Below are 72,089 nucleotides of genomic sequence, written 5' to 3'. Positions count from 1 at the left end.
CACTTCAACCCATCCGCTCCGACAGAAGTCCACACTGATGTAAGTGGGAAGTGGGATTGGTGTTGGCGCTGTGCTTCTACAACGTTCGGCAACAGGCGAGCGTGTAATTGCGTATGCAAGCCGTTACGGAGCACTGTTACGGAGCAAGAGTGTCTCGTTGTAGTTTTTGCTGTTCAGTGGTTTCGGCGCTACCTATATGGACGCCATTTCACCGTTGTCACGGACCATCATGCCCTGTGTTGGCTCGTCAACCTTCGTGATCCATCTGGTCGTCTGGCACGCTGGGCCATTCGTCTGCAGGAGTACGACTTCACTGTTTCATACAAGAGGGGCCGCAAACACGCCGATGCAGACTGTCTTTCACGTCTTCCTCTCCCTACGACTGACTGTGACTCTGCTGATTTCGATCATTACATCGCCTCCGTCGTGCCCGAGTTTCCCGACACCTCGGCTGTGCGGACTGCGCAAGAGACCGACATACGCCTCGAGCCACTGCTTGCGGAGGCGCGGTATTCCACTGCTTTCAGCCCATTTTGTCTCCGTGATGGCCTTTTGTACAAAAATGCTTACTCAAGCACCGGCACAAATTTTCTGCTTGTGGTTCCCGAGAGCTACAGCTCGTGCATCTTGCGTGCCATGCACGACAACCCCACTTCCGGTCACCTGGGCTCTGCACGAACGCTCCATCGTGCCCGCGACCGGTTTTATTGGCCAAAGATGCGCCAGACAACTGAGCGATATGTGGCGAGCTGCACTGAGTGCCAACGACACAAACGTCCTACGTCCACTCCACAGGGCCTGCGGCATCCTGTGGCTCCACCACATGGCGCATTTGAGAAAATTGGAATCGACCTCATGGGTCCCTTCACGAAGTCATCCGACGGAAATCGTTGGATCGTGGTCTGTGCCGACTATCTCACCCGCTACTGCGAAACGGCAGCTCTTCCTTCAGCCACCACTCACCACGTGTCCCTGTTCTTGCTCCGTTCTGTGGTCCTCCGTGAGTGATCATCAGTGATCGAGGTCGCCAGTTTATGGCAGATGTTGTGGAAGAGCTTCTCCGTTTGTGTGCCTCGCATTTTCGGCATTCGACACCAACTCACCTTCAAACCAACGGCTTGACGGAGCGCACAAACCACACACTCACAAACATGCTATCTATGTAGATCGCATCTGACCACAAGAATTGGGATACTATACTGCCGTTTATAACATTTGCATTCAACACTGCAACACATGCGACGACTGGCTACAGCCCGTTCTTCCTGCTATATGCCCGTCCTCCTCGGTATTGTCTAGACACCGTTCTTCCTTACTCCGTCCATGACGAACCGTGCATCACGGAAACCCTTTGTCGAGCCGAAGAAGGTCGCCGTCTCGGCCGTTTGCGAATTCTCGCTTCGCAAGAGCGTTCAAAAGCTCGGTACGACAGCCGGCATAACCATGTGTCTTACGCCCCTAGAGATTTAATGTGGCTTTGGCGACCTCTCCGAAAGCGTGGTTAGCCCAGAAAATGTTGGTGCATTACGCTGGCTCTTACGTTGTGCTAGAGCGCGTCAGTGAAGTGAACTACCAAATAGCACGTATGACAGCCAGTGGTCGTCGCTCAGTCAGAACGGAAGTTGCCCATGTCGCCCGGATGAAGCCGTGTCACTCTCGTGGAAACGAATAACTATCTCGCCCGGGGGGGCTTCGTCGGCAAAGGGGGGAAATGTAACAGTACAGAAGATGAAGCTTACAACACAAGTGAAGGAGAAAGACGTTGGAAAAAGACTCCCGTGCTGGACGCGCTGCCGCTGACCAGCTGAGCTCCCTGCCCTATCGTCTTGTTGTTCAGCGCTCCGATGTCTTACCCCATCGTAACAATATGCTTTGACCAGGACATGTTAGCAGTAAATATAACACCGAGATACTTGTATTCGGAAGTTCTGAGCAATGGTGAATTGTTTAAAGCATAATTAAAATGTGAAAGGGGCATGCTGCTAGTGAAATACATCACTACAGTTTTAGTGATATTTATTTTGATTTTGCAGGTACTACACAGGCGCAGAAACTAGTAAATGAGGCAATTAGTTGCAAATCATCATCTTGTGTATTTATTACCTGATATAAAACACAGTCGTCCACATATAGGCGTATTCGTGACATGGTATGGCGAAGTAAGTCATTAATGCATATAAGGAATAATAAAAGGCCGAGCACCGAGCCTTGAGGAACGCCGGATAATACATCTACAGAACAGGAATTAGTCGAATTATAAGAAACGAACTGTGAGCGATGCGAAAGAAAATTAGCAATCCAACTAACCAAGCCAGGAGTTTTTAAAATGGCGTTCAACTTGCAAAGGAGGTTAGAATGTAGAACAGTCTCAAAAGCTTTAGAAAAGTCTGCAAGAATAGCGTCTACCTGGGCTCCAATATCCATGGTAGAAAAAAGGTTGTGTGAAAATTCAATTAGTTGTGTTATGGTGCTGAAACCTCCTCTAAAACCGTATTGAAAGTGAGACATGTTATTGCATTCCAAAAGTTCTGTTATGTGTTTGCGGATTATGGGCTCCAACATTTTACATGAGTACGAAGTATATATAAAAAAGGCAGTATAAAGGAATATAAAGGCAATAAAAAAATTGAGTCAATTCAGACTGCTGTAGTCCTGCAAAAAGTAACCCAGTCTTAAGCACATGCAGAATTAAACGGAGGAAGAAGGGAGGGAAGGTACTCGTGTAATATTGTTTGGGGGGAGGGGCGGAACCATACTACCCCTTTATTTTTCAACAGAAATTTCAAGGCATCCCTGATGCCAGCGGGGTCGCCATCCACACCCAACGCACTCCTCCAGGAGATTCATAAATCACCTTTTGTTATTAAAGACACGGTGCACTCTGTTTAAACATGCAAGCGCATGCCATGAACTTTTCGAAATGCCATTTCGTCTGTCGCAGCCTCACACCGTAGCAGTAGCTCCTTGTCCCTCTAAGAAAATGTTATTTTGCCGAAATGAAGCTGACGACGAACGCAATGGCATTTTGAAGAGCGCATGCCATGCGCTCTGGAGTTGAAACTGAGAGGGGGCTCCTGTGTACATGCACATCAAATTCCATTTGCTTACTCTATTCGCAGAAAGTTACCATCCCGCTACCGCTTGTGAACTGGTGTGTGTTAGAAACGGCGGACAACATTAGTGATGCTGAAGACTTGAGTACTTGAACGCCGTTTTCGTTTCAGTCTCCGCTCAAAACGGTCGCACTTCTTTACATCTGCATTGGGGTTCCTTTTCTAAATAAGAAAACGCTGGGCACCCGGTCTGGGTGGTCTGGTAATGAGAAAAGGGCGCCTGCGTTGGCGGTTAGACGAGAAGAGACTTCTCAGTGATGATCATCTTCTTACTAGCTCTTCAAGAAACAATAATTTGAAAGAGACGAATTCTTACCAGAGATGAAGTGGGCTCCGCAGATCTCAACTGTCAGTGTTGGCTTGCATTTATCTCGGCGCAGTTCGTGCACCCACACTTCCAAGAGATTTTCGCCCCATGGAAAACGAAAAAAAGCGTATACCAGTGCTTTTCTCGGCATGGCTGGTGCATCCCACTGCACAGAAGCTCGTAGGCATTACGATACATGTCGAAGCTAAGGTTTCAATGCCGACAATGAGGAGTGTTATTGCTCGCGCAGCGAATCTCAATGCGATTGCATGCATTCATGCGACTGTTTTGCACATAGGCGTCTCCGGTGCGAACCGGAAGCGTCACTACCATGACGTCACTGACCTCGTCAGAGTATCCGAGGAGAGGTGTATTAAAAGAGCCCCGAAACGTTTTTTAAGCATATTGTTTTGCCTCTTTGTTACGTAGATTGAGTTACAGTGACACTATTACCGATGGTCATTTTGTGTATTATCCAGTATTTAATATTTACATTTGCTCGAGAAAACGAGTTCGGGTCACTGATGGTGCCAGCACACAGCGGCCGTTTTTGGCAGCGGATATGACATCATTGGATGCGGGTTTGATGAATGGACAAACAATTAATTCACGGCTAAAAGGGTTCATAAGTAAATATATGTTCAATGATATTCTTGCGCCTTCTATTATATCTACAAAACCAACATGTTTGCTTTCGTCAAAGCACTCAAAAGTATTACATAAAATAAACGCCGATCTGCCTCGGGGAATTTAGCGTCTCTCTACACAAATGGCTTTGGCACGTATTTTGTCAGAACAGCTATTTCCCGCTGGTGAATTCTCATTGAATTTTACGCTGCCATGAGCAGGAAAACTACGCAATACCACGCTACTCGAGCAGTGAAAGCGCTAGAAAAACGTCCTTTCATATATTTCCCTCTCGGAATGAGCGAAACAAATATGGATGGAAGCTCTGGGCATTCACGAGCAACCGAAGCCGCGGGTGTGCTCGGAGTCTTTCACTCGAGCATGACCTCGAGACTCCTTCGAAGGTGTACCAAATATTCGGCATTCGCTGGCTACAAGCAACGGCAGCTACGATGCGACGCGCTGTTGACGGTGGCAGGCGATTACGCAAAACATCGATCGGAAAAAGTAAGTATCATGACGTATTGGGTGAGCAGTGAAAGCTCGTGCCGATCAGAGCCTACCGAAGTTCATGCTGCAATGTTTTTCTGTTCTTTTCTCAGAGACTCACCATCACGATCAATGACCCTGGCAGCAGCTCAATCTGCTCTCGCCTGTCGCCTAACAGTCAGTCAGATTGACGCGCGTGAGCACACTTGTTGAGAGCTTACATCCTTTTAGACTACATATAACATCGCGCCACCGTCGACTGCGTGGATTGTCAGTGCCACATGACAGTGTAGCGCAGGAAAGTCTGCGAAATTTCCCGCAAGCGCACCATTCCTTAATTTTGTTTACCTAGCGGCCTGCTCCAAAGTCCATTGTCACTAGGGTAAAAAAAAAGCTGTGATGCATTTACATCCCTGGGACACGCATTTACTTTTTCCTTGCCACAAAGTAGATAAAACGTATTTTCAGCCAATGCTACTCTTTTTTTTATCAATTGATCCCACACATGCCAAATAGAATTGATGAAAAAAAATTGAATTTATCAGCGTGTGCTGGGCGTTTGTATATATTTTTTTAGTGTGAACATTTTGCCGAACAATATTAGAATTAAACGTTCAGCTAGTTGATCACACATCTTGTAAGAAGGCAGCAGAGCCGTTTGAAGCGATGAAGCAACACGTCATTTGAATACATCTTTGCAATTGTCTCATGCCTTGCTTGAATGTTCTCAGCGTTACTGGAAATATTTCACTTTACTCTCAGGTGTGCAGGCGAGTTAAGGCCATGAAAGATGAGTGTACACAGACGAAGCCTGTGTTATTCACTGAATTGGGCTGCATCAAATGCAAAGCTGGTGGCACACCTGATGATGCCGTAGGCTCTTCACTGTAAATTATTGGAGACTCTGGCATTCCAAGGTGCTTAGCACCAGTGGACCCTTAATTAAATGTGCTATCTCACTCAGCAATTCACTCATCCCCTTTTAATTTCTTTGTTGATGACACCTATGAGCCATTACTTAAGTCATTTTTGTTGTCATTTATTACATTTTAGCTTATGCCCTTCACTTCTCCAATGATGATCATTTTGATGTAGTAAGCAGCATTATCTATCTCTTTCTGGTAGCAACTGTGACTATTCTTATCAATTTATTACTCTAGATGTTATATTTTTGCAGAGATTGTGCATCTCCCAGTGCCTCATTACACTCACAGATGAAGTTCATCGCCTTTGAAGAGAACCTGCTGGAAGTTTTTACAGCGTGCTGCCCCTTGTTATGCTGAACAAGAATGTCTGGTTCTACACATTATGTGACCACAATGTGCTCAGAGGCGCACTCGTTAACATGGATTAGTACGCCAATGCTGAAAAAAAAGGCAGTGGGAAGTGCTGCTACCATATGTTCTTCTGGAGACAGCCGAGAAAACGTGCGGCTTTCTCAACAAGCATACATCTGTGTGCCATCAAGCCGCTCATACTATGCATGTACATGATATCCATTTTGAAGCCAGCTACCAAACATGTGTAAGAAGTGCTACTGCATCTGAAAGTCGTTGTATAATAACTGACCTTTGTGTCCATAACAGAGAAAGGGGTCATTTAAAAGCGCAATACTCCACCATGCTCTTCATGGCCCGTTATTACTGCTGGCATAAGCATTGCATGTCTGTAGAGAAGAGCAGGTCGCATCCTTTGTATCTCAAATTGCCGACATCAGGTGAAAGTCTTGTTGCTGCTCTGCTATGTGAAGTGGAGGTTTGTTACCAAGGGTGTCTTGATACAGGTAGTACTTGGATCTTGCTCAACTACAGCCACAGTGCTCATCATTCCTTCTTTCTATGTCCATGCTACTTTCTTCCGCTCCTGTATCTTCCTGAATGTTCTTGTGCAGTTCTACTAACTCTCTTGTCCCGATATTCACCGCTAACACTAACTTCCCTTGAAAAATTGACCATGTGTTCAAAAGCATTTAGTCGTCGTATTCACTGAAGTGCCTTACCATTGCCTTAGGTGCCAAAAGTCGAAGCATATGTGGCAAAATTTTTAGCATGAATAAACGTTGTCAATGGTGTGGTAGTGTACACGATTTTAAGACTTGCAAAATAGGCTTTATGCCAGCTGTAGTGATTATCTTCTGAGTTTTGGTAGCTACCTTTGCTGGCTGTCCCTACACTATAGAAAGTTCCTTGTTGCCAATTCCGAAACAGAGCCTGCTAAGGAGTCTGTATCCGAAGATCTGTGCCCTGAGTTGAGGTGTTGTCCTGCATCTGCAAAATACAATGTTTCTTAGCGAATGCATTTGAGCCAGACACCATGGTACCCTGTGTGCAAGCCGATTGCTCGAGCTGCTTCAGAAAAAGTGGTCATATCTTCGAGCTAATAGATCTGCCAGACTCGATGGTAGAGATGACTTCACAAGTGGCATGCAAACTAACTACAGTGGTCCAGTGTGTGCCCTAATCTGCATTTTTTGTTGACTTTGTGAGGTAATCAGATGGCAAAATAAAGAGCTCAGAAATAAAAATCTGTATGACCTTTACGTTTTGTTCGGAGTCCTGTTTTCATGTGTCCAGTGGTAGCTCCTGGCATCCTGAATAACTTCCTAAATAACTTCCTACAGCTATACTATCTTTGAGTTGGTGGTTGTCACCTTCAAAGAAAGGGTGGCCTACCTCAAATATGACCCTGTCAAACTTTGCGGAACTCAAAACCACTGAAATGTGCCTTTTATAATGGACTGTATCTGTGGTGAGGTGGCTTTAAACTGAAGTTATTTTAAATATACCTGTGGTGCAATATTAGCCCTCTTCGATATCTGTGGTGAGGTGGCTTTAAACTGAAATTATTTTAAATATACCTGTGGTGCAATATTAGCCCTCTTCGAAGCTTACCTGCAAAGTGGCATATCTTTTGCTCGTAAGAACTGCGGCATAAACTATTTTACTCACGTAAGTGCCGGTGCGATACATATATCAGAAAATTTCACATGTGCCTTAGAACATCGCCAATAGTTGCTAAGATGTCATGAAGGTGCAGCTGTTAGAATACTGCTCTGCTCACACTTTTTTCGGTTGCTTCTGTGTATTTGCCTCAGCAGAAGATGGTAGCTTTGTGCTGGTTTTAACTGTGGCTTTGTGACTGGTGCCCAGCTCCATGAATATATGTTGATTTGAACTCCTGCCACTCTGTCTGAGGTGACAAGAACGCAGAATCCCATGGCTGAAAACTTGTAGACATCATTGACAGTTTCAACTTGCGTGTATTGCCACTGGTGAAAGTCGCACTTACTTATGGCCTCCAGTCTCTGCTGTAGATCTGCCCTTGAATTCATTTGGCATCGAAGTGAACTGAACAATGACACTGGCTGCATGGGGAGTGACAATTGCCATATGTTTGCATTTGGTGCAGGTTGCCTGCATGGTTCCAAAGTCAGTCATGTTTTCATATAGGACATGCCCAAAGGAGCACGTGGCATATGCGGTGATGTTTTTTAAATGTTATTTTTTATTACATGTGGCAGCAACTACAGCGTGCGAATTACCTGACCATTTTGGACCAATATTTAGAGGTCTAGGACATTTGTGCCCTGTGCAGGAGGGTGGGGTGAACACTAATGGAGGTGGATGACCGAATATTGAACAGAACTTTTAATTTACTGATGTCTACCATTTGATTGCACACGGCATACACTCGGAAAATCACAATGGGTTTGCTTTTGTGCTAGCTAGAACATGTTCTAGGAGCTAAAGCCTCTAGAAGACGAAAAATAGGATTAAGAAATGCCAAATCATGTGAGCCGGCAACCTAATAGGCAGTATGGAACTGAAAGAGCTATTAAAGATAAGGATTTGAAGGTAACTGACATGTGAACAAAATTGAGATTGCTCTGAAGAACAGTAGTAGCCTGAAAGGGGTCAACAGGAAATTGGGTACAGGCAAGAACACCCCTCCTCCCCTCCCCCCGCTTTCAAGCCCGCTCCTCCACTCAAGCTTCCTTACTTTCCCAATGACATCGGTGACAAAAACTTCCTAAATGTTTCAATTCCAACAGCGAAAAAAGGATGTGAAGAATGGGTTTGCCTGCCCCCCTCCCAAGACAAAATACTGCTGATGCCCATGGGTAAAGATCAGATACATGCTAAGGAACATACGCAATGTCACTCTCAGTATGCATACGAGTCAATGTAGCCGATGAGTTCTACATTGATCTATACATTTGTCGAAGTAATCTGAATGATATAGGGAAATAGTGCTGAGGAATCAAATATTGAAGTGGCATGAAAGAGTAAAGTATAATGAAAGCTTTATATTGAATGAAAAGGGAGAAAGCAGCTGGGGAGGAGCAAGTAAATGCAGATCTTTTGAAGGACAGTGGATGCATTGTGCTAGAAAACCTGGCCACTCTGCATATGCAATGCCTCTTGGTGTCGAGTCTACCGCAATGTCGGAAGAACTCTACCATTACCTTAATACATAAAGAAGGTGATGTCAAGGAATTTAAAAATCGCAGACCGATTAGCTTACTGTCCGGTACCTAGAAAATATTCACATACTGAGGTAATAACAAAATCTGGTAATCTTAGACTTCAATAACCAAAGTACGAGACAGACCACCATAAAGACTACTCAATAAAAGATCATGTCCACACTATCAACCACAATAGAGAAATAACACCCACATGTAGTTTTAATACATTATGAAAACCATCTGCAGCACCTTGTGAAACCAATCAAGAAATGGTAATCACACAGTCATCAAAAACAGCTCCTCAAAGTAATCATTTTTTGTCTTCGCATCAGATATACACAGGAAACACAATTACATTCTCAAGAAAATAAACTAATATTTGAAAGGCATCAAGATGAGCTGATGATTTATCAATATTTATTCTCATGTAGGAAAGAAAAAATAATTTACATAGTTTTACGTTGAAAAAATACTATTCCATCCTACATTGCTCCTAGGAGAGGATGCACTTGTCGGTATGTCTTGTACTTGTTTTTTAAACAGTAGTTCTGAACAAGAAGTGCTGTCCTAATATTTTAATTCTCTACAAAGAAAACACAATATGCCTAGTGTTTGGCGCATGGTAATGTGTACTTCTTATTTGTCATGAAATCCAGCACCACACATAAAAACATTTCAACGAATCGAAATCTGCATGCTGGCAGGTTGCCATGCAGTGGGGTTCTTCACTGCAGTAATTATTTGCTTATTTTATCTGTGCTTGTACAGCAGTATTACCTGGCTGCGCTTCATCCATGTGTCATATTTGCATCTCCATTGCAACTATAAGTTTTGACTCCTGCCTCAAGATTTAGTGGCCTTTCCAGCAAGGAGTAGGTGTTTAACCTTCAGCAATGGGAATATGAACTTCTTTTTTCTGCAGCTATGCTGTTCGCTTGAGGAGCTGACCTGCTAACGGTACTTTGTACAGTTTGTTCTGTTTTTTCCTTCTCTGTGAAATGCCTCCAATAGTCTCTGGGTCAGCATAGTTGCATGAGAATGTTATGCAGTACCAAAAGTTTCACCTCGCTGTCGGAGTATAGGTAGTGTTATGGTTGCTCCTTGAAGCAGACACCTAAATGGGTCTCCTAAGTGCCATGGGCACAAGACGGGGCTTCCCAAAGAGGAAGGAGGGAATTTGCTTTTCCCTTTCTCGATTCTTGCCAATGTTGCAAGATGCTGTTGCATTTTGGCCATATAATTCTGAGAAAGTGTAAAGCAAAAATAAAGGGCTCTTAACAAAAGTGCTGCAAGAGACGTATGTATCTATGTTGACCATTTTTTGGTATACTGTATTTTTTGGCTTAACGTACCCCGTGTTGTAATACTGAATACTGAACTCTATAACTAAATAAAGCTTCAACAGACTGGTGTTGTTTTTTTGCTGCTCACAGCTCATGATATTAAAATCCCATGCGAGATTTTGGGGAAAATATCTTCCTAATCATGGTCACCGCACATGAAGGGATCATTCTTCATTCTCTAATTCCAAGTCTTCCCCAAATCCCTTTCCTGTATTGGCGGTACGCCGCAGAACAATATTTTCTTCAATAAATTTGTGAAATAGCAATATCTCGATTTACCGAGATTCAGTTCATATTGGTTTGACTCAAATGTCTAGCATGCTGCAAAACGAGTACCCCCAAAAATCGCCTACATAGCACGGGACAAAGCCCCTAAAGTATATTGCTCTTTATTTAATAACGTTGTTTATTGCCTCAGGCATAAAATAATATGTAAAAAGAAAAAAAAGTATTAAATGAAAGAAAAAGGTTGGCCGTTCTATTACGTTCTACAATAGTTTAGTCATTATATACTTTTGATAGCGCTTTGAACATATAAGAGGGGATATTAAATGAATAGGCTGCTAAGTGACACCAGTGAAATATTGTGCTTTTACAGCATGCACACATGTTGGAAAGATTCGAATGTCCTTATGAATAGCATATAACGTGAAAACCTAGTCTGCCTGCCGCTTTTGGTGCACTGAATCCTCCTCATTTTTTTAAGGACAAATGCGATACGTGAACGCGCGAGTCATCATTAATGCCTTTTTCAAAGGATTCAGCTTCGAAAATGCCTCCTTGTGGATATATCCATTTCAGGCTCCTGGCCCCTCCCGATAAGGTCGTCGTATGCGAGGCAGAGTACAAAACAAAAAATTGCCATGATTACGTTACTTCCTAATGCGAAATTTAACGCAGCTCATCAGCTGTTTCACCTTTTCGATAGATTGAGGCAAAGATTTCGAGCAAGACACGTATGTAAAATTACAGACTTTTTAAATTTTTTCACACGTATTTCATCAAGAAACACTCCACTAACAGTTCTTGGCTGTCATGAATGAAGCTTTATGGTGGGAGAAATGAAGAGAGCAATTGAGTTAACGGAAGGTTGCGGGAAGCAGCGCGTGGGCCCATAGGAACGTTGCGCGACAACAGATAGCAGCGACTGACTGATGCCGCTGACACCGCTAGCGAGGGAAGCGAGTCAGAATGGGATGCACCGTGATCCGCTGATAGCGAGCCGGCGTTTCGGGAATGGGCTAGCACCCTCGCCGCCACGCAGAAAGGGGGGGGGGGGCATCCCCTCCTCCTCTTTCTCAATGGCGGCGATGGTGTTCTACGCAGTCACATTGTCTTGACTCGCTAGCGGCGGCAGCGGCATCAGTCAGTCGCTGCTAGCGCTGCCTCCTGCGACGCCCCCCCCCCCCCTTCCCTTCCTCGTGATTACGAGGTCGACGCATATGCAGTCCCGATGCCGGGCCGCACATGACTCAACATCTCGGCAGCACAGATGCTCCGTTGCCGTTGGCATGTCGTGGCAATATAAAAGCCGCACCTGCACCTGGACGCAGCAGCAGTTTCATAATATGCTATCAGTGTGGTGTTCTCTTCACTGGTGTTCACTTCCGGGTTAAAAATGAACAGAATATTACCACAGTGGCTCTATCACAACGTTTTGGATTGCGATAATCGATAAGGCACATTCCGTCAACCGCAAGTACGTTTTTCGAAGTTCGCGAGGCATGCAATACGTACCGAGAACGGCTTGGAGGAAATCATCATTCGCTCAGCCCCAAGACAGGATGCATTAAAGTGTTGCAATTCATATTTACCAGAGCGCAACGTCAGCTTGACGGTGGTCTGGCGGCGTGGCTGGCGAGTCGTCGTCAACACCGAGCGGTGGACTTGATGGCTGCTGGTCGTCCTTTCTCGGTGTATCCCCGTACGGAATATCGCGCAGATCGTCGAGCCGTCGTAAATATCTCGCGTTCGAGTTCCGACGGGTCGGGAAAGTCCATTTACGTGGATCTATTAAGCCCTCCTAAGGTGCTAGCAGTGCTGCATCGCTGACCATCCACTTTTTATCACCATGGAAATGGAAGCAACGTCGACGCCACGACACTGTCAACTTAAGCCTATGTGTTCCTTATAATCATGGAAACGACGCTGCCAGTATTGGCAGGAACGAGTTAAAGTGAACAGGCGACCATGCAGGGATAACTTCCGCGACGTCGCCGGTTTGCCTTTTTTGATTGGTGGCGCCCAATGACGTAAATGGGAGAGCGAAATGGGAACGGGAAGCTGCGCAAAATTTGAGTTGAGGGCAGTTTTTCGTTTGCTTGTATTTTTAAATTTCTTCTTTGGATAACTCCCGTTCCCGTTCACCAATATTTGTAATTCTTTTTTGAGCTAGTATCCCTGTGACATAAAGAATTGACCTGAAGCATAACCGACATCACCTCACGAAGCGTTTCGCAGCCCTATTAAGCGACGAAGTAGAACTCAGGAGCAGCCGCGAAACCTTGGCGTCCAAGAAATATCAACTGGTAGGACGTGTTGAACAAAGAACTGTTGCTGTAAAGATGCTGCTCTCTCAGCCCGGTTTGTCAGCGCTGTGAGCCAAGCTGGCGTTTGAGGAGGAGGAGGTAAACTTTATTTAAAGAAGAGGTCGTAGGCGCGGGGTGGGTTGACGTTCCCGTCCCCGCGGTGGGCTCCTCTTCTAGGCCGGACGCCAGGTGGCCGACCGACGATGTCGTTCGGCGACCTCTTCAGCCCGCTCCGTGACTCGGAGTTGAACCTCCGGGTCGGAGCTGAGCAGCGCGGCCTCCCACTGAGATTGGGTAGAGAGCTGCAGACTCTGTGATGGCTTGTCTTGATTACATGAGTATAGGATGTGTGGTGTGTCTGCCTTTTGATGTCCACAAAGAGAACAGACAGGGCTGAACTGCTCTGGGAACCATGTGGAGTACATGTACGGATTAAAGAAAGTGTCTGTTTGAAGCTGCCGCCAGGTGACTTGTTGTGTTTTACTTAGAGATCGATGTGGTTTTGGGAAGATTTGTCTTTCTTTCTTGAAGTGGGTAGTAATTTCTTTGTAGGTTGTCATCCGCTCCCTGGCCGACCTGAGCTCAGGGCAGCGCACCTCCCGGTTAACTACGAGTCCTCGGGCAAATTGGTGCGCTGCCTCGTTCCCAGGATGGTCCGAATGGGCAGGGACCCAGATCAATGTGATAAGGCGGGTATGGGAGATTTTTTATAAGGTTTTGATGGCTGCGGAGTGGGCCCTTCCTTTTGCAAAATTTCGAGTTGCGGTTTTAGAGTCGCTAAGGATGTATTTGGCAGTGGTGGAGGTAATGGCTAAAGCTATGGCAGCCTCTTCGGCCTCCTCCGGAAATTTTGTTTTATTGATTGTCGCCGATGCGAGGAGAGAACCTCGATGATCGACAACTGCCAGGGAGAAGGCATCTCTGTCCGCATGTTCTGCCACGTCCACGTGCGCCGTGTCTTTCTGTACTGAAAATCTTTCATGTAATTTTTATGCCCTAGCCCTTCTTCTGTCCGTATCGTATTCTGGATGCATGTTTTTAGGCAAAGGACGGACTATTAATTGCTCGCGCACATGTCTTGGAATCGGGAAAGTGTGGGCCCGGGTCCCTTCATATTGTATTCCAACTTTTTTTAGAATGAAACGTCCCGTTTCAGTGCTTGATAATCGTTCGTATTGTGCGGTGAGGTGTGCTTCCATCATTTCCGCTAAGGTGTTATGAATTCCTAACTTTAGTAGTGTTTCATTTGGGGTATTGCGAGGGAGGTTAAGCGCAATTTTATAGGACTGCCTAATTAGTGAATCCAGGTCGTCTCTTTCTCTAACTGTGAGGGTGACGTATGGTGTAGAGTAGATAACTCTGCTAAGAACGAAGGCTTCTACTAGTTTCCTGGTCTCAGCTTCTTTAACTCCTCCACGCCTATTCGCGATTCGTCTGAGGAGGAGGGAAATTTGGTTGACGGTGTTTTTCAGTTTCTTAATTAGTGTGTCGTTTTTTTTTTTGTTTTGACTGTATGAGCATTCCCAAGATTCTTAGTGTTTCCACTTCTTGGATGGCTGCACCTTCCGCATAGGTTTTGATCGCAGGCGCTTTATTCTTTCTTTGACGCTTTGGATGTAGAATGAGTAATTCAGATTTCTGGGGGGAACACGCGAGTCCCGCGGCTTGCGCCTCCTCTACGACTACGTCTACCGCTTGTTGTAGCGTATCTTGTATCGTGCCAATACTCCCCTTGGTGGTCCAAAGGGTGATATCGTCCGCGTACAAAGAGTGTTCAAGGTCTGGGATTCTTGCGAGTTCGTGTACCATTTTGATTAAGGTTATATTGAATAAAAAGGGGGAGAGGACCGATCCTTGCGGAGTTACTCTATCTCCTAAAGTGAAGGTGTCGGATTTGATAGTGCCAATTTGAATTTTAGCCGTCCTATCGGAGAGGAAGTCCTTGATGTAGTTAAACGTTCTTGCGCCTACATTCAGCAGTGAAAGAGATTCTAGGATTGCTTCGTGTTTAACATTATCAAAGGCTTTGGTTAAATCTAGGGCTAGGATTGCCCTGGTAATCCTTTCTTGCTCATGAGATAGGACTTCATTTGCTAGTCTTAGCATCGTAGCTTGTGTTGATAAATGTGGTCTAAAGCCGACCATAGTGTTTGGATATAAATTCTCTTTTTGCATGTGGGACTGGAGTCTGTCTAGTATGACGTGCTCTATCAGTTTTCCTAGGCAAGAAGTAAGCGAAATAGGTCTGAGGTTGGCGTTTGAAAAAAAAATGTTTTAGAGATTTATAGCATGGCGCCATCCGTGGCCTCCTACCGCACAACTCTCGTGCTCATACCTGCTCACGCACTGTTTGGCCCCGACGCAGCAGGCCTGCGTTGTTAAAGCGTGTCGCCGTCCAAGCATGTGGCGCCATCTGGCTCTCTCAAGGCAATCTTGGGACGTAAAGCTGAGCGCGCCGCGATCGGCTCCCAAACCGTAGCGGCTATAGCCTCCGCTATCAGTAATCTTTCACGCATCGCTGTTTATTCGCATACATAACTTCTTGTACAAAGGACTATCAATTAGGATTAAATTGAGAAGATTGTTTGGCCAATACTGAGGTGCTGGTAGTAGTTATTACAGCGATACACGCGAACGTTTTTCCCACAGTCATTTTGCAGCTGCCCGGTGCGACACGCCTGGCATCTGCTAGCTACGCTGCTGAAGGCGTCTTGCAAATCAAGAACATACTTTTACGAAGAAGAAGATCGCAGCTAGCGCGAGAGGAGCCCTCGTGCTATAGGCCAGCCATTAAAAATCAGCGTTGATCCTGTCGCCATGTTGCCCCGCGTGGTGGCGCAGTGGTTACGGAGCTCGACTACTGTTCCCGAGGATGCGGGATAGCATACCGGCCTCTGCGGCCGCTTGTCGATGTAGGCGAAAAGTAAGGCGCCCGTGTGTTGTGCGGTGTTAGTGCACGTTAAAGAAGCACAGGGGGTCGAAATTTCCGGAGTCCTCCACCACGGCGTCTTTCATAGCCTGAGTCGCTTTGGGACGTTAAACCCCACAAACCAAACCAAACCTGTCGCCATGTTGTGCCGTCTTATTGTTTGTGCACCACGTAACATTTTGGTTGGAGGTGTGGCATACCTCATCCATCCTAGCCTTAGAGAATCAACGCCAATCATACGCCAGGACCATCGGCCGAGAGCCTGAGGATATCGCCGCGCAGCTTCGCCTCAGCCCTTCCTGCCCAGACCCAACAAGCCGCAACTTCCGCCACCCTGCCCCCAGCCCGGACCTGAAGACAAGGCGCACATACGAAACAAACAGAGCCGAGACCAGAGCAAGACCCGAAAGACCCGAAGGAACCGGAGCACATTAACACGGAACCCCACCCAGCCACCCGACGTGACCTCGAGCCATTGGTTCAATGGATGCTTTGGTGGCCAATGGTTGAAGAGCTCCAGGGGAGGCGGATCACCCAGACATCACCGTGGTCATCGTCATCGTGGCGGCAAGCAAATCATTCTCTTCTGTCTTTTCTTCAACATGCTCACCGTCACGTCACCCCCGTCTCCAACGAACCGATCGGGACGATCGCTCGGTGGCCCCGGAAAGTGTTACGAAGAAGATCGGCAGTGGCGCGAGATTAGCCCTCGCGCTAGGCGAGCCATTAAATCATCCTTCACCCTATCCCCATGTTGTGCCGTCTTTTTGCTTGTCGCCACGTAACGATACTTTATTATGAGATGGGCTTCCCAGTTAAAGCAGCGCGAAAGTTTTATGTTTATTACAGTGTTAGCCCATTCCTAAGCACCATCCGCTGCGGCTTCTATGTGAAACCAGCGAGGCCTAGCGACGTCTAAGGTAGGCGGGGACATGCGCAGTTTGTCTCCCGGCGCGCCAGTGGATGGTGCCGTTGCCAAAAGCAATGCACTTGTGCAGACATGTTGTTGGGGCCCGAGTATAGCAGGCAGTCTCCATATGTATACCAGGTTCAAGTTTACGAGTCCGGCGTAAAATGAAGAGTAACTTTCTGCTTCCCTTTTTCGGAGTCTTATCGGTGTATCCGCGCGTGAGCGCAAAGTATACCCAACCTTTGCGTTTGAAAAACACGCCGACCACGGAAATGCTACGGGTCGACTTATCGAAGATAGAAGAAGTATGTGTGCGCTGGCACGTGCTTGGGGCCCGAGTCCCTAACAGTGGTCTCATCATCATCATCAACAGCGGTCTGTGTTTCGACGTCCGGTACGCCTTGTGTTGTGTCCAGTTCTGTGTGAGTTTATCAATGTTTAGGAGGTGTCAACGCCTCCTGCCACGTAACATATTGCTGGAAGTGAGGACTTTCCGATCCTCCGCGTCTTGGCTTATTGCACCACGGACATCGCAGCGGACGCTACACCGGCAATGCCACCATGACTCAACCCAGCGGCTCGCGAAGCCCCACTGCCCCTACATTCATGGTCATGGCTTATCCCCATGACCCCGACATCTTTTCCGGTGCCTCAGATGATCATCTTGACAAATGGCTATCGATGTACGAACGTGTCAGCACCCATAATAGGTGGGACCCCACCGTAAGGCTGGAAAAGGTAATTTTATATTTGAATGGCACAGCGAGGCAATGGTACGACACCCACGAGGACGAGTTAATAAGTTGGGAGATCAAAGAAAAGCTTCGTGCTCTCTTCGGACCACCAGACGCTTTGAAGCGCGTAGTCAGAAAACATCATGAGTCACGTACGCATTCACCAATTGAAAACTACGTCACCTACATCCAAGACGTGCTCGCATTATGTCACCAGGTCGACACCGCCATGACGGAATCTGCAAAGGTGGGCGACATCTTAAAAGGCATCGCAGACGACGCTTTCCATTTGCTCGCCTGCAAGGGCTCTGATACAGTGGATCCCCTCATCAAGGAGTGCCGTCTCTTCGAGCAGGTAAAGAGCCGGCGCATATTTTCACAATTTCAACCCCTCCCCCATACGGCCGCCCCATCTTCATGTGTTGCGCAGCAGCCAGCAACTAGTCCATATTCCGCGTCGCCCCTTGACAATGCCGACGCCGTTACCTGAATCATTCGCCGCGAAATGGAGCCCAGTGCACCTGCGCCACCTCAATCCACCATCCCCAGTTGCTCCTTTCCCGATGTCTCTCTTATTCAGGCCGTTTTGCGCGAAGAACTTGCGAACTTGGACCTCTCGCCTGCTGTCCGTTCTATTGCATACCCGAGCATCCGGCCACCACGCACGACTATTTTCCCTCCCCGAACCCCGTATTTTTGTCGCTATTGAAACTCAGCAGAGTGGTGGACACCTTATAATCGCCCAATATGCTTCAACTGTTCCTGTGTTGGCCACATTTCCCCGCATTGCCACAACACCTGGTCTCTAAGTCTGCGCACCGAGTTTTCTTATAACTATCGCCCAGAAATGCCGCCCCGTTTTTCGCCCTTACCCCAGCCTGCCCAGAAACATTCGTCAAACGATTTTGCCAGCTCCCACCCACGTCGCTCTTCCCGGTTTCCTTCCCCACGAGCTCCTCGTTTTCGATCCCCGCAGCCCCCTCGATCCTCGGATGCTGCCTTATACGGCTGATCTGACTTGGAAAACTAGATGATGCAGCTCCCGGAGTTGATGCTGCATCCACGACCCAGCCCCCAAATCCTCTACAGGCCTCCCGTTTGAAACAACTGGACATTTGTGTTGATGGTGTTCCCGTGCGTGAGCGTGTAGGCACAGGAGCGCATATCTCTGTTATGAGTTCGAACCTTCGTCGTCGTTTACGCAAAGTTCACACGCCTGCTCGGTCTCTGGTGCATGTCGCGGACGGTGGAGTGGTTGGTGTTGACGGACTCTGCACCGCTCGCGTTAGTGTTGCTGGCCATGACCTCCCGGTGGAGATCACATGCCCATAACTTCCTCCTCGGCGTCCACTTCCTATCAGAGCATACTGCCCTGATCGACTGCTCGCAAGGTATCCTGCGCCTAGATCTTCCAGTCATCGATTCTGAGCCATTGCATTCTTCTCTCCGCCTGTATTCGCCCGACCAAGTTTCTCTGCCGTCACTAGCCGCCTCGTTCATTACCTTGTGTCCTACCTCATTTGTCCCCAATGGTGACTACTTAGTTGCGCCTGATGCCGATCTCTTGGTCCGCCGCAACATTGCTCTTCCCCATACCGTCGCTACTGTCAAGGTGAACTCTATCACTGCCGCTGAACAACTTCAGCTATTCGACCCAAGGGCTTCTGCCTAGCATATGCGTGGCGACATTCTCACCTGCCCCATTGAACACTGAGCATGCCCCAGCTTCTGCAGACCCAGCCGATCACCCTTATTCGACTGACTCCACCATGGCAAAAATCTGCCCTCAGATTTGCTCTCTGCCCAATCTAGTCAGCTGCGTGCGCTTCTCGAGTGATATTCCGACATTTTCGACCTTTATAACAGCGCCCTCAGTCAAGATGTTACTGTAATATACCGCATCTCCACGAGTGATGCTCCTTCTATCCGCCACCGACCATACCTGGTCTCTCATTGGGAACGACAGATAATCCAAGTGAAAGTGGCCAAAATAATAGAGAAGAACAATATAAAGCCCTCTCACAGTCCATGGGCTTCGCCCGTCGTCCTGGACAAGAAGAAAGATGGCTCTTGGCATTTCTGTGTAGATTACCGTCACCTGAATAAGATCACTAAAAAAGATGTCTATCCCCTTCTTCGAATTGACGATGCCCTGGATTGCCTCTACAGAGCCAAATTCCTCTCCTCAATAGACCTACGATCTGGCTATTGGCAAATTGCAGTGGATTATCAGGACCGTGCGAAGACTGCGTTTGTTACCCCGGATGTGCTATATCAATTTAAGGTTATGCCTTTCGGCATGTGTAACGCCCCAGCCACATTTGAAAGCATGATGGACTCCTTTCTGTAAGGATTTAAATAGTCCACTTGCCTTTGCCACTTAGACGATGTAATTGTGTTTTCACACACCTTTTCTTCGCACAGGGCCGACCTCTCTAAAGTGCTGCCACTCTTCCGCACTGCAGGGCTACAGCTTAACTTTTCAAAATGCCGTTTCGCCTGTCATCAGCTCATTATGCTAGGCCATATCGTCGATGCTATAGGGTTCGTTCCGATCCAGACAAGATCCGAGCTGTGAGGGACTTCCCGGTACCCTGTTCAAGCAATGACGTCCGAAGGGTTTTAGGTATTTGTTCACACGTTCAGGCTCATTCAAAATTTTGCCAGCATTGCTCAACCACTCACAGATATTTAAAAGGATGTACATTTTTACTGGGGGTCCTCCCAAAGGGAAGCTTCTGCCCAGCTTATAAGAAGGCACACCACCGCGCCGGTCTTGGCACACTTTGATGTGTTAAGTCCTACAGACGTCCGTACTGATGCCCGTGGCCATGGCATCGGAGCCATCCTTTTGCAGCGCCAATCCGCAACTCATTGTGTAATTGCCTATTTCAGTCGCCTCTTGTCGCATTCAGAGAACTACTCCATTACAGATCGAGAGTGCTTGGCCCTGGTCTGGGTTGTAGAAAAATTTCGACCCTACCTATACGGCAGGCCATTCACAGTTGACAGATCACGCAATGTGCTGGCTTTCTTCTCTGGAGTATGCTATTGGTCGCCTCGGGCATTGGGCGTTACGACTCCAAAAATATGACTACGCTGCGCTGTACAAGTCCAGTCGGTTGCACAAAGATGCCCACTGCCTTTTTCAATACCCTGTTGCCCAGCCTGATACTCTCACGAACGCATGCGCCATTGATATGTTCTCTCTGTCACCGTTTACAACAATTGGCGAAGAACAGCTTCTGTCCATCAGCGATCGCCTAACGTCCGCCCTAGCCGACCCTTCACTGACCCGCTTTGCTCTGGTTGACGGCATTTTATACCACCGGGATATTTTTTTTATTTATTTAGTACATACTGCAGACCCTTTTCAGGGTTCAAGCCGGACAGGCATATATTGTTAAAAAAACTCAGAAGATACAGAACACAATCAAAGGAAATGCGCATAAAAATGAGGAAACAAGTTTTGCGAAACTATGACAGCCCACTGGTCCTGAGCTTCTCCTAGAATTCCCAACCACTAACGAAGAGTCGTTCTCCACGAACGCCATGATTTCCCGACTGCTGGCCATCTGGGCATTACTCGCACGTACGATCGCATCCGCCATCGGTTCTTCTGGCGCGGTCTCTATCACTCAGTCCGCCGTTACGTTGTGCTTGCAGTGAGTGCCAACGTCGTCTGCTCCCGCTGGCTTTCTTCAGCCCATCGACATCCCTCCGGAGCAATTCTATCGTGTCGGCTTGGACTATCTCGGACCTTTTCCGGAGTCCACTGATGGTATAGATGGGTTGCAGTAGTCACAAATTATGCCACCCGGTACGCAATACGCGCGCGTTCCCCACGAGTACTGCCGCTGATGTCGCCCACTTTCTTGTTCCCGACCGCATACTACATCATGGATCTCCCCGCCAACTGCTCACTGACAGTGGCCACATCTTCCGTTCAGCAGTTGTGGACGACATTCTTCGCGCGTGCTCAACTAAACATAAGCTGACGACCGCTTACCACTCACAAACTAATGGCCTCACTGAACGGCTCAATGGCACTCTCACTGACATGCTCGCCAAGTACGTCTCCTCTGACCACCGTGACTGCGACGTCGCCCTCCCATACGAGTTTTTTGCATACAACTGATCCCGTCACGATATTGCCGGCTACTCTCCGTTTTCCCTCTTGTACGTCCGTGAGCCTCAACTGCTCGAAACTAAGTGTCGAATATCTCCTCCCCCACAGTCAGAATACGCCTGTGAAGCCGTTGCCCATGCCGACCATGCTCGCCAAGTCGTCCCTTCCCCCTTGCAAGCTTCCCAAACTTCCCAGCAAAGCAATACAGCAGCCGCCACCTAGACAGCTGCTTCTTACATATGTCCCTTGTGTTGCTCTAGGTGCCTTCTCGCCGCACTGTGCTCCTGGAAGACGCTGTTCCAAGCGGTTGCGTTCCTCGATGTTCTCCGCACCAAGGCTTCAATCGGCCTCTGTCTGAGGTACTGTTTAGGGTACGACAACCAGTAATGAATACCGTATTGTTTTGCCCCGTGGTAAGCAGGTCACTGACTCCATTTTCTTTATGCGGACCTGCCGGGCGCCCATATCGGGCTCAAGTCATCAGACTCCCTTCGAAATGTTGTGGACCTCAAGGAAATTAGTTGAATTGGTCAATTTCAAATGTGCTATGTACGGATGGTAACCTGTAAACAGGCCCATTCGAGAGAGAAGCTGGTGACATGCTGCGATCTCGTGGTTAAGGGCCGCCATTGTGTCGTCGTGGACCCGGAACCAAAAGTAGTAAAATTGAAGCTTCTATAGCTTCCAGTACGCTTGGACGACGCCTTCATACGTGAGACACTCTAGGCGTACTGGAGGGTGACCTCGATTTCAACAGAAAACTGCAGAGTGGTAGAAATGAAAGATTAGAAAACACTAAACAGGAATGTTCTTGTGTCTCTCGCTGAAGAAGTCAGCGTTGGCGACGTCCCACATAGGCTGACTATTTGTGGGATTCAGAGCCTTGTTTTAATACTGGACAGACCATCGCTGTGCCTCCGATGCAATCGTGTTGGCCGCATTCGTAGGCACTGCCATACAATATGCCGCGAGGACTATTGGAGCTTCAGTCACACTGCAGAAGAGTTCATCGTTACTTATGCGGATAAGCTACGGCATCGTGTGCGCTCCCCCCCCCCCCCCCCGTCGACGCTCTACAAGATCACATAATAAACGCCACGAAAGACGAAAGTGCTTGACGCGGCTGGCGACCTTGCAGTCGCTATTGTGGACACCCCTTCCGAAGCTAGCAAATCGCTTGCTCCTCAGAGTGGCTCAAAGGAGAGTGAGGAGTAAGCAGAAGTGCAACGCTGCTTTCATATGAGACGCCGAATCCAGTGCACGCTGTGGAGCCTGCCGCTTGACCTAATCCACCCAATGAGGCTGCTCCCTTTATTCCAGCTTCTGCAGTCAACCCTGAGGAACAGATTGCTGGTCAGGCCACTCTACCTGCCGCTGAGGTCGTCCCTCCTGTTGAAGAGCCTCTTCAAAAACGCCGGGCGCATTGCGCATCTGACTCAAGTGACGACGATGATCCGGTAAGCTTGAAGCATCGCCGACGCCAGTGCACGTCGAAACACAAGGGGAAGAGTCAACGTTCGCGTTCCCATAGTCGTGGAGGCGGTCGTCACCTGACAGGAAAATGCAAGTCTCGTTAATTTTTGTGTGGTCCATGGCGACCTTAAAAGCTCGTATTTGTAACGCAGAATTTGCGAGCCTTTAGGTCTCGCCAGAAGCAGGTGCAGCTTCGCCGACTTTTAAGCAGCAGGCAGCTTGATTTTGTTGCCGTCCAAGAAACGGAGATTGAAAGTGAGCCGGAGACAAAGAAGGCACTGAAGCCCTTTTTGTCTGATTACAATGTTATTGCAACGCATGCTGTTGGTGTGTCGGCGGGTTGCTTCTTGTTTTTGCGAAAGGCTCTCCCTTATTTTGCATTATCTTACTATACCGACTCTGAAGGGCGGCTAATAAGCTGTGAGTTTTTGCTCCCTAGGAAGCCATGGCGACTGATCAATATATATATATATATACATATATATATGCGTTCAATTGTGCAGCTGAGCGTATTGATTTGTTTGAAGGCATAGCTACCCTTCTAGATTGTGATAAGAATGTTGTGCTAATGAGACACTTAATTTGTGCATGTCACCTGAATGATCGTGTCGTGTCTAGTACCCACAGGGACAGAAGTGGTGAAGTGTTGTTGCAGGTTGCAGATCACGCAGACTTATTGATACAGGGGCCTCATGTCTTGCAACTACACTGTTCACGCGTATCCGGGGGAGATCTCACGCGCGCCTAGACAGGATTCACATTTCTTCCTCGCTGGTTTCCCGTGATTTGTTCACTGAAACTGTACCGGTTTCATTTTCCGATCATTGTTTAGTGTTGCTCGGCTCGGAAGAACTTGCAGTTCAAAATTTATTCCGCAGTGTGAGCTTTGGAAGTTAAATTTTTCTCTTGTAAATGACAGGAGATTGATCTTTTTACAGGAAGTTTCAAGAGAAGACACTGCATAAGAGTTTGTATAAGCTCTATGAATTGGAATGTCAGACACCAGGATTATATGTAGATAAAATTGCTAGTGTAAAGTGTGATCTACAGAAAAAGGATGCTGACAGATATAGGGGTGCCCGAGTTCGATCTTGCATGAATCGTGCTTTAACTAAGAAACTTCTACAGGACATGCTCTACTTGACAAACATCGTCACGCTACTGCCAAGCTGATACCGCTAATGATGTCCAATGGCATCATCGTAACCAAAACCTGTGATGTGATCCCTGTGTTTTGACCGGAACAGCGCGCACTAAGACACAGACAAGAAGAGAGACACGACACACACGAGCGCTGTGTCTCTCTTCTTGTCTGTGTCTTAGTGCGCGCTGTTCCGGTCAAAATGAGTTACCAACTTGCCCAAGCATCTGTTTTAACGATCCCTGTGTTTGTGCGCTTTTACACAGCTCTCTCCAGTGACGTTCCTGCTACTCATAATTCGGACCTATTAGCTAACTTCTCAACTCTTATAATTCCTTTATCAGATTATGAGTGTGCTCTTATCAGGGGTCCTGTCACGTTGAAAGAAATAGCCCTACTGAAAAATCCTGTATAAAATTCGTACAGGAAATCGTATACAGGTTTACTGTACAGGATCAAGATTGGGGGCTATTTCAGAAATTCCTGTACTGCCCTGGAAGGTCCGGAATGAAACCGCGCGGAGCTCTGATACCGCAATGGCCTGTATGGTTGATGGCCCTCGTTTCCGGAAAGAAACGCGTCGCCAGGGTGGAAAAAGCATGCAACAATATAAAATTAAACTACATTGAAAATAATAACTAAAATAAATCTTACTGCCGAATCTGGAATCGAACCTCGGACCTTATGGTCTTCAGACGGCCACCTTAACCACTACTCTACGGCGGGTTGTGGTTACGGTGATTATTATTCAGTATATGTAGCTACTTTTGCTCTTTCGTATTTTTATATTTTCCTTGGCAGTAGAATTTGTGGCCGTAATTCACCGATCGCCCTTTAAACACGCTGAATATCTGCAGGCTATCACGAGGGTTCGCAAATGGGCCGTATCTTTATAATGTGTCGCTTTATTGAAGGCAAACCCCAAGATATCATAATTTACTAGTGCTGATGTGTTTTTCATCGTCTACGAACGCTTGTAAGTTTTCCTACATACAGAGATATCCGGTGCACTAATACTTGTAATGCTGGGCGTTTTAGCTTCACGTGCTACCAGCGGAGCATCGATGTCAATGAATACACTCCGACTGAGCGGTTTCAATATGTAAACATTCGAGAAAGCGTCGCCCGTTGTGCGGCTATCTGCGCATCTTTCGATGGTCAGCGATGTTTGTTTATTTTTTCTCGAACAGTTTTTTGTCATCGCTAGCGAAACGATACGTTCGTGCTTCTACTTTCGTGTTGTAGGCGGCAGATCTTCAGTCGCAGATATGAAGACGCACCGCAAGATCGTACGAGCTGCAGCGACTGTTGTACGCGCAAAAGCGACGCGACGCGTGTATATGCTTGCTAGCGCACATTTCGACGGCTTCGCATTTTCGAGGTATTTGGGAAACGAAGCGTGCCCTTTATATACAGAACAGTTGTATAATATGTTTGGTATCATGCTTATTTAGTGCGCTGGCGTGTCCGGCATGGTCATTCTGGTTGAGCTTCGTCGATCGACCCGGCTTCTGTTCAGAAGCGGAATACTCTGCCCGGTATCAGTTCCAGAAATGACACGTTCGTCCGGTTTCTGGTTAATTGATACAGGCTGAACACTTCATAACACCACTACATTTGAAAAATAAAAAAAAGAAACAAACAGAAAATAGAAAAAGAAAAAAAAAATTTACATGCCATTCGAACTTGGGTCTTTTTAACCAGCAAGCAAACACCTTAACCACTACACGAAAGCAGGACACGGTGATCGTGGTTATATATCGGTTTATGTAGTCGAGATTGCTCTTTTGTAGTTTGTGTATTTTTGTAGGGTGTAGAATTTGTGGTCGTAATTGAGCGATCGCCCTTTAAACACGCTGCATCTTTTCCTGGCTATCACGAAGGGTTATCCGTGTCCCGCATCTTTACAATGTATCGCTTTCTTGCAGACAAACCTCCGAATGTCACAATTTACTAGTGCGGATGTGTTTTGTCATCGTCTTCGAACGCATGCAATTTTTGCTACATATAGATATATGCGGTGCACCAACACTTGTAATACTGCTTCTTTTAGCTACACCTGCTGCCAGCGGAGCCGCGACGTCAATGAATTTACTTTTGACCAAGTGTTTTGCATGCGTAAACAATCGAGGAAGCGACTCCCGATGTCCGGCTGACCTGTGCATATTTCGATGGTCAGCGATGTTTCATTTATTCTCGAGCGTATTTTATCCGCGCTAACGAAACGCGACGTTCTTGCTTGCACTTTCGCGTTGAAGGTGGCAGATCTTCAGTCGCAGATTATGAAGATGCACCGCAAGATCGTACAAGCTGCAGCGACTGTTGCACACGCAAAAACAAAACGCGATGCATGTATGTACTTGCTAGCGCACACATCCACGGCTTCATATCTTCTAGGTATGTACGAAACAACGCGTACTCCACATATACAGAAAAGTTTTCACGTATATTATGTATGGTTTCATGCTTATTTAGCGTGAAGGCATGTTCCGACGTGGTCATCCTGGCTGAGCTTCACGATCCGCCCGATTTGTACTGAGAAGAGGAAATACTCTGTCCCGTATCAGTTTCATTCATATCAGATTTGTCCGGTTTCTGTTAAACTGGACATGACCTGTCCTGTAGAATAGCTCAATACAGGACTGGTCCGCCCTGTTTCATATCCATACCGGACTGGGATGTCATGTATAAGATGCATATTGGAAATGGTCTGCCCTGTATTACCTCGATACCGGATTCATACCGGACATGACCTGTCCGATATAAACCCGTTTAGGCGTCATACAGGACTGGTCCGCCCTGTTTCATATCCATACCGGACTGGGATGTCATGTATAAGATGCATACTGGAAATGGTCTGCCCTGTATTAACTCTATACCGGACTGGATCGTCCGGATTGAGATTCATATCGGACATGACCTGTGCGATGTAAACCCGCTTAAGCTTCATACAGGACTGGTCACACCGATATCAAATTTATACGGGATAATATAGGACCGGTTCAAACCCGTTTGTCGCGATACGGTATTTTTCACTAGGGAGAACAAGCAATTAGCCAATTACCTCTATCCAAAACACCTGGCCCTGATGGCATCTCAGGCGAGTTTTACAAAGCTTTCAAATCTTTCCTGAGCCCTGTCCTGCTTCAGATTTTCACTTTAAGTCAAGATATAGGGGTCCCTCCTCAATCGTTTACTAGAAATCACACAGCCTTACTTCCAAAGAGTGCGGACAAAGAGAAACTGCATTCAGTGGATGGCTCCGGACCAATCACGTTGGCAAATGTTGACTCCAAATTTTCGCGAAAGTTCTCAAGTCGTCTACAACATGAAATGGCGGTTCTCATTGGCCCTCATCAGACATGTAGTTTAAGGAGCCGTTCCATGCAAAGTAGCATACATATCGCACGTACAATTCTCGAATCTCGCTCTGGCTCTTATGAACAGCTTGCTCTACTTCAGACTGATCTTGCGAAGGTATTTGATCGTGTCCTGTATTGGTTTCTGTTTTCTCTTCTTGAGCATGCCAATGTTGGATCAACCACGCTTGAAGGGGTGCAACTTTATTATGACAACTGTTAGACCTGCTTGATTCTTAATGGTCACCTCTCAGAGCCTGTGCCAATTCGATCATCCTGGTAGCAGGGATGTCCTTTGTCACCGCTACTCTCTGCCCTCTACCTAGAGCCACGTTGTTTGAGTGTACTGCGAGACAATAATATCCGTAGTGATGTTGCCTTCAGTAATGAATTCAAAGTGCTTGCGTATGATTTGGCATTATTCAGCATTGATATCCCAGTATCAAAAATACTATAACCACTATTAAGCAGTTTGGCATTGTCTCTGGCGCTCAAATGAATAGCGCTAAAAGTTCGAGTCTGTGGTTCGGTTCATGGAGATCAATGTCGACTCATGCTGGAATTGAATGCTCTCGTGTCCCTCCTAAATGCCTAGAAGTTTCCCTTCATGCATTCAAGTTTAGTGGACGCTACTGGAGAGAGCGGGCCCCGGCCCTTCAAAGCTACGCTCAGACTTTTGTTTCACACCGTCTATCAATTTTTGGTCGAGCGCAGGCCTGCAACATGTTTCTGGCGACAAAAATTTATTATGTTTTGCAGGTACTCCATTGCGCGAGGCAATACATACAAAGATTTCACCAAACATTTGCGACATTCATATGGTCCCCCAGTTTTGAGCCTATGAGGCGCGCTAACCTATTTAAGCCTGTCTCTGCTGGCGATCTAGGTTTAACCCATATCTATGCCAGACAGTTAGTTTCTCGTTCCCTTCTTTCGTAATAGCACCCATCCAATTATCGGAGCATCCCTGAAAACTAACTGTGTGACCCTTTTCTCAACTTAGTGGTCTCTTGCAATAGACCCAGGAAAAACATTGCAAGGGTTCAACGCTGCTGAACCAAATATTGAGCGAAAGCATTAGCTGCGGGTGACCGAGCGTTCTTCTTCTCTTTTTCTTCTTCCTCAACCCGCGTATAAAACCCCGCTTTAACCAAGCCGCATGAACGTGCCTTCGTGGCCTACAGAGGTAACGCGAATGCCAGGGTCCTAGCAGGCTTATTCTGACATAACCGTCCCATGTGAAACGAGAGACCCAAGTTGGCAGCTCCTGCCAGCCCACATTGCCTAGTGTCACATGGAGTGCGACGTCAGAGCGTCACGTGGGTACGACGTGACTACCGGCCGCGCTACGCTGAAGGCTCGAAACCTATAGTAGTATTACTTTCGCAGTAAAAGGTAAAGGGTAAAGGCCGACCCTTATTATTTGGTTTTATGAAGGAAGTTTATGACTCGGTGCGTTTTCTGGCAGTTCGCTTTTCTTATGAGTACTCATTCTCTGTTTCAAGAAAAAATTTATGCAAGGAATTGATATCTATGCTGTTCCCGCCGCCATTATATTGTTCTCTCCATTCGAATTGTATGGGCTATGATGTGTTAAGAAGAGTACGTAAAATGCCAGTTTCGCGTTGTACTAAAACATTTATTTTTTCATTCATGCCGAAGTTCTACCTGTGCTAGTGTGGCTTCACAAGAAAAATATTTTTTCTTCTTCTGTTAATGGCCGGCTATGACACACCTGAACCCATCGAACACTGTTTTATTACCTGCACAGATGCGATATTATTTTGGAACATTCTACAAAGAACACTGAAGAAACACTTTGTATTGGATTCTCACAGTGTGCGGTACCAAATGGCCACCCAACATAACCATGAACCATTTGACATGATTTCCTCCTTGGAGCGCACAGCCTGTGGACAACGTGGATGTTGTACCGGAATCCTGAGCCCCTAGATTCCTCTAGTACTCACTTCAGCCAGATGGTGCACCAGATGAGTAATATTTATGAAGAGAGTGACTATCAACCGGGCGAGCTTCCATTATTGATGTGTTATTTTTCTTTGCCGCCGTTTTAGTGCGGTTGTGTTACAATTTATTTTAGTTATGTGGTGTTGCATATTAATTCTGGTGTGTTGTATTTGCTGTTTTGAGTGTTTAGTGTTTAATAGGACGAATTTTATTGCATGGTGTTGTATATTTCAATCGAATTTGTTCGGCTACAGGCTGATTAGTTGGTAAATAATGTATATAGCTATCTTCAATATGTAAACACATGTAATAAATACCATGCAAAAAAACTCCAGACGTGGCTTAATTAGTTAAACCGCTAGGCTGGGGATCCGAGTATCCGAGAATTGGCGGTTCGATTCCCGCTTGAGTGAAGTATTTTTTTTTTAGGGGGGAGACCGTAGCGCGGCGTGACGGGCCACGGCACAGTTGACAGTTGTGAGCCGTGTGGTGCGGACGCGTGTTCCATCGCTCCTCCGATTGCACGTGGCTACCGGAAACGGACGGACTGGCGACAGCGGGAGCTTCCGAAGCGTCAAATAGATGAGTTCTTTCTTTTATTACCTTTATTTCGTTTTCAGCTGGTTAGCTTAGGTGCAGCCTAAAGAATAGATTTTAGCTCTTTGTCCTAGCGGCCTGGTTTTTCGTGCCGGCAGCTAGGTTTTCTTGGCGTTCATTATTTAGCTATCTTGTTTAGATAAATATTTTTTTTTCTAGGCTATTGGCATTCGCAGAATTGGTTTTTAACGCGTGTTTGCTAGTCGTTTCTTGTGTCTTCTTTTGGCAATTTGTATATTCTGAGAATTCGTAATAGATATAGTTCAGTCGATAAGCGCTTAAGATGTGCAATGTACTCAGTGTGAGGCGCAGGTTAATCTCAAGGAAACGCGTTTTGACTCTGTAGGTGAAGCGGAAGGCAGCGACTTTTTGTGTCGGTGTTGCGTACTGAGTGCGCGTCTAGATAGATTTGATCAAGAAAGGGGCAGTTTAGTGTCTCGTGTGGATGATTTAAAAAATGAAGTACGTTTGTTAAGAGCGGAAAATCAGAAACTGCTTGGACAGCTTACTCAAATTGAAAAAAAAAAAAAAAGGGGGCCGACTTTATCCTTGGAACCAACGAGGACGAACATTCCAATGCGGGCCACGTGGCTGGGGCCAGCACTGGCATGGAAGGCATAAGCAAAGTAGGTCAGGCGGATTCGAACCGTCAGAGTTATTTAGAAGCAGCTAAGACGCCGGAAAAAAAGGAAGTAAGGACGAATGAAAATCCCAGAGATAAGGACACAGATAACCGAAAGCAGGAGCCAACCCTATTGCAAAAACCAGTGCCACTGGACCCAGTGTGCCAGTGCTATACCTGATTATGGGCCCAGTGACACACACTGGACACTGGCATGCTGGGACACTGGCATGCTGGGACACTGGCATGCTGGGACACTGGCATGCTGGGACACTGGCATGCTGGGACACTGGCATGCTGGGACACTGGCATGCTGGGACACTGGCATGCTGGGACACTGGCATGCTGGGACACTGGCATGCTGGGACACTGGCATGCTGGGACACTGGCATGCTGGGACACTGGCATGCTGGGACACTGGCATGCTGGGACACTGGCATGCTGGGACACTGGCATGCTGGGACACTGGCATGCGGGAAGAGCACCCAGGCTAGAATGCCACAATGGAGGGCATGCATATGGCAGCACTGGGTGCTCGAAAGATGGCAATTTCTGATTTTTTTGCACCAGTTTATTCATTCGGCAACTTTAGTTCTTTTTCCTTGTCTGGCTGTTTCTGCGAAAAGGTCACGGACAGCTTTCCGCGCACAAGACTTTCTTTTTGCTGGCAGCTGCTCACTTTCAAAATCTTCTATGGCTTTGCCAACAACACCTGAAATAAAAAGCATATGCCCATTAAAACCTCTGAAGAAACACAGCAAAGACAACAATGCAGACAAATGCTATCACTGCATTTTTTGAACTGCCTTTTAATATAAAGGGTGTCCTAGCTAACTTTAGCCAAGGGTTAAAAATAGAAGATTTGATGTAGTCCAGGAAAACGAGTCGCAGAGATGCCATTCACTTTGCATATCACGGGCAATTTGTTTATTTTGCAAGTAACTAAATGTAAATTAGTAACTATTGCATATAGACAACAAATGTGATTTGCAATGATGACGAGTGCCTTCTGAAACCCCCATTTCATTTATTTTCAATAAAGAAAGCCGCATGTGTATTTTTTTTTCCAAGCTCTAAAGAAAGCCCATAAAATACCAAAAATATCACGCGACTAGTGCATTCGCGCCACGACTGTGCTGCTTTCAACCAGGGTGCATTGAACAATATCAGCTGTGGCTCCATGGTCCCACTGCAGCGGCAGGCCAATGTCTGCGATGGTTTCTTTGTCCACTTCAGGCAGTTGGCACATGTGACAGTGCAAATCGCAGTTATCTCACACCACGCTCACTGCAACCATTGCAACATATCAACCAACAGCTGGAACTGGGCTGTCATCACGACCGCAACTAATTTCGTTTGCTCAAGCCACGATTGAGAGAAGCACAATCACTGCGCGCGAATGTGTCACATATTTTGTGTATTTATTGGGTTTTCTATAGCTTGAAAAATAGATACACGCTAGTCTTTATCGGAAATAAATTAAATGAGGGTTTGACAAGGTGCTCTTCAACCTAGCAAATCATATTTATTGTCTGAAAACAATTTAGTTAGTAAATCAAAAAAATTAATTAACAATTAGTTGATCGCAATCAAAAAATAGCCTGTGGTGCACCAGATGGCTGGAAGCTGTATACTAGTGGTTTTTCTGGCCTACCTCTAGTGTCCTACATTTTAACTTTTGGTTAGCGGAACACCCTGTACAGTTGCCAACAATTTTTCTGACTCCAACAATTTGGACTTGTGTGATATTCCGGATTTCATTCAGGTAGTCACACACCCCATAGGAGTGTATACATTTTCATGACCGATATTTCGGACCCTATGTCTAAATGATAGATTTTTCGGACCAAATTTGGTGCCATGGCGCCAAATTTGATGCCAAACAATCTTCACAGTATTGCTGTGATTGTTTTTTGGCCGAATGCCTTTTTTTTTCGGAATGATACCAGTGGACATCGTTGTCGCAAACAGCTCGGTTTTCTGCGGCCGTAAAAGCTTAGGTGCAGAGAGTCATTTCGGACGAACTGGCTTGGCTCTGTGTGCATACTAGTTGGCATCAGAGACAGTAACAGTAAGGGAATCCTCAGCCTTGTCATCGCGGTAGCCTAGAACGTGCAGTCAGACGGAAAAATGGAGCGTGAGCACCATCCACCGCGGCGCGCTGTTACTCCGCCACCCGGCATGGGAAAAAGAGAGGGGGGGGGGGGGGGAAGTCGGGCAGCATATTTTGTAGGCTTTCATTCCGCTTCTTTTTTTTTTGTTCTTCTGAGTTCTACCTCACAATCTTTGCAACCGTCGTTATACATGAAAACGGAATCTGAATGCTATCGCGATTATTGCTTTGCACGGCGCATGCATGGACATGATGAAAGTGGCATGGACATGGCAAAAGCATGACTGGCCAAGATATTGTTATGTGGTGTACCATACTGGCATTCAGCAAGTGAAGAACGAAGTGTCTGGGTGTGTGGACGAAGACGACGCTGAGTGTTGAGTTGAGCGGTTAAACGGTGCCCATCGATTCCAGAGTGGTGTTGACCACCGGTGCACGATTTCCACTCGTAACAATCTTCTAACTGGAGGGCTACAGTGGTGACAGCTTAGCACGACCAGCTTCTGCAGGGTACCACTGCACATGCAGTGACCACTTTGGGCGAGTTAGATGCTTCCCGGTGGCGCGCACACCTACAGTGTTGGGACTAGTTAGCGTGCCCGCACTAGCTGGACCCACCATATCAGATTGCGCTATCGCGTGCACATGAGTGGCGCGCAGAAGCTGATCATAGTAACGAATTGTGCTATGCCATAACTCGATCCCATTATTGACTTATAAACGAAATATATAGGGAGCGGCAAAGTTCGTGATTTTTGTAAAGCTGATTTTTCGCCAAAAAGATTTTTTTTTTAACATTTCCCTGGTCCCGCAGAGTCTGAAAAAATGGTTGGCGACTGTATAATGCTGAACTTGGTCTCCCCATCTTAAGTTCAAGAACAAGTCAAAACTTTTTTTTTCACATCAACTATAAACAAAGCAGCAATACTACTTGCCCATCAAGACTTCTACTTTCTCAGGCGTTGCCTGAAGCTTTGCACCATTGTCAGGCATACGGCGGCAGGGCTGCCCAGTGAGGCATCTCTCTTTCATTTCTTTAACCGTCCACAAATAGCGCGCCATTTCACGGGCCACTTTCACCTCATTTTTTGTTTTCATTATGAATGCAAACTTTTTTTCTGGGATCTTAAATCCATTTCCAAGATCCACCTGGAAGTGAAATGCAGAACAGAAAAGGTAAGTTGCTGGTATCCAAGAGCCACGTAAATCTGATAAATTCAAGTTACAATATCACACGTACAAAAGGTTAGACTAGTTTCAAGCTGCAGTCTTTTGAGCTATGATACTTGCTTTGCATGCTGTTTGGTTTATGATGTTGACATCCCAAAAGCTCACGCTATAAGGGATGTCACACTGGAAGGTTTCGGGTAAATTCGAGCAAGAGGTTCATATACGTGGACAAATATTTCAGTGTACAACTGCCAAATAGGTCCACTCCATCGAAACGTGGCCAGGCTCCAACCAGAGTACCAGAATCTCAGCAGCAGCACAGCAGTCAAGCACCACCACCAAAATGGGGCCTTGCATGACATGATTTTGTACTAAACAGGGTAGCAAAGAGCACCCAGTCAATGATGCTGAGACGCTTTATTTCTATATTTTAGCACACTATTGCGACATTTCTTAGAACGTAGCTCACACACCCGTTCAAAGCTTGAGCTATGCCACCAGCAGTGCAGTGTAACCAAGCAAAAGAGAGTCACTAGCCAAAGAACTTATCAGCAGCATGCGAACGTTTGCACGACACATTGTCCGCGTTGGTCACGCCCTTACCAGTACCGCCTGCCAAGCAGAGCAATGCAACTAATGGTGATACATCTGTTGCTTCTGCTAAACGAGCTGCCCAAGCAGAAGCTCACTGGCACTGATGTTAGAATCCAGATGTGTGCGCCGCCAAAGCAGCAGCTAGCTAAATGCTGCTGCTGAGAGAACATTGCCGTTCATTTCACTGAAGCACAAGCTAGTCCCCGCCTGCAAGAGAACCATCAAGGAGAGTAGCCAGGCCAGTTCGTGCATGATCACAAAAAAAGAGCGCACTTTCGACAGGACACAGGGAGTAAGACAGTGCACTGCGCTTCACTAACAACTGAAGAAAATTTATTGCATGCTTGCAATAAATAGGAAAAAACGAAGCCATGGAACTGTCCTCTTGTCACCCCTTACCGTTATTGGTGGTCCAGATAGCTGATTTCCTTTTTTATTAGCATCAATGATGGGGAGCATATTATGGGGGTGATTATTATAATCACCCCCATATATAAACACCCCATCAATGACGCTAATAAAAAAGGAAATCAGCTATCTGGACCAGCAACGACGGTAAGGAGTGACAAGAGGATGGTTTCATGGCTTCGGTTTCGGGGCCTTTTTCCTATTTATTGCAAGCATGCAATAAATTTTCTTCAGTTGTTAGTGAAGCGCTGTGTGTTTCTTACTCCCTGTGTCTTGTCGAAAGTGCGCTCTTCTTTAGTGGGTGTAGTAACCATGCTTGCGCCGCCGAGACAGCCTTCTGTTTTTATTTCTTTATTTACTTTTAGCCAAACCCCGTTAACTTACACTTGATTAATTTGAAATCCCAGGTACTATGAAGAACTTGTAGTCCCATAATTTGTAATTAGATTTGACCGATAATTCAATGCGGCGGCCTGCATTGACCCGGCTAATTCAAAGATGAAAATTTTGCTGCAAAGCAATGCGAATTGTGACCACAAATAAATATACCCATCTTGACATGTAGCACCTCAACCCCAGAATTCTCAGCATAGGAAAAAAAACTATGGTATGGCTTGTGGACTGCTGAAGTGCGTGCCTGCAGAGATGTCCTTCACTACAATACAGCCATGCATACCAGTTTCTAATGTGCTCTCAGTGCTTCGTCAAAACTCGGCTGAACAAGAGGAAGGGTACATGCATTCATTGCTCCTCTGGGCACGGGTTAGGCAGTAACACCAAATCTCCTCCCACCTACAGCAGTGGCACTGTTTCACAAACCAATCGTTCTTGCTCTACACTCTCAGTAGGCCGGCAGCCACATCAACCTGTGCTCTTTCTTTTAAAGGCATGCCATGCATAGAGAGCAAGATTACTGGCATCTTGATTATTTCGGCACTGCAGTGAAGTCAACCTTCATTCAAATAAGCTACCATCCGAAATCTGGCAAACTTGTTTGCGAGGTGTAAACTAGGTTTGGACAAGTGACAAGTAGTAGGTGCCATGCGGTGATGTTCATTTTCCCACTGGACAAAAGCGTGAAAAAGTTCATTTGTATGCAAATTGGCTAGGCTATAAGAGATTTGACTTGCACGTGCTGCTTGCTCATTTCATTCCCGCTAGCAGTTGCTCCTTCAGACAAATGACACATAGCGTGAAGGCAACTTGCAATAATCTGGATAGCATGCATATGTGACCGAATCCAAAACCACCTGCCCATGCTAACTTGCCGGCAGGCTAAGAATTGCTGGCATCTTGACGTGCTTGTTACTTTACTACTTTAAAGGTGCACACTCACTGCAATGCAACCGCATGGGAAAAAACACCAAGTACAGCAGCAGACTGAAGGGGGGTACACAGAGTTTCGCAATGAAATTGTATGCCTGAGCTCATTTTTTGCTGTGTTCAGTTAATTTGAAAATCCAATTACTTTCAGCGTTTTCATGGTTTCAATAATATCAAATTATTGAGGTTTTACTGTACTTCTGCTTACCACATTATACATATTTTACTGGTCAAGCCTCCAGAGTTGCCTAGAAAGGTTATGGCCAGGCACTGATTGGCCAACAGGTAATATAATGTCCTAAAACAAAACCATAGCACGGGTGTTTGGCAAGGACAGCCTATTGAGCAGCTCATTTGAGATGGGAGGGTCAAGGGAATTGACCCCACTGGGACCCTTGGTTCTCAAGTCAGGCATACTAACCCTATGCCACGCAGACATGTTCGTACACTTTAATTCAGCAGTGCTTTTATCCATGTCATTAGTTTGTTTATAGCATTTAAGGTCCCAAAGAAACTCGGACTATGGATCAACACAATATGGAGGGCTCCAGAAGTTTTCACCACTAAGGATTCTTTAACGTGCACTGACATCACTCAGTACATTGGCGCCTTGCTTTTTAAACACAAACACTGCCGCCACAGCTGAGATTTCACCACATGTCCTTGGGTTCAGTGATAGGCACCCTAACCATACAACTACTGTGGCGGCTACCATGTCGTGCGGTCCTTCACATAATGCTGTAATATACAAGTGTATGCTAAAAAGTATGTGAAGTAAAACCAGAAATTCAGGAGTTAGTAATTAAGCAATTTGCAAAATGCATGTATGTGGACGAACATTAGCAATTAAAGCTGCAGACAGACACCACTGAGACGGTCACATCACACTGTTAAAAGTGGAGTTTAAGTGTCCCTTGAGTACTCGAGTATTTCGCTTTTTCAGCTATACTTTGAGTAACAACTTCCGTGATAAGCTGGTGACTGAAGCCACAAAATGATTTTTATAAAGGCATGAAATTATCCTGAAAAGTTTCGAGCTGCACTTACATTTCAGTACAAGCCCAGTTTCAAAATTAACTTACGAGGCAGCATACGTGCCTTTTAGCAGTAAAAGGCCTATTGGTAAGCAATGCAGACTGCAAGAAAGTGACTATATTCAAAAATTTGTGCACATTCTGAATTCACATATATCATAAGGCAAGCCCGCAATGCCATATTGAAACTTACATTTCCATCCGACAGCTGAAATAGCTGCGGCGCAGGCTGCTCTTGATTCACACCTGAAGGCAGAGTGGCATTGTCTAAAGCAGCAGAAACAACTTATATTAGTAAAGCCATCAACAGCAGTAATTCAGCAAATGTAATGATTTGTTTTCTGACGTGACACTAGCTGCCACTCCTGATGAAGCAGACAGGACAGTTTATACTGTATTCTGGAACTTTGTTTCGTAACAAGACAAACATACCTCATATGTGTTGATAAGTAGGAGCTAGACGCTCAGAAAATGCAAATTACAGTGCAGTCCACTTATAACCATATTGGAAAAAAAATAAAGTCCAATCGTTTTAACCAATTAGTTATATCTGAACCGGTGAAAAAAAAAAGAAAAAAAAAGCACACGCCCACGTATTTTTCCACACATGTAATCTTGCCTACTTACCAGCTGGGTTTAATGACGCTAATCATTATAAACAGCACTAGACACTATTATAGGAATAGCCATAAAATAACATGGGCATACTTAAAAACGTTGGAATTCACGTTCACTTGAGCCGCAGCTGAAGCTTGACAATCACTATAAGCATCACTTTCAGTAGCGCACACGCTGGTGGCAGTACTTTTTGCGTGCGCAAAACATTGGCGATTTGGTGAACTGCAGGACATCCCCAGCCTTGACGATCATTAAAATCGTAGATTGCAAATGCCTGAAATTTTTTCACGAGGCTTTAAACCTTGAAAGCCTGCCATCTTCCACGGAGGCACAATCGGCGATGGCGATACGACCGCACCCTCTGCGCAGCAACAGGCAGCGACTGCGATGATAATAGGGCTCATTGTTCTCGTGCGATTTCTCCCCAACAGTTCCAATTTCGCCCCATATGTTGAGTTTTCGAGCCATTTTCTTCTTAGTAGTTTATTCTTTAGTAAACAATCAGAAAATTTTCGTGGTAAACATTTAGTGGGCGGCGATGAAGCTATCGTATCCGATGTACCACCAGTAATCTATCGTTATACAGTCGAACCCGGATATATTGAACTCAGATATTTCGAATTTTGGTTATATCGAACTGACGGAATATCCCCTTGAAAATCCCAAGTAAAAGAATAGGAAAGCCGAGTCATATACAGTTGAACTCAGATATATCGAACTCGAAGGGGATCGCGAAATAGTTTGATATATCGATAATTCGATATACAGAAATCTGCTTGAGACGCCACTTGCGATCGTGAAAAATACTGTATTTGCCACTGTAAACAACGAACTTGCATAATAAACCCACTCCTCACTTTTGCCTCCGAGAATTTGAAAAAGAAAAAAAGCGTTCTGTGGCGTGTCCCTCCGTTTCGACCGTTGCATTCACAGTTCATTTATTGGCAGCACGCCAAGATGCTACGCAGCAGTAACATCTCAGCGTGTTTATTTTTTTACTATATAGATTGTGCGGTGGCAGAGTGCCTGTAATGGCTTGACTGCACAAGCCTGGTTCGATTTATCACGCCGCGCTTGGGGCGGGCGGAGTCCACTGCCACAAAATTATTGAAAAGCGCGACAGCTGCAAATGCCGTTTGAAACGATCAATGCCAAAAGCCAAAAGACTGTGTAATAATTCCAGCCAACCGCGTGCTTCCGTTGATATATAGAAGAATGGACAACTCTCGCAAACCTGGGTCCCTGGTGCGACGGGTCGTTGGCTGCGCGAGCTACAAAAGATTTACAGTCGAACCCGGATATATCGAACTCGAAGGGGATCGCGAAATAGTTCGATATATCGGTAATTCAATATACAGAAATCGCCTTGTGACGGCACTTACGATGCGAAAAAAGGATACCATAGTTGTCGCATAATCGACCCACTCGCATAATGAACCCACCCTCCACTTTTGCAACAGACAGTTGGAAAAAAAAAGAAAAATGCGTTAAGGCCAGCTCGCTCACATGCAAGCGACTGAATCTCAGCGACGAGCGGCAGCGACAGAGCGAAAATTTTCAAACTTGTTGGAACTGCGTCCCTCTTGCCGCTCGAGCCACCGCGGCAGCTCAAAACAAGGTTTCTGTGTCGCCGCGGCGGCAAAAATCGCGAGTATGTCGATGGCGCGCGTCAGTCCGTTTCGGTCGTCTCATCCACAGCTCATAAGCAGCGTGCCAAGATGCTGCCCAGCGATAACGTCAGGACGCGTTTATCTCTTGATAGCTCCAGCGGTGGCGGGGAGCGAACTTGGCAGAGTGCCCGTGATGGCTTGATTGCACAAGCCTGGTGCGATTTATCACGCCGCGCTTGGGGCGGGCGTCATGGTCACAGCAGCTGACCGCGTGCTTTCGTTGATTGATACATGCAAGGATAAACGATAAAAAAAAGACTCCCGCAAAAAAAAAAAAAAAAAAAAAAAAAAAAAAAAAAAACCTGCCGCTTTTTAACGTCCGCAGCCGCCATATCTTACGCTACGCCACGCGTACAGCACAACAATAAGAATGACTCTCGCAAAAAAAAAAAAAAAAAAAAAAAAAAAAACAGAGAGAGCTGCCGCTTCTTAACATCCGCAGGCACCATAGCCACGTCAGCCGCGAGGCGCGCAGAGGGTTCCCAACACACATTGGAGAAAGCTTCCGTCTGTCCGAAAACGGGCTGAACTGGCTTGGCGCATACGTAGCGCGTGCTGAAGGAGAGAGATAGCTAGGCAAAAGAATGGGCACACCCACGCACATGGCTTGCAAACGTCATGTGTTGGCGCGGGGGAAACTATAACTGCAGATGCGCACGCCTTTGGGGAATGGGCGCGGCGCTGCCCAGACCAGCCGTCGCCAAAATGTCCTCTTTCATTCCTTCTGCGCGTGGCTTGAAAACGTCACGCAGCAAACGGCCAAGGGTGATGCAATCGTCTTCGGGGAAGGCACACCATCCAGTGCGTGGTGCGGAGTTCGATATATCGAACGACCGGTGAAATTGCGTGCAATATACGACGCAGCTTTCCTTTACTTTTAAATGGGATTTTCAAAAAGATATTCTGTCAGTTCGATATAACCAAAATTCGAATTATCCCGGTTCGACTTTAACAAACTCAAATTTCACCGGTCGTTCGACATATCAAAATCTGCACCACGTACTGGAAGGTGCGCCTTCCCCAAAGACAATCACATCACCTTCGGCCGCTTGCTGCGTGATGTTTTCAAGCCATGTGCAGAAGGAATGAGAGAGAACAGTGTGGCGACTGTTGGTCTAGAGCAGTGCCGCGCCCTTTCCCCAGAGGCGCACGCATCTGAGGTGATCGTTTGCCGTGCGCCAGCACATGACGTTTGCAAGCCATGTGCGTGAAGGAACCAGAGGGAACAGATTTCGCAATTGCTGGTATGTAACAGACGCAGCCAATGCAGTTGTGATGTTTGGGAGATGGGAAACAACGCGACAGAGCAAAGTGCAAGGGTGCGCCCATTCAACTGCCGAGCTTTCTCTCCCCCTCTTCTCTCTTTCCCGATCTTCGTCCACAGTAGCACACACTATGCATGCGTCGACAAGCCGGCTCAGCACGTGGCAGACAGAACGTCGGATACTTTCTCCAGTGGTGTGTGTAGTGAATCCTTTGTGCATGGTGGGTGACATGTGACGCATGTCTTGTGTCATGCTAAATGTGCGACATATTGTAAGCAATGGCGGCTGCGAACATTAAGAAGTGGCAGATTCTTTTTTTTTTTTGCAAGTGTTATTCTTGTCGTCATTGGCGGCTGTGAACGTTGAGAAGCGGTAATGTTTTTTTTTTAGAGAGAGAGTTGGTCCATCCTTGGCGTCGTCCTGAACATGCGGCGTAGCGTAAGCTATGGTGGCTGTGAACATAAGCGGCAGATTTCTTTCTTTCTTCTTTTGCGACAGTCGCCCATCCTTGACAATGTGCTGAACGTGAGGCGTAGCATAAGCTATGGCGGCTGCAAACTTGAGAAGAGGCACATAAGGTTTTTTTTTTTCATTTTTTTTTGAGAGTCTTCTATGCTTGCCATCATGCCGAACATGTGGCGTAGCGCTGCGAGCGTTAAGAAGTGGCAGATTTTTTTTTTTTTTTGCGAGAGTTGTTCATCCTTGCATCTATGAATCCACGAAAGCACATGGTCAGCTGCGATCATGATACCAGCTTCAAACGGCAGATTTCTGTATATCGAATTATCGCCACATCGAACTAGCATTTCGCGATCCCCTCCGAGTTTGATATGTCTGGGTTCGACTGTATCTGGTTTATTTTTACATTGGGCCAATTGAAAAAATGATAGATCCCAAGAATTTGTTTGTTATAAGTGATATGTCGTTATATCCGTTATCGTTATGTGGACTGCACTATGCATTACCCTGCCGGTGTGCCACGCCATGTACCGATGCCCCTCGTTGACAGCGGTGGCCGCGCTCACGTTCCAGCCTTGGAACGCCTTCCCTGGGAGCAGGAACAACATCTCTCGGACGAGTGCCGTTGCCGCGTAGCCAACGCATCTGACCATCGCGCATCCCAACTTGCGCATGTGCGTCTTCCTGCCCTGGATCAATCACATCAGCTCCAACCACATTATCGGGGAACCTGCCTCGTGATTCAGTTATCACCACTTCGGCATGTCTACATAAACCCTTTCCACAGCAAAGCGACCTTCAGTGGGCTTGGCGGCACGGAAATGATGGGCCACACTTACCTTCGGAATTTTCCCCTCTTGCTTGTACAGGTGAGAAATTGCCATTCCTTGTATGCAAAACGCTCAAGTAACCGCCTTTTATTCGTGCTGCCAAGCCCACACTGTGCATGTAGTATTTTCTATGAATGTTCTTGTGTAATTTTTGACTTACTTCTAATGGCTGGTGATGTCGAATCCAATCCTGGACCTACTGAACCAACCTTATCCGACCTGCTTAAAGCCATCCAGGACGTCCAGAACGGGCAGTTAACAATGCTTACTGAAATAAAATCAATCCAAACATCTTTATCCGACCACGAAAAAGCTTTCACTGAAGTGAATAACCGCCTTTCTAAAATTGAAGCAGACTGCGCTTCTTTCTCCTCAATAAAACCTGAAGTCGAAAATATAAAATCTACGACAGCTAAATGCATGGCTGAAATGGAAGCACTGACTGCCCGACTGGACGATATGGAAAATCGAGCACGAAGAAACAATCTAGTATTTTATGGTATAAAAGATTCCGACAATGAATTGTGGCAAGATTCAGAAAAAATAATCACTGAACACTGCAGCCAGTACCTAAACGTATCCCTCGAACCTCGCAGCATTGAACGTGCCCACCGACTAGGCACATATTCACCAAATAAAAACCGGCCGATTATCGTCAAATTAGCTCATTTTAAAGACAAGCAGCATGTACTATCGGTGAATAGCAAATTCAAAGGTACTGGCTTCAGTGTCTCCGAGGATTATTCTCCAAACACCCGTCTCGCGCGGAAAAGCCTCTATGACTATGGTAAACGCGAAGGGCTAAAATTTAAATTACGCCATGACAAGTTGATATCCGGAAGTAAGACATATATTTGATCGCACCACTAATCATGTAGTTGAACATGAGCAACCCTAGCAACCTCTTCAACAGAATCACACTGCGAAGCAGACTTACCGTTCCTCATTATCATTCTTATTTACTAACATCCGTAGTGTGATCCCAAAACGCGATGCTTTATGTAACCTCGTTGAATCATGTTCTGCTAACGTAATTCTGTTAACCGAAACTTGGCTTACCTCTACTGTTTGCGACACTGAGATTTTACCCTCCCTTCCGAATTTTGATATATTTCGAGCAGATCGTAGCGAAATGAGGGGTGGGGGGGTTCTCATTGCCACTGATCGCTCATTACGTTGCTCACGTGTGACAATTTCAAGCAAATTGGAAATGGTTTGGCTCTGCTGTAATGCATGTTATCCACGTGTTCTCATTGGTATATGCTATCGCCCCCCAAACAATGATCCTTTATTTAATTCCTTGTTGCATGATGCCCTAAACACGCTAACGACCCTTTATACCAATACTCCAATTTTATTGTTTGGCGACTTCAACTTTCCATCTATCGTCTGGTCGGATCTTGCTTCCACGCTTTCAAAATCTAACCCTGAGTGTGAATTTGTTCACACCTGCCTCACGTTTGGATTAGATCAAATAATCGACCGTCCAACTCGTTTAACAGATCATTCTGCTAATATTCTGGACCTTGTGCTGACATCACAACCTAATAGCTTCTCACCCATCACTTACATTAAAGGGCTCAGCGACCACATGGCCATTCATGCTACATTTTCTTGTGATTTACGAAACGCGAAAAAGATCAAGAAAACGCTTACCCTCTATAATAAAGGTAACTACGTTGGCTTTAACCGCGATCTTGCTGCTTTCCTTGATAACTTTTCGTCTGGTTTTTCACTACGCTCTCTTGAATCTAACTGGTTACTCTTTAAGTCCGAAATGCAACGCCTAATAAATTTACATATCCCGACCATAACCGTAACAGAACGTCCTGGATCCCCATGGTATAACAAAACACTTAAAAGATTAAATAACAAAAAGAAGCGATTATTTCGTGCAGCTAAAACTACAGGCACGGCTACCGCCTGGGAGAAATATTACACTGCCGCGGCTAATTACGATACCGAGGTCATCAAAACTAAGAATAACTTCTACTCATCCACCTTGCCTAACATGCTGCATGAAAACCCGAAGCGTTTCTGGAAAACTATTTGCCCCTCCACCTCTAGCATAATTTCTCTGACTGATAATTCTGGTGTTTCCTCTTCTGAATCAGAGGTTCCTAATATTCTAAATGATGCATTTTGTTCTATACTCACAAACGAACCTCTTAATAACCTCCCTGATGCACCCAGTTTTCTTCACACACCTATGGATAACATTGCATTTGAACCGCGCGGCATCGCCATGGTCATCGATAAACTAAAAAATTCTTCATCCGCTGGTATTGACGGCATCAATGCCAAAATCCTCAAAAACACCAAAGACCTCTGCAGTATCATATTGTCTCTGATTTTTCAGCAGTCATATTCTTCGTGCTCATTACCACGGGACTGGCGCATTGGGAAGGTCATTCCAGTCCACAAGAAAGGTAACAGATCTTCACCACTTAACTATAGGCCAATCTCATTAACCTGTGTTTGTTGTAAAATTATGGAACATATCATATATTCTCATACTGCCAAGTTTTTATCATCTCGTAATTTTTTTCATTCTAACCAACACGGCTTCCGTAAAGACCATTCCTGTGACACGCAACTTGTTCTTTTTCTTCATGATATACACGCATGCCTAGATCGTAACATTCCCACGGATTCAATATTTCTGGATTTCGAAAAAGCATTTGATAAAGTCCCGCACGCGCGCCTAATTCTTAAACTGTCACGCCTAAACCTTCATCCCCTAGTTCTGGATTGGATTCGAGCCTTCCTTACTTATCGTTATCAATTCGTTCATGCTAACTCACACTCGTCATCCCTCTCCCCTGTCTTGTCTGGCGTCCCTCAGGGGACTGTTTTAGGCCCTCTTCTGTTCCTTATCTACATAAATGATTTACCCTCTAACATCAGATCTAATGTCCGACTCTTTGCGGATGATTGCGTCATCTACCGCCCAATACATAATTCCTCCGACGCCACCATTCTTCAAGAAGATCGCGCACGCGTCGAAGAATGGTGTAGTACTTGGCTCATGTCCCTAAATAGCAGTAAAACGTCACTTATTTCTTTCCATCGCCGGCGCAACCACCGTGAAAATACTTATACAATTATGAACAATCCTATTTCATCCGTTGACTCATACAAGTATCTTGGTATCCATTTAAGTAAAGATTTAACCTGGTCGCATCATATTCACCACATCACCAATTAAGCCAATCAAGTTCTAGGGTATTTGCGCCGTAACCTATCACTAGCTCCCCCTCCCATTAAGCTTCTTGCTTATATAACTTTCATACGTCCTAAACTTGATTACGCATGTGCTGCATATGATCCCCACTATACTAACCTAATCACCACGCTCGAAGCAGTCCAAAACCGCGCCGCCAGATTCATTTGCTCAGACTACTCTCGCTATACTAGCGTTACAGCACTAAAATCTCAGCTTAATCTCCCAACACTGGCCTGTCGGCGTAAAATCGCCCGTCTTTCGCTGTATCATAAATTTTATCACACTTCCGATCATGAAACTGCCCCGATAACACGCGCTCATCGCTTTTCTCATCATAGTCACCCTAACGCCGTCTACCCTGAACGGGCCCGCACCGAAACATATAAAATGTCATTTTTTCTTCGAACAGCCAATGACTGGAATGACCTTCCATCCGAAGTGGCGGCCATCATCAATCGTGTTCTATTCAAAACCGCCATTGAAGACCATCTGTGTTCGTATTAACTTTTTGTTTGCCCACCCCTCATGTAATGTCCCCTGTGGACCCTTGAGGAAACAATAAATAAATAAATAAATAAATGTTCTTGTAAAAATTCATTACTTTCAACTAATAACAAATGAAAGTAGCGTTGACATGCAAATTTTAGCGACCTGGGCATTCTAAACTACAACTATTAAAAAAAACGAAATAGCAACTGCTTCTTTTCAAAACAGCCAGTGCAACAGGTAAACAGCTGCACTTCCACCTTAATCACTGCTGAGTCACATCGAGTGTAGCGTCGCAAACACACTGCAGTGGTAGCATCATGAAACCGGCCAGTGCGGGTTTTCTATTGCAGAATCTATAGAAAAATCAGTTTATCGTAATAGTAACACAAGTAGTCTTTTTTTTCATGGCCATTACATAATTCCAAATTCAGATGATTCAAACTTCCTTTCCGGTTTCATAAAGTTCAAATTATTAAGCTTACTCCATTTGTGCAGATGCTGGACATAACTCTTTATAAATTGTGTCCTGCATGCTTGTGTGCTATAAGGCATTCCATTAAGCTCCTAAATTTTAGCCAACATGAGGCACAAGAGGATAAAAAGGCTATTTTAAGGGATTAATATTTATCTACACACTGTTGCAAAAATAAAAGCCCGTAAAAACAGCCATATACAGACAGATGCAGTCCCAACCACAAAATTTTAGACAGTAGTTTGATGTATTTACCAGCCTCTGATGTTCTGCCCATGCATAATGGCTCTATACCAACATAGAGGTCCTGGATAGAGATGCCTTCACCTGAAAAATTCATACCACTTATAGCTTTCTTTGCAGAAAAACACCAAGTTAGCAAAGCCCGTGCAAGGTACATGCATGATAGTGTTTCCAGCTGCAGAAAAATTACAAAAAGAAATTAGGCTGCTCACAGGGCATGACTGCTTCTTGGAACACTCAATCCTACAGGCAAAATTCTTTTATCTCCGCAAGTGCAAGCCTGAAATCGAAAGTGGTCAGCAAAACAAAACGATGAGATCAATGTCTCCGCCTTCTCTCTTGATGTAGTACATTTGCCAGTGGCATAACTATGTCCTCTCCAGTACTTTCTTCTTGCAGTGGCAACTTTCAATGTTGGCATCTGTAGTCAGTGCCAGCAGTGCACGATAACTTGCTTGCCTTCCATGGCCACGGCAAAGTGCCATGTCGGGCCGATCATAAACCCTGCCTTCTCGGAGAGTTTCTAAAAATGTGCTAGCCGATACATTTATTCAAAGGTTATGGCTGAAGGCTCACAATTATGCAGAAGTGGCAGTCTGCTTGGCTGCCAAAGGAGCCTGTCTAATAGCACTGTGAGGTAAAGGAAAGATGGTCAGTTCTAGAAAAAAAGCCGATATGGTGATACAGAAAAATGCTTTTCTAGCTCTGCAACTCTATGCTTCTTGGCACCCCCATTGCTCCACTTCTGCCTACACTTAATTTAAGAATGTGTTTGACAAGTTCATATAAAGTGGCAAGGCAGTCAGCTAGTGAAGAGTCCTGCATTCTGATCTTGGCCCTCCTTGAAACAGCCGCAGCATGGTTCCCACTGCAGCATTGTCTGCTTTTGCATCTGTGCTTTGTCCCATCACATGTGATCAACACTCTGCCAAGAAGTGCTGCCACTGAAAGCAGAGTTTGTGAACGTAGCCTCCACGCTGTGTTCATGATGTGTGCCAACATACAAGGTGGTGTCACTAGATGGAAGTGTGGGAGAGTGCATGAGAATATTAACACTGCTTCCAGCAGGTTATTTTCCTGACAAATTCAATATTCAAATATTTTATATTTTTTTAATTTTGCTATCCGAAGCCCGAATTGAATACCACTCTATTCAGTTCAACATTGAAAATATTCAATGATCCCCAAAACCGTCCTCCAGAGGGATTATAAGCCTACTGAATCAAGGGTGTCAAAAACTGACCAATGCAATCAAGGAAAGATCCGTATTGGTAATCTTACCCTCTTGATAGGCAGCAGCTACAACATCATACAGCTCCTGGTCCGCAAATGGAAGTGGGTCCTGTTCACTAGCCAGTGGGTCCTGTTCACTAGCCACTGCAAGGGGGGCCTGCTAGCTCGCTGTTGCAAGAGGGGCATGCCTGCTCTCCGTTGCAAGAGGGGTGTGCCCGCTAGCTGTTGCAAGAGGGGTGTGCCTGCTCTCCGTTGCAAGAGGGGCGTGCCCGCTAGCTGTTGCAAGAGGGGTGTGCCCACTCCCCGTTGCAAGAGTGGCCTGCCCACTCTGTCCAAGGGAGGACTGCAGACTTGTAACTGGAACTGAGCGACAGAAAGGTGATACAAATATATTCAAACATCTCTTGCCAAACAAAAAATTTGCCACCTGTGGTGATTCCATGCATGATCATAGCATAAAATAAGTAACAACAACGCTGAACTTGAGTAGTTGTCCCCCTAACTTGATATTTTAAATTAAATTTAGACTAGCAGCAGACTGATAACTGCACAATTCCTTCGACTGAACGCTTTGGTTTTCACACTCTGAATGACTAAAACTAGCACATGTCAACATATAATTTGGCTTGTGGGGTTTAACATCCCGAAGCGACTTGAGCTATGACAGACGCACATCAACGTATGTATTAAAAATTCCTGATCACACAAAAAGTCGTTACTAAACTAACACTTCAGCCTAGAACGGTTTAGCACCAAAGTCACAATGTGAGCTTTGCAATGTCAAGAATACACTGACATCAAATTAGAGCTACCAATATATTAAGTATTCCAACAGTAGCTTTCACTGTTTCATGCCAAATAAATTTGCCACAATAAGAAAGGTTGCCAGTTATTTTGAGGTCAATCGCATAATTCTTTTTCTTGGCCCAATGCAGCTAAAATTAACGAGCCTTGACATGAACAAATGGCCACAACCAGCAGCAGTCTAATGTATATAACACATTCACCCTGCTCAATATGAGGGCCCCTATTTCGATTTAGAAAACTAAGAGCACAGAGGATCAAGGCCGGCCTCCTTCCACTGACCAAAATGGTATAGTAAGCATAAGGTATGTTTGTTCAATCATTACTTCAAAGAAGGTGAGCTGCTGACAGTGCCTCTATATATAGTCATTTACAAATTCAACATAACTATCAAGTAGTATCAATCTGATAAACAATAAAGTGTAAGAACAAACCTCTGGGTACTTCTGAAAATGTGTTCTTTTCAGCAACATGGGTGCTACGAGCTATTTCTGCATAAAAAGCACATAAAAATTAGAAGGTTGTTAGCAAATAAATTATGGCTTTCACTATGGATCCCATATAACTCAAATGAACTTCAAGATATAACAAGCAAGCAAATGTCCCTAAAATTAACAATACGAGGAAATACACATATAAGCTTACCAAAAAAAGGAATATGTGGAAGCGTTAGTTGTAAAATAGGTAGGCATTACTTGGTTGAATATAATGATTCAGCTATCTCAAAACAGTACCACAGATGAGAGTAAAACTCAGCCTAAAATTTTTCTGCGGTAGGTTTGGCACATAAACGACAATCAACCTCGGTTGCAATTTCAATACTTGCCATAAGACAGAACTTTAGTCCTTTGCATACTGAGCCAAAAGCTCGAAGCCCCTTTGCAGCAACAAAGCTGAAAACGTGTCTGCATGCATTTCTTTCTAGCCAGTTAAACTTGTCTGCAACTTCTTTATTTTCCACCATACAGTACACACATTACCTGATGTGACCAAGCACATACCCAGAAGACCGAAATACAAGAGGGCAGTGTCTTTGTGAGCACAATATTTCAATGACTGAAAGGTGCAAATAGCATGCGTATGAATTTTCTCGCATATAACCTGCACCTAAAGCTGAAAAAAAAGGAAGTGTTTAAAAACTAGGCATGTGAGTTATCTACGAATTCTTCATTGGGGGAGGGGGTCCCTCTTGGAGCCAGCTCAGCTACATGGCAATGTGCGGCCTCCTGTGTAGTTCACTGTCCACATCGTCATTGATGCGTGCAACAAAGAGCATAGGTAAATCTATGTCCATGCTCTGTTTATTCTACTATGCTATACTCAGCATGCTTAGTTAGAGCACTGTTGAAGAATTGGGAGCCCATGAGCATTGATTTTATGCAGTTCTGTGAAGTGCTTTCGTTGGCGAACTTTGTCACGAATGCCAGAAACAGAACTACTCAACAATGGCAAAGGTCTCTGTGGAGCCTTCAAGTGAACAGTGCAGTAGAGCTGGAGCTTCTTCGCATGTGGTGTCACACATGATAGCATTTCACAGCACAAGCAGCTAGCAGCATGTGATATGCATGGGAAATTTCAACATGCGTTGCAGACAAGCAACGGAAGCACGCATTACTGCCACTGTGGCATAATGCCTTCAAAAAATGATAAAATGAACAGACCATAGATTAGGCAATTATCGTTTTTAACGGCATGCAGCTACGAGCTCGGTGGCAGGCTGACCAGCATGGCCAATGGCCACTGTGGTGTGGGCTGGCTGGAAAGTCCTGCACCCACCCTCCCAAATCTATGCTGTGGGAGACTCAGTCAGCCTGTCTATTGTCAACATGCCTATGTTGCATGCCTACAGTTGCATGCATAGCAGTGAAGGCACAAGGAACACCAATATGTGTACAAGCCCAAGGACATATACCAAAAAATTGTTTTCCAGCGTGTTCTACGCCGACACAGTGCCAATCGAAAGCCTGGCCAAATTAACCAATTCCAGCACGAAGCATGCAGATAAACGCAATTCCAACTTAAATGGGTGTCTGATGGCTCCTGAGGAAGTCGGAATTATCGAATTAGTGGGGTACGAAGTGACGAGGTTTTACTGTACACCTTTAAGTGCGGCTGGGAAACCTCGGGTGACAGCAGTGGGATCATTGCAATGTATCTTTAAAGCAACCTGATAATTCTGCGCAGTTGTAACTTCCTAGTTGTATTTCTTTCAGGTAAGTGTGCGAGCTATATGAGAGAATCTTCTGCTAAAGCAGGCGTGAACTATTCGCCCTAGGTGGCCAGCCTCCTCAGTCTAGGAAGCTGTGGACCCGAGCCACATCCTTAGTCTAGTCCGAGACTATACACATCATCATCATCATCATCAGCCCGATTATACCCACTGCAGGGCGAAGGCCTCTCCCATATTTCTCCACTTAACCCGGTTCTGTGCTAGCTGCATCCACTTGACCCCTGCGAACTTCTTAATCTCATCCGCCCACCTAACTTTCTGCCGCCCCCTGCTACGCTTTCCTTCCCTTGGAATCCAGTTTGTTACCCTCAGCGACCATCGGTTATCCTCTCTTCGCACTACATGTCCTGCCCATGTCCATTTCTTCTTCTTAATTTCTACTAGAATATCGGTAACTTGAGTTATTTCTCTGACCCACTCTGCACGCTTTCCGAGACTATACAGAGTTTTTTAATTTTCAAAGGCTTTATCTATGAAGTGTGGGTTATATGCAGGGGCTGGTTATACACAAGATATTGTAGAACACAACTAAAAGATTAGGATATAAAAAAAAATAATAAACGTAACATAACATGCTCACTCACCAATTTTGTCGAGCAATGCATTAGTAAGCCTTTTGTTCTGTGCTCTCTCTTCAATTAACTGCATCTCCAAATTTTCTATTTTTGCCAGAAGCTCTTTTTTTTCTTCTTCAAACACTACTTTTTCAGTTTCCAAAGTTTGGCAACACCAGTTATGTTCACCTTGTGAACTTTTCTCAACCTCCTCAGCTGCTGGCACCTCTGTGGCAGGGCTTTCCATAGCAGAAAGTCTTGCAGGGCGATTTTTTCCGTCCTCGTGCTGAAAGATCATCACAAAGCAAAGTAAATAATTGTGTATGAATATAAAGTCACAGAAAAGAATGCTTCAATTAGATTGCATTAGAATGCATGTTGTACTGTGCTGGGTTTAGGGCTATCATGAATCAAACGTAAGGTTAAGGAAATGAAATGCAGGCTGTATACTGGAATATTGGTACTAAAGCAGTCCAAAGGTGCAGTAGTGAAAGCTAATCACGGAGTTTGCTCAATATATTCATGTTTCAAATTTTGCTTCGCAGTCTACCTATATATATATATATATATATATATATATATATATATATATATATATATATATATATATATATATATATATATATATATATATATATATATATATATACACACACCGGGTGTCCCAGATAACTTGAACCAAGGGTTAAAAAATAAAATATGAGAGGTAGGCCAGGGAAACCGTTTGCATGCAACTGCCAGCCGCTTTGCGCATCACAGGCATTTTTTTGTTTTGCAATTACTTAATTAACTAATTATGTTAATTTTTCCAATTTACTAAATAATGACTTTAGACATAAATGTGAATTGCAAAGTCTGAGAGCACCTTCAGAAACCCCAATTCCATTAACTGCAATAAAAAAAGCGTCACGTGTATTTTTCCTTCCAAGCTCAAAAGAAAGCCCGCGAAATACAAATAAAATCATGTGACTAGCGCATTCGCACGCAGAGATTGTGGTGCTCTCAGTCGTGGTTTGAGTGAACGAAATCACCTGCGGCCATGCTTCATTGGCCACGTTGCAGTTGCAGGCCGATATGCTTGCGATGGTTTCTTCCCCTGCGTCAGCCAGCCGGCGCACGTGGCGGTGCAAGTAGCAACGAGTGCGGTGAGATTCTAACAAGGCCTTTGCATCACCTTCTCTCCCATCAGTGAACGTCAAGACAAGCGGATGAGCTATGCATAAATTCAATCGAGCGTCTACTTCAGCAGCAGTAAGAGTAGTCACGTGATCCCACTTTCTCCCCTAGGTCAACGCTAGCACCGTTCGCTCCAGTGGTGGCGCTCGTGCCCAATACCAAAAGAACCACTTGTTTACAGGCTCTTTAATGGGCCATTACAATTAGATAACAGACACTACTCACCATTTCAGTGCTCCCACAATTTTCAAAGGTATTAATTATATTGGTGAGCTCATTTCTTGCAGCCTGGCGCATCAGTTTTCTTTTTTCTCTCTCAGACAGTCCTGCAGGTGGCTTAATAAAATAAAAACCTCCATGAGTTACAAGAAAGAACAAAATTTACAAAATAAACATTCCATAATTGTCCTTTGACTTCATGAAACAGCTGGTCTTGCCCTGGTGCTTGAAAAGTTTTTAGCCAAAACACAAACATAAATATTGCTTGCTTGGATGCACATTCAAGAATTTATAAATGTCTTGATATTAAACTTATCACAGCCGATGCTCTTGAGCTTCAAAGGGCCTTAAGTTAACCTGCATCATTAGAGACCTTATTCTAAAACAAAGGAGCTAATCATCCTGCAAATGGAGACTTCATTATCCAGAAGAGGCCAGAAATTGAACTTTCAGCAACACAATCACAGGCCAGTTTTGCAACCTTGCACCAGCGTTATTAGTGGTTTAGCATACTGGAGACATACAAGAGTTCTATGTATGCCAATTGTAAACATGCAATGGTCCAACCTAGCTGCTCACTTGTCGCTGTGCATGTGCAGCTTCTGTACATCACCTCGGTACATGTCTCCACCAATACTTCTCCAGTATGCTAAATCTCTCTACTCAGACAGCATTAGCTATAATAGCATACACTTTCATGGAGTCTTTTTCCAATTCACATCACAACTGAATCAATTGACAGGAATATTTTAAGCGCAGTTAATGCAAAAAGAGAAGTGTTTCAGGGTAGGGCAAACATCAATAAGGGCGAAACGAGCAAAAACAAATTTTCATCAAGGATAAAACTGGATGAAGTTGTCCTCAGTGTCCGTTATAGGTGGTTTTGTTTGGTACTATACTAATAATGCAAATATCCAGCCAAGGAGTTGCAGTGCAAAAATAACTTGAATAGCTGTAAGGAGGTTCTTCAAAGACAAAGTACAATCATGAGCAAAGGTAGAGAGACAACAGCTTCGATGGCAGGAGCGGCTGCGGGGCTGCATTGAGTCGCTGTTATCTTGCGCCGAGCACTCATGCCGAGAGTGCCGCATGAGACAAAACTTCATCCACACTCTCGTGCGGGTACTTATGCCTGACAAATTTCTAGTGCCACATTCCACTGCTCTGCTGATGACAGCTGCGATGAAAGAAAACTTTCACTGCACAGTGCTCCAGAAATAGCATCGTTGCGCATTGGCAAACCAATCCGACAGTAGCATAACGTCAAGCCACATGTGCTCCTGAGTGGTAAGTTATACTTTAGTTGCACTAATTTTTGGCTTTTCTTCACACTGAAGACTTCTCCTGCATGATATTTTAACTTCCCACTCAATACTGCAGTTTATTCCAGTTGGCGATTCAGAACAAGCTTTCTTGTTCCATGATTCCACATCATCCATATATGAAGTGCATATCAAAGTGTGATCTAGACTCAGATGGTAGATGCATTCAAGCTTGTTTGATTGCTAACTTAACTTGTTGCTTCACACCAAAGGTTAAGGAAAATTAGATTGCAGAACAATGACAGAAGTGGTTCTCAGGGCCATACGACCACAAGCCAGCATGCGCTCTTCCTAACACTGCTTGCCTGTTCACCCATGCATTTCTAGAAGACATAGATTTTGTTAAACAAAAACCACAAGCAGCTGCTCTTTTGCTCTGTATGCTTTCCCTGCTGCCTTGGAACACTATGCCTGCTGTTTATACTTTATTTTCCGCTCCTGTCAGAGCCTGAGAAAGGCTCACAGTATTGTAAAATAAATAAATAAATATAAATAAATAAATTATGACTAGATTGTGAGCCGCTGTCGAGCCGAATGCATTGAACGCATGAACAAGAGTAGTGCACAAATTTCTTTACCTGCTATGGAGTGCATGCTTGAGCAATGGGCTTGACATTTGTCACAAATGAAGTGCTGCTTGTACTTGAACTCTTTTGTTGAGATTATGTGTGCAGGCAGAACATGCACAGCAATTCCCTGCTTCAAACACCCCATAGAATAAGTGCTAAGTGTCGGGCGCAAACAGGCTCTTTATTCTGTATGAAATAATGATTGTAATATTTTGCGATATTTCCACAACGAAGTAGACTAGGGCACGGCTTTTCCACCTATACAGGCCAGCTCTGCATCTCGCGGCGTGGAAGAAGGCCGTCATGTGACACGTTATGCAGGCAGAATGGTCAGTCATGCGATTCAACCTAAAGCAGACACATTACGCCGGCCCACATTCACAAAATAGGGCCCCAGCCACAACTGCTGATTTCATCCCAGAAATTTACAGCGTGCTGGTCACTTGACAGGGTCCTTGTCCTACACAGCGCCATTGCAGTGCACACTCCCATTAGGTGAACCAGTCTGCAGCAGAGGAGTTGAATGCTGCACTAGAAATTTGAAAACATTGATAACCTCTCTTTCTAGGGGCACACTCACACCTAGCATGGCACAAGATAACAGCGACACGGTGTGACCTGCAGCTGCTCCTTCCGCCGAAGCCGTAGTATCTCCATTTTTGTTCATGATAGTAACAAAGGCACCATCACATGTATGGCACCAGATGACTACCACAGTCCTATAAGAATCTATTACAACTCTGCAGTTGTGTAAACTGAACGCATTTTGGCAATGGTGAAGGAACGCCGACCAAATAAAAATGAACAAAAACAAGGCGTTTCAACTCCCGTAGATATGGCGTGCTCAGCGATAGCATTTGAATACTCTTTAGTTTTTTTACGTCATAATTATGTTCTTTTAGGCACCTAACGAAGTTTACAGTTTTGCCAATGTATACGTGGTCACAGTCGGAACAAAGAACTTTTTACGCTAAGCCAGGGTGTTTTTTTCTTGGGAAGAGGGTCTTTCACGTTTACCAATGCATGTCACAGTTTTCTTGTCAGAACGTGGGTGACATGGGCTTTAAAGATGTGCATAATGCGCAACAAGGCTTCATTTATTCCGGAGATATAAGGCACGGCAGCACGTTTCGAGGGCAACAAGGAAGTTTCCCGTGCTGGGCGAGATAACTGTCCTTCGACAGATTGCACAAATTAGGTCGAGGAAGTTGTTGCTTGAAAGTTCTTGTCCTATATTGCAAGTCAATTGCCTGGCCTTCGCGGGAGCTACAGATGCGTTCTGATCGTTCAAACATAGACATAGCAACTGATTTCTTTCGTATGGCCAGGTGAACTGAATTAAATTTGAGGTACCTTCCAACGGTTAGATGGCATCCTCGAGGCGCTGCAGATGAAGTTATGTGATGTTAGGAAAATAGTGAGAGACCGGAAAGCGTGGCGTGATATGGTCCATAGGGTCACGAAGAGTCGGACACGACTGAATGACTGTACTGAACTGAATCTTCCAATGTGGCAGTAAAGTTTGCTTTGCTGCTCTTAAAGCTGACAAAGCTCTACCTAAACGAACCCCCATTGATGTCTTCGACCTCCGTAGGCTCCTACAGTTCTGCCTGGATAACACTTATTTCGTCTGCCAAGGACACTTTTACCATAAACTTCAGGGCACACCAATGGGTGCCTCTATATCTGTGACTGTTGCTAATCTTAGTATGGAATCTGTCGAATTCCAAGCCCTTGAGACATTCGCATCACCGCCAAGAATTTTCCTAACATATGTAGACGACTGCTTTTACATAAAGTGGACTTAATAGCCTTCTATCAAAATGTCCCTTCCTGGACTTTTTGATCAAACGGGACAGCAAGAAGCTCAGATTCAGCGTTTACAGAAAACAGACCCACACCGGAAGGTACCCCAACTTTAATTCAATTCACCCAGCTACAAAAAAAAAAAAATCAGTCACTATGTCCTTGTTCAAACGATCGGAACGCATCTGCCGCTCCCATGATGATCAGCGTGCTGCTGTACCCTATGCCCCTGGAATAAGCAAAGCTTGGCATGCATTATGCGCACCTTCAATGCCCATGCCGCCCACGTTCTGACAAGAAAAACTGCGACATGCGTTGGTAAACCTCAAAGACCCCGTTCATAAAAGAAAAAAAAAAGAGGAAGCCTGGCATATTGTACAAGGTTCCTTGTTCTGACTGACTTAAGTATACATTGGCGAAACTGGTAACTTCGAAGCACCTAAAAAAACATTAACGACGTAAAAAAAAACAAAAACAAAAAGTGGATTCAAATGCTATCGTCGAGCACGCCGTATATACGGGAGCCAGGATACCTCGTGTTTGTTATTTGGTCGGCGGTCCTTTTTCATCATCAAAATGTTTGTCCCCGACCAGACGAGCTTTCGTCCAACTCTCGACTTCATAAATTGAATGCAGCACGTTTTTCTTTTTTTAGAAGAAACGTTCAGCACCACTCAAAAATGTGTCATAAAATTAACAGATAAACACTTACCATAGTGCTTTTCTGTATTTTTCCCAAAATGACGCGTGGTACTGAGGCCCTCGAAGTCCGGAACTGGCCTAACAGGCCTTCAAGTGATCCTAATAAGAAACGTCACAAAGACAAAAGAGAAAGTGCAGTGGTACAGAATAGAAAATATAAATGACAAATGTAAATACAGTAATTCGTGAGATACTACTTCTACCTTCTGTTCAAGGATCTATTCTAAAGGTTATATATTTATCCCTGTATCCGCTATTTCACGAGCATTCAAGTATGCAGATTCGGGATGCGCACCCGTTGTCGATAACACATCTTGAAATTAGCACTTCATCCGTTACGTGAACGCTAAGTACGTGAAACATCGCAAGCAGAAAAACAATGCAGATATAATGAAATGACGCTTACCTGCCAACAAAGTGACTGTTGCAGGGTAAAAGTTTTCACTGCTGCCATCATCATCTACCCAATAAGCAGAAACAGTTTGGTCCTTCCTAAAGTCTTCCGCACTAGACGGACGGAACTGTTTGATTAGTTCAACCGGTAAGACTGCTCGTTCGCCGTCTTCGATATACTGCACGCATGCAAACATGCTGACTTTTCTTCGGAGCCTGCACACAACTCAGCATAACAAGCTTCCAGCCGGTGCTGTGCAAAACAGTGCGCTAAGCCTGCATGGGGGCATGCATGGCCTTCACCTAGTGTGTGTTCTTTTTTTTTTCTTTTTTTTTGTCCATAGGCCTGTAGTTGCGTCAATATATGTGTACGTATTTTAAAACGCTAGAATCCTGTTTTTATTTGTGCATAACAGTTTTTTTTTCTTCGAAACGTACTGTGCACGATAAGTGCTAAGATATGGAGGCCATCTGCGGCCACTATTAAGTTATTTCGGTTTCGGAAACGAATATTGTGTTTTTTTAGCTAAATTAGTACATGCACCAATGCACGTTTTATTTTTTATTTTTTTGCGATGCTTATTGCCTCGGGGCATAAGAGGAATGCTGTAAAGATGAAGGATATGGTTAAATGAGAACAGAACATCTTTATTTTGTTCAGTCAGAAGGCGGGGACCCTCAGTCCAGGGTCCCGTTGGCCGATGATGCAGTACAAATAAATAAAAAAAAAGGTTGACTTATGTAATGAAGCCTAAAAGAGAACAATGGAGCGGTCACTTTTTTTTCTCTACGCTAGTGCGATAGCTACGATGGGGTTAGCTGCAGTTGAAAATTTTCAGCTGTCAAGGACCAGCAGTGTCAATTAAATCAGCTGCAGAACGTGTTTTGGGAGTGTAATTATGGTGTTTCCATTTTAATATGTGGCTATCATATAATAGACACGCATTCACGCATGTTTAATTTGTTTTCATCTTGTTTTGCACCTGTAACCATATGCCGCATGTAAAAAAAAATAGTTTGGCGTTCACTTTCTCGCGCTCATTAACCAAATATAGTCATATTGTAAAGAAACCATCCGCGAGGATACAGCGCGGGAGGTCATTTCGGAACCCGGCCGCGGCTACAATCATGAATCAAAATCTTAGACAAAAATAATAATCATATACAATGGCGTCGCGAGGGGGGTGCGGTCCGCACCAGGCGCCGCGCTCAGAGGGGTGCAGCTGGACAGTGAGAGGGAGGAAGGGATGGGGAGCGAAATGAATTAATTAATGTGTAAAGACGCGATAAGGCGCGCATTGGTGCCGCTGAGACACTGACCGGCAAGTGTAGAACGATTACTATTTTTTTTTTTTTGTGATGATCGCGAGTACTTAACACATGCTTATGCCAGGGACTCCACGCCATTTTAACGTTGCATGGGCCCGTGTACGTACTATATAATGAGCAACATGAGCAGGAACATACGAGCGCATGGCAAATAGCCTGGAAACCCACTTTGCTACGAAACGGCTGCTGATTGTGAGGCGCTAGCGATGATAAGGCGCTTATGGAGCGCAGATTGCGGACAGTGACGTCTGTGTTAATTCTGCGCTTAATACCGCTGTTTACTATTTTTTTTTTCTATGTGGGTGTGTGTGTGTCAAGCACGCTCTAAATGACTATTTTCTGGTCAACAGCCCACAAAGAAAATCAAGGGTTACCAGCTGTATTTGCCGCAGAACTACAGACAGCACGGTTCGCGATCTGCGCTCCATAATCGCCTTATCACAGCTAGCGGCCAGCGTCTTGCAATCAGCTGCCGCTTTGCAGCAACGCTAGCAAGGCGGGAATGCCAACAGGAACCGCGGCGCCTTTTCTACTTTGTTTCCAGCGTAACGCCACAAGTGGGTTTCGAGGGCAATGCGCTCGCGTGTTCCTACTCATATTGCTCATGATAGTATACGTGCGTGTACCTACCAGCAAGCCGATACCCATGGGAAACCCTTGCGTAGACAGCACCCGTCGGCGGCCGCGCCGCCGCATCGCCTCTTTTTTGTTTGCGCGTAGTTCACATCTCCTTTCCCAAGCGAGGCCCGCTGGCAGTATCTCTCTCCAGCAGTCTTTTGTCTTGTTCATTTATTTCCTGTCTTTCTCGCTCCTCGACCCAATCACACATCCACCTCACACTTTCAATGCGCCTAAAGGCACGGAATGCCTTTTGCTCAGTGGGATGGAAAAAGTCTGATCACTACAGAGGAAGTAAAAGGTAACTTGCGATCCGGTGCTTTAAAAGAAGAGGAGAGGGGGGGGGGGGGGGGGGGGGGCGTGCTTAAGTGAGGGTGACCGCCGATGATTAAACGGCAACAATTTAGCGGTTACCAAACCAGGCCCGAAATCTCTCATGCGCCGCAGAGAGCATAGAGCAATGAGAAACAGGTACAGAGCATAAGAAACAAATCACGAGAAGGGCTGCATGAAGGCTTATATAGAACCCTAGATTGAGGAGAAACCTCACATACCGATTCTCGCCAGTCATGCACAACCGCAAACGTTGCATGATTATAGAGGATGATTATTATATAGATCCTATACTATATATATGCGGGCAGAACAGAAAGGATTATCAAACCCGTCTGGGCGACCGCTCTTCAAAGCGAATTAAGCTTCGACAGGCTAAGGCTGCCGCCGAGACCCAAGAATAACTCCTCGGCCTGCGCCTATATGCTGACCAGACATATGTCCATGCCTAGTTTATCGATCCATCCATGCATCCTAACTATCTCTCTGTTGGAAGAAATAAAGTCCATTTCAACCTCTCTCTCTCTCTCTCTCTCTCTCTCTCTCTCTCGATATTTAACCGATTTAATCAATTAGACCTATATCGCGCGCGCAATTACCGCGACCGGTGCTCTCCAGACTTGAGTGGAACTGAGCTGTAGAACGGAGACTCACGTCTGTGATGCGATATTCTTGGAATTATAGTCACCGATTAAGTCCAATGCAGTTACAAATAGAGGTTTAACTCACAGCATGCCGCGCCATATCTATGAGGGCGGAAAATAGAAGAAAGCAGTTTTAGGTCATTTGTGTCCGCGTGGTCGGCCGCGTGGCACATAAGCTGCGCACAAACCCAGATGCACGCTGCCAATTAAGTGCGTGCTTCGATGAGTGCGACACTAACGCACGGCTATATATATGCAGACAATTGAAGGGAAATGAGGGGCTCGCTATTATATAATTTTTAAGAAGCTAACAGACTACGAGTCCAAGGCAAACGTTGGGGAAATATGAGGATATATATGGGGTAGGAAAGATGCGCCTTGCCAGGCTAAAATGGCGATTTATTATGGAACGAGAGCAAGCCCTCACTCGCGCCCGCAGGAAACGAGGTACTCACCGCCCGGCCGACGAAACCTCGGGCATATCGTGAGCCTTCTCGTTCCCGGGATTGCCCGAGTGGCCGGAACCCATACCAGTTCTATCGTCGTACCAGGGACTGGATCACGGTAGCTTTTAAGAATATTCCTGGCAGCAGCCGACAGACGGCCCATTCCGAAGTTCCGTATGGCTGCTTTGGAGTCACTATAACAATATCTGCTTCGGGCCCGCGCAAAACCCGTGACGCGAGCGGCTTAACCCGACGCGAGTATAGTACTTTTTGTCGGCGACAATGAAGTTCATACTTGAAAACCGCGATCAGTGCACTTAAGGATCAGGTGGCCGAAATTAGTCCGGAGCCCTCCACTATATCTCTTTTCGCTTTCGCTTTCACTCCCACCGTCCGTCCCGCCGGGGTGGTGCAATGGTAAGACGCCCGACTACTGTGCCGGAATACCCGGGTTCGAACCCGACCTCGGCGGTTGCGTTTCGATGGAGGCGAAACCAGCGAAACGGAGTGGCATCCGTGTGCTGTGCGATGACAGTGCACGTTAAAGAACCCCAGGTGGTCGAAATTTCCGGAGTCCTCCACTACGGCGTCTCTCATAGCCTGAGTCGCTTTGGGACGTTTAACCCCACAAAACCATAAAAAGCACTCCCACCGTCCACCCTACCCTTCGGCACGGGTCAGTTGTCCAAAGAACAAGCAAGTGTGACAATGCGCGCGCTTGAATCCTTGAATTCTTTTCCTGTGAAGAAATTAAAATTGATGCCTGAATACTTTACGACTCGAGCTTACCTGCCCATTTATTTTGTATTCTGTATGAGTTAATACCTATTTTATATTATTATTATTATTATTATTATTATTATTATTATTATTATTATTATTATTATTATTATTATTATATTATTATTATTATTATTATTATTATTATTATTATTATTATTATTATTATTATTATTATTATTATTATTATTATTATTATTATTATTATTATTATTATTATTATTATTATTATTATCACTAGTAGTAGTAGCAGTACAGCGGCGCTGGCTACTCTTTTACAGCCAAGAAACACGTCGTATCATGTCTCTACCACTGGACGAGCGTGAATGATCCAGCGTGCATGGCAGCCAGTGATCTGCCTTATAGCTTGTGTCTGCTCAGTTTTATATATCCTCCTTGTGTCTGCTTTGTGGCGTGCAAACAGTTCAAAAAGTTTTTGTTGCCGATAGTAGACGGTACGGGAAGCGCTGTCATACATCATGGCAAGCGTTGAAAAGAAACGACGCAAAGATTATTTGCATCGCAGCAAAGATGGCGAACAGTTCTGTGTGCCCAAAACGACATTTTACAGGCGTGAAAGGAAGGCCGATTCGCCAACAGCGCAGACTTCGCAGCAAGGTCAGACCGCTACATTGCCCGGACCGTGTAACGATAGTGATAGCGCTCCATCGATTGCGGACTGCAACCAGGCCACTGACTCAGTAGGTGGCGACGACGAAGCGCCACGATCTTCGGACGTCGCAGCAGATAGCTCCGTGGATGAAGATGATCCGCGTATGGACAGCTTCACTGAAGAAGAATTGTTAGGAGCAGCGTTCGCTGCATTTAGCTCAGAAAAGGTGCCCAACCTCGGCACATCGAAGGCAGGGGCGATTGCAATGGCCATGTCGTTTGCAGTGGCTCATGGCCTTATTTGGGTGGCATTGGGCGACCTCTGCGCGCTTATCAACAATATCGCAGGAACTGACGTTTTGCCCCGCAACAAGTACGGGTTCAGGAAGCTGTGGTCGGCGAGAAAAAACGACCTGGTTCAGTCGTGGTATATTTGCAGCGTATGCAAAGTTCTTTTGACTACATGCGGTGGTGAAGCGATATGTTCACATTGTGGAATAAGAGAACCGGTGTCCAAAACACAGGCCCGAGGTTCTTACTTCGTTACATTGGACCCAGGAAAACAGTTAGCCTTACTTATAGAAAGAACCAAACAGAGCCTTGAAGAAGGGCTGCACACGAGAAGCAAAAGGTCTGATGTAGTGACTGACATCACAACTGGATTTTGTTTTGAAGAACTGTGCAAAGACGAAGATGTGCAACATGATGACTTGACACTGACAATAAACACAGACGGAAGTCCAGTGTTCAAATCCTCCAAAACGTCAGTGTGGCCACTGCAATTTGTGCTTTCAGAACCCTGTATTAGCTGGACTGTGGTTCGGTAACACACACCCTGACATGCAGAAGTTTTTAAACATATTTGTCAGTGGGCTTAATTCAATGCAACCTATTATTTGGAAGAATAGAACTTCGGTGCACCGCTCCAGAGCCTTTGTGTTGTGCTGCACAGTTGACGCACCAGCGCGTGCTGCTGTTTTGAACATGGTGCAGTTCAATGGGATTCATGGCTGCCCCTGGTGCCTTACCACAGCAACACATCACGAAGGTAGGTGTGAACTGTTCTGCACTAATATGATGGAAATGCTAGCACGTATCTGTGATTTAACTTTTATAGAAACAATAATTATCTGAGGGACATATTTTAATATGAAGTGTATCAAGTAACATGAGCCTTATGCCACTGCAATATTGTTATGTATGGATGAAAACAGCATATGCATGCAGCTCCTCCGATACAATCGACATGCAAGGGCACGTTTACTGTGCGCAACCAACATTTTCGAGACTTGTACACCAAAATTCCTAAAATAGGCCATCAAGGTATTATACTCATTAGTTCCTTTTCAATCTCATGGTAGTGTTAATGACAATTTTAACTTTCATATAGATGTTCACTTCTAATGACATAAACCTGCAAGTGCAGTGCAATCCAGTGGCTTAACAAAATGGCATATGTACAGACACATAGTCGTAGATGTGGAAACTTTCCTTGCATGAACTAGGCCATTACTACCTTGTCTTTGATGGAAGTTTGGGTGTTTGGAACACAAAAGGGGGCAGCTTATATTGCCCCTCTTGGGATCGCCAACAGAACAGCAGTGTTAGCAAATGCTTTGAGTGCTGACCACTCATTACTTTGCTTTTACGGTGTGTGAGATTTGCAGCCATTGTTTTTTCTTGTTTCTGTTCAATCCTCAGGAAGTATGCGGTACATCAGCCTGGCAGGTGCACCACGAACGCACAATCTAGTGATGAGAGATATGTACCTTGCATATGGCTCACACAGCATTGTGAATGGTTATAAGGGACCATCTGCACTTATGAATCTGCAGGGTAAGTTGCGCGAAGATATTCTTGAAGTGGAGCATATTTAGCTACTGACATTTTTCACTCTACCTGGCTCAGAACTCTGATTGCATTCCCTCTGATAATTAGTTTGTTTAGTTTAGTTTTTCCTTATACTGCAGTTGAAAAGAATCGCTCATTTCTACCATTAGGCACGCAGCAGCCTATTCGGAACATGAATAGGAACTAGGCACTTATTGCTTGCCTAAGTTATCTTAATTAGCGTAATCTTCTGTATCAGTTACAACTATGGCAATACCTAGCATTCAGTCTCTTTTTTTATGAGGGTAAGAAAATGCACGGCAGTTATTTGTAGGTTGCTTAAAACATCACCAGGGATCAATTCTGTGGAGCTTGCTGCGGCTTGATCTATTACATCGATGTCACCTACACTTTTGCAGTTTGATTCTGCGCTATTAAAGCGAGTCTTTTCTCGACCATAAAATTGCAATCACTTTTTCACATATTTCTTTATAGCAGAGATTTGAAACTTTTTTGCCTCAAGGAACCCCAAAGCAGGCATGCAGTGCCTTCACTGATGGCATGAAACTGAGGAACAAGCTATAATAAGAAAATCTAATGCTTTGAAATAGGTTTCAAGAAATGGGACAAGGGCGGTGGGCATGGGAGAGGGAGGAGGAAGCCCAGTGGGAGCTTGTGGAACCCAAGAGAGCAGCCCGCAGAAAGCAGTTCGAGAACCTTTGCTCTATGGCATTCATTCTTGCTACTGTGTAATCATTTACTTTGATATAATGTGCTGGTCAAGTGCTAAAAGTAGTATAATTGAGACTCCTCATGTTTGAAACCAGATTGAATGTGTGAAACTAAAAATGACATCACTTGCAAAAACTAGAAATTGTTAGTTTTATGGACATTGTTTATTGTTTATAATGATAGCTTATGAAGAATTTGTATCACTCTGCCAATGTGTGGATGATCATATCTGTATAAGTAATACATTAGTTGTCACATGGGCAGTTGCAGTGCCCATTGAGTCGGTAGACAGCAAACTTGATGGGGATTGACCGCTGCAACACAACAGTTTTCAGGTTCACGAATGACCATTGGAATCTGAAGGGCCATTGAGAACAATCCTACACTCGCTATGCACTGGAAAACCAAAACATAGCAACTCCAGATGAACAAAATGTATTTTTGATTTAATTAAGGAGTTTTAGACTATATTAACCAGCTCATAAACTATCAATGCTCTTAACTGGGCTAGTTGTGAACGAATTCAGGCATGGTGCTAGCGCACAAGAAGAACACACACTGCGGGTGGGCGGACAGTACACACGCTGGACTGGCAACTGAAATTTATTCCGGTGGCAGAAAAAAACACGCTCGCCAAGCACTGAAAAAAAAAAAGAATGTTGCTCTCATTGTAGCACTTGTGCGGCTCTTCTTGGTTTCAGTTGTTATAAAACACGTTCAAAGGGGAACATGAGAGAAGTACTGCAGCACACCGTAGAAGAACCTCGGTTTGTTTAAGCCTGATCACCACACGTTTTGTGAAGTGATCCTTCTGACTGCCAAACAGAAACTAGTTTGAGTTCAGGTAGAGTGGTAGCGCACAAGAAGGACACACGCTGGACTTGCAACTGAAATTGATTCCGGAAAGGACACATTTATAAATGCCATTTTTTTCCTTTCCCCCTCCTCCTTCACTTGCTCCACTGGTACCGCCTTCAGTTGCAGTCACGTCAAATGTGATAAAAGCCACTTAAAAAATGTCACGTTTACAAAATGCACTGAAGTGATTAAATTCGATAACCCTGAAATGCAAAGGTGACAACGAATGTGAGGAATATGGTATGAAAAAAAACCTTACAAAACAAAAAATATAAACACGAAATAAAAACCGTAGTGGCGGAAGAAATCTTCAAAAGGCAATGTGAAGGCTAAAACCGACCTGTGTAAAGGCAGGCTGAGGTGACATTAGATGAAACAGACAATACAACCATGAGTTGATAAAAAAAAACTACACCGTGACAAACTGAGCAACAATAAGGGCAAGAGTTCCAACACATGGAAAGAAGAACCACCAAAACCCTTGACGCAACCACAGGTACAAGCCTTAGGGCAGAGGAAATGAGGGATGGGAGAAAATTGCCCGCCAGATAGTAACAAGGGCTAAGACGAAACATCAGCTACTGTATGATGGGAAAAAACCTTCATAATTTTTTATAGCCACCATACCTTTCTAGAAATTCCCATTCTTTAGTACTGTCTGCGACAGTAATAAAGAATGGGAATCGTTTCTCTGTTATCATTCCACCATCACTGCCTGTGGGTTTTAGGAACTTGAAGTATTCCAGTATCATTTTCATAACAGTTTTCAATTAAGAACAGGTCTTGGTATGCCTTTCACCTCTTTTTGATCTGCTTCACATCAGATATTTTACTCCATGCTGACACCACTAGCATAATCTACTATCAGATTATACGCTCACAACTCAATGATAATTGAAATTCGCCATGTGGCAGCAGGTGCATCTGGATAGCCCTCGAAAGTTTCAATAGCCATTCACTCAAGGGACATTGAGATTGCCCATGTGACAGAGATATAAGCCATGTTGAAGTTGAACATGATTTCACCTTAGTGTTTACTTGTGTTGTAATTTATATTTCAGGTTTCAACCTTGTGGCAGGTGTGAGTGTGGAATACATGCACTGAGTGCTGCAAGGCGTCTCCAGGCAGATAACCGAGGCACTGTTCAACACAGCAAACTGCTCTGAAAGGTTTTATGTTGGTATGTTCTCATATTCTGACTATGCATTCTGTCACTCACTTATTTGCTTATTATACTGTCTTCAAGGACTGCAGATATTGAAAATAAGTATTGGTTTTAGAGCTATGAAATGTAGAAAGTTCAAAGAAATGCAATGAAAAAATGATGTTGGTTAAGCTAGGTTGTGTCCAAAACGAAAATTCGGTATTAGCTATTACTGGAGAATGTTGCTGTCTAGTAAAAGGGAGGCTTGTTTGGTTAGTTCGGTAATGATTTGGAAGAAAAACAGCGCGAAACCACGGGATGACAGAAAAGCACAGACACGCTCGTGTCTGTGCTTCTTTTCTGTCGTCCCATGGTTTTGCGCTGTGTTTATTCTAATGCTGTCTAGTAGTTTCAACTCTATGTAACAAAATATTCGTGTTCTTGATTATGCAATGACTAAGCAATCACAGGAGCCCCTTTTGCTGAATGCATTAACCAAGCCACACTGCATGCAACCACCAGCAGCCTGGCTTGAACCATGAACATTCCACTGAAAGTTAATTTGCATAGATCACTCACTTGTGTCCTATTGGACACAAGTGACACAAGCACACGCCTGCCACTCCCCCCCCCCCCCCCCCCCCCCCTGGGTTCAGTGGTTATGACTGCTGTGCCCAAAGATGCGGGATCGAATCCCGGCCGCGGCAGCCGCTTTTCAAAAGCGCCTGTGTGCTGCATGATATTAGCACATCTTAAAGGCTCCAGGTGACTGAGATTTCCGAAGCCCTCTCATACAGCATCTCTCATAGCCCGAGTCGCTTTGGAACATTAAACCGCACAAACCAACCAACCACACCATACATGGACAGGCTGTAGTGCTTGGATGCAGCAGATTGTAGCAGCATGATCTTGTGCGTTTCCTCCTGATTGTTCGAGATCACCTGTGCCTTTTGTTGTGCTGCAAACAGCTTGTGAAACAGCGTATAGGCATTTTGCTTTCCCAGCCGCTCGGAGAAAGAATCTTGTCTAAATTAGTTTCAGTGAGTAGTTTCAGTTCTGACATGGCGGTGCACTGCAAGATAACATCTCTATGTAATTAAAACTATTGCGACAAAAATGTAGAATGCAAATGAGATTCCATTACAGTTATGGAAACAGTGTTTTTTTAGCTAGATCATGAAAACTATGGTGCTTTTTTTATGTATGCAGGTAGCCCATCATGCATGAGGGAGGTCAATGAGCGGTTACTGAGTATCCAGCCGCCTCACTGCATTACTCGCCTTCCTCGCCGGATTGAGGACAGGATGCACTGGAAAGCATCGGAATGGAAGCACTGGATTTTGTTCTATGCCCTTCCCTGCCTTGAGGACCTCATTCCACCAGAGTACTGGAGACATCTTGCCAAGTTGTCAGAAGCTGTGCACATTCTGCTCAGAGAAGCATTGTCTGCCCAGCAGATAGATCATGCAGGTAATGTATTGATGACATTGTGATCATTTTAATCTTGTAGTCTGTCTACTTGTACCTTGCTGCTCACATCTTGTCAGTCTTTTCAGCGCTAAGCACAAATAATTGAACCATACAAAGTAGTTTGTATGACTTGTAGGCTTACAGCTGTCTTCGGAACACAAAAGGCTAAAAAAATCTGGCTTACGCAGTGCGTCAATGTTTCATGCTTTGTCATATGCAGTAAGAAAAAAATAATCAATTTTCCTTACTTCCCTTTTCAAAAACATCTTGGAACTAGCTCCCATGACCTACATAAATGTGTGAAATGACTGGTTTAACTCTTGTACTATTTTTCTAGCAAGGCTTTTTTTCATGATGCTGGGCCTTTAGGAATGGTGGATGCAAACGTGCTGCAGTTTCAGTATAGTGGCTCTTACAGGACATGTGTTTTTTAGAAATATATACGTTTGAAAAGAAGCAGGTTTCTCACTTCTTGGAGGCAGAGCCTTACATTGAGCAGTACATATGCCACCTGGCATGTTAGAAAATTGAAGGGAAAATGAGGGACTCGTTATGATACAATGAAAGGAGCCAACAGTCTGCAAGCCCAAGATAAATGTAGGGAATATCGTTTTTTTAAATACTTTTTGTTGTTGATATTGATCAGAACTAGTCCTATAATAATTTTAGGGAGAAGGATATTTAAATACAAAGTGGAAGGAAAAACAATGCGTCAGTGGTGGGAGTTGGCCGCTTTCAATGTATTACAATGTGCCCCTCATTTTCCCTTCCATTTTCTGCTTAATAGCGTGCGAGGATCTCGGTTCTGGCAGTCTGGAGGAAAAAAAAAGGTGGCGTAAGAGGGTTCTCGTAGAGCTTCCGCCCTCCCGATTGATCACATGTCACACGCTCGCGGTATCACAGGGCGTTCCACGTCCGCCGCTATGGAAGAGGGTGGCACTGATAAACACTCTCATGGTTCGGCTACAGCCAACATAAATACCCAAGAAAGTGGAAGGTTGGACAGCTGTCAATGTGTTCAGTTGGAAGAGCACTGGATGCGACATTCGGAGGTCATTGGTTCGTCTTGCACCATCAGCACATTGTTTTCCCTTCCACTTTGTATTTAATTATCTTTCTCTATAAAATTATTGCAGGGCTAATTCTGGTCAATATCAACTACAAAAAGTTTAAAAGAAAAGATATCCCCTATGTTCACCTTGGAGGCGCAGACTGTTGGCTCCTTTCATTCTGGCATACCAGGTGGCACGTGAAGAGGGAGAATGTGTGTTTTTTGGTTTTGACCCTGGTGTGCTCTCTGATAAAGGCCAGTCGGTCTGCTTTCTATGGTAATAGGGAGGGAGATGCACTCTTCATTTTTTGTCCGCATACTTAAGACTGCTAGCAAATACCTTTTATTGGTTTCTGTGTTCCATACATGTCTGTATGTTTCTGTGCTGTAGCTGACTAATCATAGCAATATTTTTGTACATATAGGCCAGTTAAAATATTTTGAAAGCTTTTGCTAGTGCAGGCCTTCCTGTGGGACAGCACATTTACAAAGTGGTGAATTGATGGGCTATGTTGTGCAGTCACAGTTATGAAGAAAATCATGGTTTCTTAAAATTTGATATATTTATTACCAAAAGCCTCGTGATGGCTCACAAGTGCATAGCCTGAAATTAACCGCCATTCAACGCATCTTGGCAGGTTTTGGAGGCAGTGCAGGCCACCATAGCTTAGCTTTGTTTTTGGTGCCAGCTGTTAACAGCCATAATCGAAGTCGGAATAAGTCTGAAGAAGGCTGCAACAAGTTGAAGTTAAAGGAAACTGTAATCACGTTTGCTGAGGATATTTGCCAAGCATGTTTTCAAAATAAAATGGTATTTTTCACGCCGGTCTCGTCAAGGTATCGACGTAAGAAGAAAAAGAGGGGGGGGGGGGGTGCATTACAGATTTTTGTAATCTAAGCACCCTTGTCACTTGGAGCTTTGCGATTGTGAAAAAAAATGGTGTGCTTTGAGTCGACTATGTACCATAATTTTTTACTTTCATCATATGAGACACTCTCAAGGATGGCAACATGTTTTAACAACTTAACACCAGAAGGAGAAAAGCATATAATCCTCAATTTTGAACCAGTGATAAGTAATTGTAGTATACTGGCACATATAATTTAACTCTGGAAAGAAGTCTGTCCCTCAACTCGCAGCCCTTGATCCCCAGAAAAAACTTTTACACTGCCTTCAACCACTCACATAAGCTGCCGGTAACATGGGGGGCAATAATATTGGCCCCCTAATTTCAGATTATTTTATTTGTAAAAAAAAGTTTACTTGTGTGCAGAAATTTAAGATATTATTCTAACAGTTTATTGAAGATTATTGAAGTAGTATACATGCTGGTGTATGCTTGCTTGCTTTTATTACAGTGTCACTCTCTATACTTTTTTTTTTCAGAGCCCCTCCTGTCCACATTTGTGGTACGTTGCCAGGCGTTGTATGGTGTAACAGCTGCAACGTTTAATGTGCATCAGCTCCTGCACTTGCCCAACAGTGTTCGGAATTTAGGACCTTTATGGGCCCATTCTGCCTTCGTTTTCGAAGGGGGCAATGGCAAACTAGTTAAATCTGTGACAGCTGCTCGTGGCCTTCCTCATCAAATTGTGGAGCGTGTGGTGATGACGCAGCAGCTGGAGAACTTGATTGCCATCGGAGGAATCACAGAAGAAGAGAAAGTGATCTGCAATCGGTTCCTCGGACATCCCCATGTTACAAATGCAGCAGAGGAGGATGGAGCAACACTTCTCAGTCAAAACAAGTGTGCGACCTTGACTGCTTCAGAAAAATTGGCTCTGAATCAGGTTGGCTGTGACCCCACACAAGCGGAGTGCTATGAAAGGTTGATTTATAGGAAACAAGTTTACCATAGCACATTGTACCAAAAGACAGAAAAAAGTGACAGCACCTTTGTGAACACCTCAGACGGGTACTTTCGAATTGAAAAGGTGGTTCGTGCACCATTTGAGGCTGGACATGCTTGTTTCTTACTGTGTCGAGAAGTAATTGTTTCAGACTCCATCCATTATCCAGATTACATCAAACCGTGTTTTATGTCTGGAAGGTCTGAACTGAAAGTACTAAGACCGTGGCAGATCATAAGTAGCTGCATATACATAGAGTTATGCAGGTTGCAGAAAGCATTTGTGTGCTGCCTGCCTAATATGATTGAGCGAGATTAGGCCTGTAAGAGAGTGCTACTATTTAGGCTGTTCTTTTTTTTTGCTTTACCTGATTGGAGATTTGGCATTTCTACATAAGTTTTAATTATGATGTAGCCTTATTATGATTGGCAAAAGCTAATGGCTGTTTAAGTGAGGACACATGCCGCTTGGCTAATATGAAGCTGTATGCAAGAGGCTTAGACTGTTGTTCCTGTTTGCGCATCTCCATGGTCAGATCTTGTCTGTGAAGCACGTGCAACGAGCTGGAAACCAAAGAAAGATGTCTCACACAGTGGTGTAGCTGACAAATAAATCTTAAAGGTCAAAACCCTAATGACAGTTTATGTAATTCTGGAAATGCAGAAAGTGCCCGTGGTGTAGTGAAGCAGCTTTATCAGGCAAACATCTTTACTTGTCATAGAGATTATCTT

General features: G+C 44.9%; 1 protein-coding gene and 1 pseudogene across 1 annotated transcript; one reads left to right on the top strand and one right to left on the bottom strand.

Moving 5' to 3' along the window:
• Positions 1-31,312: 31,312 nt before the first annotated feature.
• On the bottom strand, positions 31,313-57,895 carry LOC146187106 (uncharacterized). Its single transcript, XM_084608180.1, has 7 exons — positions 57,673-57,895; positions 57,277-57,365; positions 52,844-52,984; positions 51,662-51,758; positions 37,573-37,646; positions 33,786-33,999; positions 31,313-31,449 (listed from the first exon to the last, which is right to left on the bottom strand). Exons 1-7 carry the CDS (start codon positions 57,854-57,856, stop codon positions 31,313-31,315), a joined length of 936 nt encoding a protein of 311 aa, XP_084464306.1. The 5' UTR covers positions 57,857-57,895.
• A 5,314-nt stretch (positions 57,896-63,209) lies between these two features.
• On the top strand, positions 63,210-71,683 carry LOC146187105 (uncharacterized; annotated as a pseudogene).
• The last annotated feature ends 406 nt before the right edge of the window (positions 71,684-72,089 follow it).

Source organism: Amblyomma maculatum, chromosome 6 (assembly GCF_055883805.1).
Source record: "Amblyomma maculatum isolate TAMU_Amacu chromosome 6, ASM5588380v1, whole genome shotgun sequence".
Taxonomy (NCBI): domain Eukaryota; kingdom Metazoa; phylum Arthropoda; class Arachnida; order Ixodida; family Ixodidae; genus Amblyomma; species Amblyomma maculatum.
Note: the sequence above shows the minus strand (reverse complement) of the source record. Positions and strands in the feature narration are given on the sequence as shown.

Excerpts from the sequence above, each read along its gene's own strand:
- LOC146187106 (XM_084608180.1), bottom strand. The coding sequence starts at position 57,856 with ATGTTTGCATGCGTGCAGTATATCGAAGACGGCGAACGAGCAGTCTTA. Across the intron at positions 37,647-51,661 it reads GGTTGAGAAAAGTTCACAAG|ACAATGCCACTCTGCCTTCA; the intron begins GTGAACATAACT and ends CTGCTGCTTTAG. Across the intron at positions 31,450-33,785 it reads GAAAGTAGAAGTCTTGATGG|GTGTTGTTGGCAAAGCCATA; the intron begins GCAAGTAGTATT and ends TTTTTATTTCAG.